The sequence below is a fragment of the Elephas maximus genome, chromosome 20, assembly GCF_024166365.1.
Source record: "Elephas maximus indicus isolate mEleMax1 chromosome 20, mEleMax1 primary haplotype, whole genome shotgun sequence".
Taxonomy (NCBI): Eukaryota; Metazoa; Chordata; class Mammalia; order Proboscidea; family Elephantidae; genus Elephas; species Elephas maximus.
Genome location: NC_064838.1, coordinates 45,301,244 through 45,373,332, shown reverse-complemented (window position 1 = coordinate 45,373,332; position 72,089 = coordinate 45,301,244).

The window sequence follows — 72,089 nt, the reverse complement described above, 5'->3', positions numbered from 1 at the left end:
GAGTCTTTGGTTTCCTTCTTTAGATTGACCATTTTTTTAATGTCTGAGCTTAGATACTAAAAGCAGAAGTTGCTCAATGTCCAATATTTAAAGTATGGAGACTTTTTGCCTCAGTTACAATTCAGCAACTTTATTTCTGCTGCTTGTGTTATTTTGATATCTAAATGTGATTGCCTAGATCCTTGAAATGCTGAATATTCACGAGGAGCTCACTTCTCCTGAAATATAAGTGTGCTATGGTGCTGCCTCTGGCAAAATTGTCCATGAAGGCCTCCTACAAAATGCCTGGCTCAGCCCCGCTGAGGTGGAGAGGTGGTCGGAGGGTTAGATCTCCTTGGTGATGAGCATGACAAGGATTTGCATCCAGGCTGGTGGTTGCCAACAGGGTTATGATTACTTGAGGCACTTTCCCCTTTGGTCACTTTAGGTCTCCCACGACTGAATGCCCCTCAGACTCAAACAGTTTTTCTCTGACCACAAAATGTGGCTTTGCCAGTGCTTGATATTTAATTATCTCAGTTCCATTAAATGTGGATCACACAGATTGTCTTGTCTCCCAGTTCTCTTAAGCCCGACCTGAAGAATAATTGACAGCCAGGACTTGGGGTCAGTGTAGGTAAATAGATAAAAAGAATTTGGGGAGAGGGAGCAAAAAAACCCATATACCAGGAAATGTAAGATTTCTCATTGATTTTCACTTTTATTTTTTAAACGAAGGAGAGGTGGGGAGGGGAGAGCTGTGAGGTGCACCAGGAGAAAGGGACAAAAGGGATAGTGGCTCCAGGTTAAGCCAGAACCATTGAGGCTACACTGCCTGGCAGAAGCAGGACTTGAAGTCATCTGTGCTGACCTGAGTCTAGCACAAGACTTCTGAGCTCTGGGGTTTGCATTGGCAGCTCCAGACAGTAACCTCTAAGACGGGGCCAAACATGACCTTAGCAAGTGGCCAAATTTAAGGTGGAGCTCCTTAGTGTGGACACAGTTCCCGGGGGGAGGAGCAGAGGCCAAAACGACAAAGGCAAGGGTTAGGAGTTTGGAAGCTGGAGTAGAAGCAAGGCAAGGAGCATCCCAGCAATGGACATAATAGGCATTGCTAGAAGCTTCCTGTCATGGACTGAACTGTATCCCCCCAAAATATCTGCCAACTTGACTAGGCCATGATTTCCTTGTATGATTGTATGATTTTCTTCTTCTGTTATGATTTCCCTATGTGTTGTAAATCCTATTACTATGATGTAATAAGATGGATTAGCAGCAGTTATATTGATGAGATCTACAAGATTAGGTAGTGTCTTAAGCCAATCTTTTTTGAGATACAAAAGAGAGAAGCAAGCAGAGAGACATGGGAACCTCATACCACCAAAAAAGCAGTGTTGGGAGCAGAGCGAGTCCATTGGACCTGAGGTTCCTGCGCTGAGATGCTCCCAGACCAAAGGAAGACTGGTGCATCACAAGGACCTTCCTCCAGAGCTGACAGAGAGAGAAGGCCTTCCCCTGGAGCTGGTGCCTTGAGTTCAGGTTTCTAGCCTACTGGATTATAACAGAATAAACTTCTCTTTGCTGAAGTCATCCACTTGTGGTATTTCTGCTTTGCCAGCACTAGATGACTAAGACATTTCCCTTTATTAGTCATTGGCTGCCTAGAGTGTGTAAGATGTTGGGACAGACAGTGGGATTGGAGGTAGGAAGAAGACAACCACATTATCTTAAGTAGAGCTGGGCACTGACTGAGGGGGGTTTCAGGTAATTCTTGATGAATGAATTAATATTCAAATGCTTAACATCTGTAGCCCTCTGTGGCTTCTTTAGGAGAGCGTGTCCCTATCTTTTGCTACTTGGCCCAGGCCCAGCCCTGGGCCACATACCGACAGTGACTAAAATGTAACAGGGCTTCCCCTATGGGCACACATCCTGCATCCCTGGTGCCCATGGGGGGAGGATATCCCTAGGGCTCTTCCCCTGCCTGTTTCCCTGCCTTGTTTCCAAACCTCATTCATTTATTCAACAAGTCCTTATTAAACAATACAATATGGCTGGTGCCATGCTAGGCATGGGGTATATAGTGGTGAGTGAGACAGAATTGGTCCCTATCCTCTTGAGCTTCATGTTAAGTATGCAAACAAACAAAATAATGACAAATTATTTCAAATTATTATAATGGTTCTAAGTACAAAGATTAGGATACTATGAGAAAGAAAAAAAATGGGGAAACTCCGTTCAGGAAGACATCCCTGAAGAAGGGTTATTTAAACTGAGCCTTGAATGAAGAGAAGGAGCTGGCCTCATGAGAATTGGGAAGAAGAGCATGCAGGCAGAGGGAATAGCATATGCGAAGGCCCTGAGTCAGAAAGAGCTGGATGCATTATAGAATCAAGGAAGGATCGCTATGGCTGGAGCAATGGGAGGGAAAAAGAATAGCATGAGATAAAGTTGGGACCAAGTTGGTCACGGTAAAGAGTGTGAAGCCATTGGTAGAGTCCAGAACCATTGGAAGGTTTTAAACAAAGGGAGCGATGCAATCTAAGCCATGGGTCAGGCATCAGGCTGGAGGCTTCTCCTGATTCACATGGTTGCAGAAGTTGCTGAACCCAAAATCAGCAGGCCAGACAGCAGGCTCCTGGCTCATGTTCCAAGAACCAGAGACCAGATGATGAGTTGGATGCAGGGTCCAGAGCAAGAGTGAGCCTTGCTGAAACATCCATCTATATACTGGAGGCAGGCCAGAACCCGAAGAAAACTCCCCTTTCAACTGATGGTTGCTCATGGAGTTCATCATGGAGGTAATTATATTATATCAGATCTCATCATGGCAGTGATTACATTATGAAACAGCAATCAGTCCAATGTCTGAGAATCACAGCCTAGCCAAGTAGACATATAATATTAACCATCATAGGTTGGTCGTAGCTTCCCTGCTCTAGGCACCAGGGCCTATCTAGTCCCAGCCCCACTGCCTTTATCTGAACTTTCCTCATCTTTACAGGCTTCTGCAGGAGCCCATAGAAGCTGACTCAGGCATTGATGCCCAACTCCTGATAAACCAGACCATCTTCCACTTGTCCATACCTGCTGTTCCTAATTCTCAGCCTTTCCTGGGTCCTCTAAGTCTTTCTTCTTCCTTTTCTCCCTAGGTTCACATTGCATGCCTGGATCTTCTGCATGTCAGGCTTTACCCTGACACCTGCTCCAGGGTGATCCAGAATGTGGCTCCTGCTATTCACCCTTATTTACCTATACTGTGGGTAAGATGTATCTGTCTCCTCCCTTTCCTCCCCCGCTGCCCCCGCACGTGGGGGCCTAACTTGCTGAATCTGCCCTCATTTCTCCCCTCTCCCAATCTTGTGTGGCCCTTACATGCTGCTCAGCTTTCCCAGACTATCCCTTTTGTAGAACATTATAGTCCTAGACATTGGCTAGACCTGTTTCTAAGCTCCGTGGCTCCCTGAGAACTCTTGCCCTGTCTCAAGGCCTAGATTAGACTCTCCATCCTGCTCCCCTTGTTTGGCACCACTAACCTGAACTAAAACCAAATTTCTATGTCCCTTTGGACTGCTAACTTCTTCTGCCCTGGGTGGCAGACAAGGCTAATGGCAGGGAGACCACTGTCTGAATGTTATCACCTGGCCCAGGCTTGGCCAGACCAAGGTTCTTCCTATGTGGTGAGATCCTGGCCTGCTATCCAGCCACACCCACCCAAGTTATAACAACAGGAGCCTTATGCAAGGTATATGCCTAGGTGCATATGTCTATCCAGGCTGACTCTTGTGCATACATATGCGTATGTATATATATTTATTCACATGCATTCATAGAAGATTACAGTGGCGTACACCAATATTATTACAATTATTTTATTACATTCATCTGAGGCCACATATTCATGGATTCAAATTCAAAGATGTGGAGAGACTGTCATCATGGTAGAATCATGGACTGATGATGGATGACAGGATGATGTGCTCCTGGATTGGATCCACTCCAACCTTGTTTCCTGCACAGCATTGTTCAGCTGGTGTCCTTGTTTTTTCGAAGAAGACAAGGTCACTTCAGGACAGTGTGCCCAACTCCCGTAGCTTCTTACTTCTCCAAAATTAACTCTTTCCTGGCTTACATCTGCCTTTGTGTGTGTGTGTGTGTGTCTGTAACCTATGATCACAATAACGCTGCCTAACACACAATCTCAAGTAATAAGCATCTGTGAGTGTATGTGTGTTGACAATTTGGGCTGAGCCAGCTAGGCAGTGCTGGTCTCAGAACTCACCCACATGTCTGGTAATTGTCTGAATCTACCACCTTCTCCTTGGAAACCCTATGGGCCAGTTCTACTCTATCCTACAGGGTGGCTATGAGTCAAAATTGACTTGAAAGCAGCAAGCTTTTTACGAGTATAAGTCCATTTTAGCTGGGATGACTCTGGTGACTCAGCTCTGCCCCCTGTGTTGGGTGTCCCACCCTCCAGCAGACTAGGTTGGACATGTTGTCATGGTGATGACAGAAGGCAAGAGCAGAAATGCAAATGGAAAATACATAAGTGCTCTTTCAAGCATCTGCTTATGTCATATCTAGTAATATCCCAATGGGTGGAGCAAGTTGCATGGCTAGATCCAGAGAGAGCGCAAGGTCACCAGAGGGTTATATGGCAAAGAGCTTGACTACAGTGAGGGGTGAAGAATTGGAGCCATTGACGCAATCACTCCACCATACATGCACTCTTCTTTTTTTTTTCTTTTTGCTGCTTGGGTGAAGGAGGAGAGCTCATCTGATTAGGAATTTGACTTAATACTTAAGGATTACTGAAATTTTTTTTCCTTTATTTATTTTTTTAAATTGACATTCAATAAAATTTACCTTTTTTGAGGTACAATTCTATGAGTTTTAACACATGCACAGATTTGTGTAACTGCCACCTCAAACAAGATACAGAACAGTTTCATCACCAGTCAAATTTCCCTCAGGTCACTGACGTTTTGAGAGCTCAGGTCTGGACTGGCAACACAAACAAAGCTGGTGGTTTTGAATGAAAGAGACTAGACTCTAGCAATACCTTTGGAGTATTATGTAGCCAAACCCTCGAGGTGTAGCCCACTAAATTGACCTCGTCAAAAAAGCAAGCCAACAGATGGAATGCCTTATGATGACTTCAATATTAAGAAATTTAAAAATCTTCAATCCAGAGGGGTCTCATCTTGAAGAGACCCTCACTCTACCATTTTGCAAAAACAAAAACAAAACTAAAGTCTTGAAGGGTTCAAGCACAGTGGCAGAGGGAGAGAGATAGAGATCTAGAATCAGAACCCAAGTCTCTTGCTCAGTTGACTGCTCTTTCTGTGGTTAGAAGATTCTCTGGCCATTGGCCACTCACTCATTTCCTCTATGATGTTCATCTATGCCCTCTTTCTTCATTTTCCTATCATCTGGCTGAGTGAGCATGGACTGGACTCTCAGTGCTCTGTTGTTGGTTTTTAAAACTCCTACAGTAGAAGCTGGCCGATTTTAAGTGGCTCCCCTAGATATGCACAGAGAGCAAGGTTTTAGTTCCTGGAAAATTTAATACATAACTTGATCTTTGCCACTCTATTAAGCTGCCTCTCCTTATCTCATAGTTCCTCCCAGTTGCCAGGTAATTTGATCTGGATTTGTTTTATCAGTCCTAGGCCAGCAAGCAGGCGATGAATGAAGGGTTGGGGAGGCAGCTGTCTCTTCTTTGAGGCTAGTGGCATTTTTGGAAGAGACTGTGTGTATAGAAGTTGCTAGAAGTAGAGGTAAAGCTCACCCCCACGCATCTTAGTCCAAGGCCTGTAGAGTTCCTTTCTTTCTGCTCCTTTCAACTCAGTGAGATGACTTTTTCTTTTTGAGGGTTCTTGGCATTCATGGGGCTTTTGCAGTGGTGCGGTCATTGTGTCTCCCTACCCAGAGGCAGAATTTCCTTAACACGACTCTGGTTGATTTTAAAACAAGAGCTTACATTTATAAATTATGTTCAGAGTCTCAAACTGGAGTGTGGAATGGTGCAGCAGTTGGATTATCCAACCTTCTGAAAGAAGAGCCCTGATATCACCATGGTGGTACTACTCCAGCTAACCTGGCTAGGTCCTAAGCTTCAGATGTGAGATTAAAGGATCAAGTGGAAGCTGCTGTGTTCTGACATCTGACCTACTTAAACCTGTTACCCTCTCTTCAAGAATCTGATATGTCCTTTGAGAGGAGGACTGACCTCTGAGTTGTATCTCTTCTGCATGGATTGGGAGAGAAAGCCCTCTATTTTTTCTGGAATAAAAAAAGAAAGCAGGAAAATGGAATCTAAACTAATGGGCGTTTGGTAGCATCAAGACCCTGCTGGACAAACCCTCGTGAAGATGAAGCTGGTAGGCAGACTCTGTAGGACCCTGTAGCCACCAAGTCCCAACTGTACCCAGCATGCCTACTCGACACCTCTGCATCCCTCTGTGAGGGGAGAGGAGCTGTGCCTTGGGGGTATGATGTCACAAAACAAGTCAAACATCATTTAGGGGAGTCACTTCAAGGCACCCCATCCATGCTTTCATGGCTCACTTTCCTTCTGCAGCTGTCACAAGGATGTCAGCACCCAAATTAACAAAAACCCCAGCCCCAGCAAGCATCAACTAGATTGGCAGCCCAGTGAGTGACCCACCCTGGGGACCTGTGGTTATAGCCCTGCCTCAGCTGTCACCTTCCTGTGGCCTTCCACTTTCCCCAGGCAGACAGAGCTGCCGAAAAGAGCAATCAGCTTCTCCCCGAGAAAGGAAAAGCTGTGTGCAAGGTCGGGTAAACACAGACTCTGAGCCAGCTCTCCCCTCCCCCTTGCATCCACTTGTCTCTTCCTCGCCCCAAGCTAAGGACCTCTCAGTCCAGCCACAATAGGAATCCTGGGATGACAGGGAAATGTGCAGCCTGGGAAACCATATCCTCTGTGGAACGGCAGCCCGCCTGAGTGAAGGACACAGAGTTAAATTGAAAAGGAATTTGAATGACAAAGTGACATGATGTCCATCTCCTTAATGATGGGGCAAGTTGGCCTTCCATCACGGGCAAAGCACAACTGCCAGACCCAGATCTGTATTTAAAAGCTATTTCTCATGGTTTTAAGTCACCAGCTCAGCTCGATATCTAAAACAAAGAGAATGAATTATGGAACAGGATGAGGGGAGCTTGTTAATTTTCCCACTGATGCACTGTGAAATGAAAGCTTTATTCTAAGAATGGTATATCCTCAGGGCTCTCTCTGGAGAGACGCTGACAAATCCAAATGTCCTTACTGTTGCCTTTTCCCCCTACTTTATGGCTTTTTCCATACACATTTACAAAGTATGTATATTTCATGGTATGTCTGTATCTACAGGACCCAGGAAGTTCAAGTCTGTGACTCTCTTTAGGGCTTCCTTGACAACAGGAGTGCTTAGGTGATGTTATAGATGAATACATGCATACACACATATCTATACACGTGTACACACACCTACGTATTAGAATTTGTGTACAGCCCCTCTGTACATATCCATGCAGGCTGCTAGCTATTGTCCAGACTGGTGAGCTATAACCCATCTCCAATTGGAACCCAATGAAATAATCATGGTAATTTTGCCTTCATGTATTACCTTTCATCAGGGAGGATGAAAGGACTTCACAAACTCTGGGTTCCTCTTTGATCCAGGCTCCTATCTGGTGCACCAATCTCCATTGTGTATTCTGCCCTCAGCCTGCAGATGGGCCTCCCATTGATGGAAATTGAACTTCCATATGCAGAGCCGCCAAGAGGCCAGCCTGGCCCAGAGCCTCCTGCCAGCTGCTGGGGGGGTGGGGGGGGGCCGCCTCCAGAAGGGGCTGCCGTTGCTGTTCTACATTTGGAACAGGGCAGGGATTATAAATGTGGGGAAAGAGGGAAGCAATTCCGGAGTTGCAACTTCGGTTTTGAGAAAGGGGTGCTTAATAGGAGGTGGAGGAACATTCTAGGCAATGTGATGAAACAAATCTCCGGAATGTAGGTGTTGGCCAAGGCTCTGCTCTTAGCTGTCTTCTCATCCACACACAGGACTTTAACTAGTAGCTCTATGGGAAGGGCTCTGAAATGTATATCCCAGGCTCAATTCTCTGTTGGGTCTAGCCAGGCATCTCCAGCTGTCTCCTGGGCATTTCCATCCATATACTTCACTGTAACACTTCAACTCAACTTCTACCAAATATGATGCATGATTCTTCCTCCTCCTTCACTCTCGAATAGCTCCCTTCCCTGACTTCCCTACTTATAGTCACAGGACTTAACAGTTACAAGTAAGTTAGGAAAGATCTCTGTTCTCATGGTGGTCGCATTTTAGAGAGAAGATGGGGGCGGGGAGGGGAATGCAATAAACAGTAACAAATGAAGAGGAGAAATGTCAGGGAATAATTTGTTAGCAAGTGATAGGTGAGAGGTTTAACATTCTTGGACGGAGTGATCAAAATTGGCTTCTCTAGGGAGGTGATGGGGGAAGAGCATTCTAGGCAAAGTGACCAGCAAGCACCGAGGCCTTGAGGCAAGGACAAGATTTGCCTGTTTGTGGAACAGAAAAGATGTTTGGCCACTAAAAACCAGTTGTCATTGAGTCAAGTCCAACTCATGGCAACCCCATGTGTGTCAGAGTAGGACTGTGCTCCACAGGGTTTTCAATGGCTGAATATTGGAAGTAGATCACCAGGGTTTTCTTTGTAAGTGCCTGTGGGTGGACTCGAACCTCCAACCTTTTGGTTAGCAGCTAAGCATGTAATCGTCTGCACCACCCAAGGACTCTGCTTGGCTACTTCAGCATAATAAGAGGGTGAGTGGAAGGAGATGAGGTGGGACAAATGGGTAGGCAGAGACCAGATGAGGGAAGGCTTTGCAGATGGGGTGTGGAGTTTGGGTTTTAATTCAAGTCCCATCCAAAGCCAGGGAAGGGTTTTTAGCAGGAGCTCATGGAGTCTGACTTGGGTTTACCGGCATCACTTAGCTGAGACTTCTCTTTGTTCCATGCACCTCTTTCCACACAGACAGTGTCTCATGCAGAGTAAGGGCAAGGGTTTGGCTCAGGCTTCCAGCGTCTCCCCTCCAGAGTCCTAGACAGAGTCCTCTGTGTTCAAAAGGACCAGCAGCCAAACAGAAAACAAAGCATCCCTTTTGTAATCACTGGGAAAGCCCCAGATACCCCTAAGGCAGTGAACATGGGTTGGACTAGCAGAAAAGAGCATAGCTTCCTCATTTTCTGAGAATTTAAATCTTGGGACACATGTGTAGGCATGTCTGTTGGGGAGGAGAGTGAGAGTGGGGTGGTCTTTTGGAGACTGTTGGTGTCCCGCTTGGATATCTTTCACCAAACTGGTTGGTGCACCCACCCTACCCCCGAAGTGCCGTATTGGCTGCTAATGGTTCACAGCTGTTACTTTCTCCAGAGAATTGCTCTCAGGAGGTTACACATCTCCCTACCAGGGGCAGCCCACAGCCCATGACCTACTGCCATGGGGTACAGAAGGCTGGTCCATTACTTAAAGGGGGGACAACCCTGTGGTGCAATTCATGCTCCTGAGTGCCCTATGGGATCAGGCTGAAGGTGACTCCAGTTGAGACCCCATTCTTGCTCTGTCCCTTACCCAGGTGCGGATTATCTAATAGGCAAGGTAAGCGCAGTGCTTACCTTGCTTACCAGATCATCTGTAGTGAACAATTACACATTTTTTTTTTACCACATCAAAGATTCTGCTTCTAGGTATGGCTGGAGTGTGTCTCTCTCCCAACCCCACACAGCACCTCCTTATAGAATCAAAGCCTCTTTTCAAATTTACAATCCCTGACATGGGCAGATGACTCAGTAAGCAAGGCAAACACGGACTTACTTGTGCTTACTTACTAATTAGTAGTGAACAATTTCACATGGGTTTCGCCACATCTTTCTGACAAGACACCAGATCAGCGCAGCTTATGGTCTCATATAACTTACTAACCGGTGGGAAAGACAGACATTAAACAGGGACATGCATCTACTCGGGTACATTGTGACTAGGCTGGTCTTTCTCAGTATAATGAGATTGTTTCCCCTCAGAGGCCACATTTCTGAAGCGATGGAGGAAGAAGAGTGAGTCTGAACAGGAGTGTAGCAACCAGGAAGGATCCTTCCCCTATTTTGGGAGCTGCCAAGATGCAGTTAGGATTAACCAGTTGCCACTGAGTCGATTTTGACTCATGGCAACCTTATGTGTGTCAGAGTAGAACTGTGCTCCATAGAGTTTTCGGTGGCTGATTTTTGGAAGTAGATTGTCAAGGTGCCTCAGAGTGGACTTGAACCTCTGACCTTTCCATTAAGCAGCCAAGCGTGTTAAACCATTTGCTTCACCCAGGGACTGCTAGGTGGAATTGTTGTTTTAAGGTGCCATCAATTCGGTTCTGACTCATATCGACTCTATATACGACAGAACGACCCGCTCCTGGTCCTGCGCCATCCTCACAGTTCTTGCTATATTTGAGCCCACTGTTGGCAACTATGTCAATCCATCTCATTGAAGGTCTTCCTCTTTTTCACTGGCCCTTAACTTTACCAAGCCTCATAGTTATCTAGTGCTGCTATAACAGAAATATCACAAGTGGATGGCTTTAACAAACAGATCTTTATTCTCTCACAGTTTAGGAGGCTAGAAATCTGAATTCAGGGTGCCAGCTCCAGGGGAAGGCTGTCTCTCTCTGTTGGCTCTAGGGGAAGGTTCTTGTCATCAATCTTCCTCTGGTCTAGGAGCTTCTCAGCACAGGGACCCTGGGTCTAAAGAACGTGTTCACTCCTGGCTTTTCTTCCTTGGTGGTAATGAGGTCCCCTGTCTCTCTGCTCACTTCTCTCTTTTATAGCTCAAAATAAACCGACTCAAGATACAACCTAATCTTGTAGGTTAAGTCTTGTATCATTAACATAACTGCCTCTAATCCTGCTTCATTAACATCAAAGAGGTAAGATTTACAATGCATAGGAAAATCATGTCAGATGACAAAATGGTGGACAGTCACACAATATTGAGAATCATGGCCCAGCCAAGTTGACACACTTTTTGGGGGGACACAATTCAATCCATAACACCAAGTATGATGTCATTCCAGGAATTAGACACATTATCTCATGATAAAATGTCCAAAGTACATGAGATAAAGTATTGCCATCCATACTTCTAAGGAGCATTCTGGCTGTACTTCTTCCAAGACAGATGTGATCGTTCTTCTGGTAGTCCGTGGTGTACTCGATGTTCTTTGCCAACAACATAATTCAAAGACATCAGTTCTTCTTTGGTCTTCCTTATTCGTTGTCCAGCTTTCACATGCATACGAGACAATTGAAAACACCATGACTTGGGTCAGGCCCGCCTTAGTCCTTAAAGTGACATCTGTGCCTTTTAACACTTTAAAGAGGTCTTTGGCAGCAGATTTACCCAATGCAATACGTCTTTTGATTTCTTGATCATTGCTTCCATGGGTGTTAGTTGTGGCTCCAAATAAAATGAAATCCTTGACAGCTTCAATCTTATCTCCGTTTATCACAATGTTGCTTATTGGTCCAGTTATGAGTTATGAGGATTTTTGTTTTCTTTATGTTGAGACATAAAGAAAACTGAAGGCTGTGGTCTTTGATCTTCATCAGTAAGTGCTTCAAGTCCTTTTCACTTTCTGCAAGCAAGATTGTGTCACCTACATATCGCAGGTTGTTAACGAGTCTTCCTCCAATCTTGATGCCACATTCTTCTTCATAAAGTCCACCTTCTTGGATTATTTGCTCAGCATACAGACTTAATAAGTTTGGTGAAAGGCTACAACCCTGATGTGCACGTTTTCTGATTTTAAACACTGTTCTGTTCAAACCGCTGCCTCTTGGTCTATGCACAGGTTTCACATGAGCATAATTAAGTGTTCGGGAATTCTCATTCTTCACAGTGTTATTCATAATTTGTTATGATCCACACAGTCAAATACCTTTATGTAGTTAATAAAACGCAGGCAGATATCTTTCTGGTATTTTCTGCTTTCAGCCAAGATCCATCTGACATCAGCAATATCGTTCTTTCCACATCCACTTCTGAATCCAGCTTGAATTTCTGGCGGTTCCCTGTCGATGTACTGCTGCAACAGCTTTTGAGTGATGTTCAGCAAAATTTTACTTGTGTATGATATTGCTGGATAATTTTTGCATTCTGTTGAATCACCTTTCTTTGAAATGGGCACAAATATCAATCTGTTCCAGTCAGTTGACCAGGTAGCTGTCTTCCAAATGTCTTGGCATAAGACAGGTGAGTGCTTCCGGCATTGCATCTGTTTGTTGAAACATCTCAATTGGTATTCCGTCAATTCCTGGAGGCTAGTTTTTGCCAGTGCCTTCAGTGCAGCTTGGACTTTTTCCTTCAGTACCATCAGTTCTTGATCATATGCTACCTCTGGAAATGGTTAAATGTCAACCAATGCTTTTTGGTGCAGTGACTCTGTAGTACTTCCGTCTTGTTTTGATGCTGCCTGCGTCGTTCAATGTTTTGCCCATAGAATCCTTCGATATTGCAACTTGAGGCTTGGATTTTTTCTTCAGTCCTTTCATCTTGAGAAATGCTGAGTGTGTTCTTCCTTTTTGGCTTTCTAAGTACAGGTTTTTGCGTATTTCATTTGGGGTTAGGAGACACTTTTCAGTTTGAATTAGGGGGCTAAAAAGGCATCATTAGTCTTATGACCACCTCCATTGGGCTGATTCTCATCAGTGAACCAGTGCAGGGAGGCACAGTTTAAGGAGTGGGGACCCTGTAGGAAGCCCCTTGAAGGCTCTTATTCTTTCTTATTCTAATCATTTTATTTATTTATTTCTGTTTTATAGGTGCTCTTTTTGGTTGCTCTGGAGATTCTCTTCCTCACAGAGGATGTGGCTACCTTCCAGAAAAATCTGGCCAGGATTTTAACCACGTGGCTCAAAAGATCCTAACCAGCTCAGAACCAGCCCATGCTTTTGTGAGCTGAGAGTCACTCTGCTCTACTTGCAATTGAAGGTAAACTTGCCAGGCATCCCTGGGCTCTTATATGGAGGCTATATCTTGCCATAGAATCCTTTCTGCCCTGGGGTCTGTAGCTACATGGTTGGACTGAGCCTTTTCTGGGTCTGTAAGGTGACCCTGTTCCAGCTTGCACTAGTCTTCTCCCTTACCTGTTTCCCCCTAGGAGGAAGGAGACCTGCTTGCACATGTTTGTTCATGTCAATCTGAGGGGTGTGGCCTGAGGTAGACCTCCCTGAAGGGGAGCTGGATTCTAGAATCCCCTCTATTAGTACTTGCTAATGGGGGAGATTTGGGGTCAGGCCTGGCTTCATGGGCATGTGGCCTGTGCAGTTGCAGAGGGCCTGCATTTAGAAGGGCCCCACACTTGGATCAATGCCCTGCTGTTGCTGTCTTGGAATCCTTAATAATTTTAAAGAAGGGGCCTTGCATTGTCATCTTGCACTGGGGCTGCAAATTATATAGCCAGTCCTATTTGGAGTCATGTATCAGGAATCGTTCAGGGTTGCCTGCCAAGAGGCAGAGGGAAAGGTAAAATTTCCCTGGGATCTCTTTCATCCCAGTTGCTGGTACACCCTGCAGCCCCACAAGGGATTTCTGTACTTTGTGTTTGTGGGGAAGATGTATTAGAAATACAGAGCCATTGGACTATACAGAGGCCAACAGATTAGACAGTTCCTGATCCCCAGATGTGGGGAAAGGATAGAGGAAAAGTTGTTGTTGTCGTTGTTGTCAGATGTCATCAAGTCAGTTCCAACTCATAGTGACCCTATGTACAACAGAATGAAACACTGCCCAGTCCTGTGCCATCTTCACTATCATTGCTATGTTTGAGCCCATCGTTGCAGCCACTGTGTCATTCCATCTTATTGAGGGACTTTGTCTTTTTCGCTGACCCTCTACTTTACCAAGCATGATGTCCTTCTCCAGGGACTGGTCCCTTATAATAACATGTCCAAAGTAAGTGAGATGAAGTCTTGCCATCCTCACTTCCAAGGAACGTTCTGGCTGTACTTTCTCCAGGACTGGCTGTACTTTCTCCAAGATAAATTTGTTCGTTCTTCTGGCAGCCCATGGTATATTTAATATTCTTCACTAAGACCAGAATTCAATGCATCAATTCTTCAGTTTTCCTATTCATTGTCCAGCATTTCCATGCATATGAGGCAATCGCAAATATCATGGCTTGGGTCAGGCACACCTTAGTTCTCAAAATGATATCTTTGCTTTTTAACACATTAAAGAGGTCTTTTGCAGTCGATTTGCTGAATGCAATACATCATTTGATTTCTTTATTGCTGTTTCCGTGGGCATTGACTGAGGAGAAGTAGGGGCAGAAAAAGTCCTCCTCAGTTGTAAACAGAAGAGGATCTGTGCTCTCTTGCTCTGGCAGATGGCTGGAGCTGACCATTTTTCTCAGGGGGCTCTTGTGGGCTCCTTGAGGGTTTCCTGCTAGCCCTTCACCTGGAGTTCCCCTCATCTAGACAGCTGCCTCTCTGTCCCAGAAGTCAAATGGGGTTCTTTCCACAGTCTCTGAAGACCCAACATTCCCCCTCAGTTCCCTGCTGCTGGGCCCTAAGAAAAACCCAAGTAAAGCCCACTCTGTTCCTCTTCTGCAAGGCTCACATGCACCCAGCTCTGTCCCCTCAACCCCGCAGACCTGGACCACTTTGTCTCTGTCAGCTGTATAGGAGGCACTGAGCTTCCACGCTCCCTCACATGGTCCAGCTGCAGGCAACGCACTTCACAGCTTTCTGAGTGGTCCCAGGGAAGCTCCTTCACCAAACTTGAGGTGAAGGTAGCAATCTCTACCCTCCCTCCTGGTTGGGTGGGGATCTTATGACATGTCAATAGCTTTCTCAAAAAAAAAAAAAAAAAAAAAACTCTTCCAATTCCAAGTCCTCTCTTTCTGTTTACTATTTTTGGATTCTCAGAATAGGTGTGAAGACTCAGGAGTTATGAAACCAGTTTTTGACAATTGCCTTTGTAATTTTTGCACAAGTGGTCCAGCTTTAGAATTTCACATTTTTGTGTCTCATTGTATCTGTATTAACACCTTGTTACAGTTTCAAGGCCCTGGGTAAGCACCACGAGTTGACTAATATGTTATTACACAGCCTTGTAAAGTTTACAAAGCATCTCATGTATCTGGCTTCATTTGGTTCTCCCAACAGCCCTGTGGTCGACATTGTGATGTCCTCTCTTCACGGCGAGTCTACTGAGATTCAGGAAGCTGTGTGACTTGCCTTTGTCACTCAGTTCATAAATGGGGTGGCGGTAGAGACCTCCTCCAAGGTCTTCTCAGTCCCGACTGCGTGCTCTGCCAGGGCTTCTTTGCCCAGGAATCTAAGGTGGATGTTGGTGACGATTACATAAAGCAGCCTCTAGTTGGTGCTCTACCAGAAAGGCAAAGGAATTACAGTGGAGCACAAGTGCAAAGCTGCGCTGACTAGAAGGTCAGAGGGTAATGTGTATAAATATACTTTGCAAACTGTAAAGCAAAGACAAACAAGCACATTATGCTTTCTTTGGCTGGCTGTTGAGGGTCCCCAAGTTCACAGTCAGCTGGAATGGTCATCTCACTGCTGAACTTTGGACGGCTCCGAACACTATCTACCAGGGGCAGTTTATCCAATAAGAAAGGTAAGCACAGAATTACTTATGCTTACTTACTAATCTGTAGTGAACAATTTCACAAGGGCTTCACCACATCTTTGTCACAAGACACCATGTGAAATTGGAGCTCCAATTATTCAATTATAGATGGTACATTCTCCTATTCAGGTGGCTCACACTGGTCTAACTTACCTGCCTCTCCTGCTTCATTTCCTTCCTTCCTCCCTCCCTCCCTCCCTCCCTCCCTCTCTCTCTCTCTCATGTTTCCTCCTGCTGTATTTCTCTTTCTGTATCTGTAATGGGCATCTGTTTTCTTTTTTGTGTGCCCAGCATCCATTCATGATTCTTCTGATAAAAGCCCCTGGATTTGCTTTTGAGGAACCAGATCTCCTTACTGGATGCAGTCTACCCTACCTGCTCCTGGTCAGGACGTGGGCATTTGACGTAAATTGGATAAACCAGTTGCTCGCTCCTTGGAATTTGATGTTTGAGCAGACTAATATGAAAACTGTATTAGTTCTTGCTCCCCAGATCATAGAGTGCCCTGGTTCCTATCCTCTTTGAAACTTAGGCCATTTGTGCTTAAATTGTGCAGAATGAGTGTTTGTTGCTTGCAGCCAAGGAACCCTCATAGAATACACACACACAAATGTCTCCTGGTCGAAGTGGCCCCGGATTCCAGGTTCATCCCTATACTCTGCTTCTTGGGTTGGTAAATTCCATACAGAATTACCAAGTCAAGATTCATTCATTTCAGAGAGTTAGAAAAAGAGAAGTAAATAAACTGAAAGAAATTTAAAGGAAGGAAATAATACAGAAAAGCATGGAAGGTAATGAAATAGAAAATAGCATGATTAATGTAATTGGTATCATTGAATTGTTCATGTAAAAAATCTTGACTTGGCAAATGTTGTGTTATGTGTATTTTTTACAGTAATAAAAAAGGAAATAAAAGGGAGAAATATTTTTCAATAAATCCATAAAAAACATTTCATAAAATTTAACATTCATTCATTATTTTTAAAATAACTTGGCAAACTTAGAAGAGAAGGAGAGTTCCTTATTCAACTAAAGGGTATCTACTTAAATATAACTACAGAAAACATACTTGATAGTGAAACATTAAAAGCATTTTCTTTGATATTAGCAACAAGAGATGGGTGCTTATTATCAACCCTTCTATTCAGCATTGTCCTGGAGATCCTAACCAGTGCAGTTAGGCAAGAAGAACAAATAAAATGAATAAGTATCCAAAGGAAAGGAACAAAACTGTCATTATTCAGATGTGACATAAGTATGTGCATAAAAAATGAAAGAGCATCAACATATAAATTATGGCTGAAAAATCAATAAATAGAGCAGTCCAACAGGTAATTCGGATTGTAAAAAAATTTTCTAATTAGAATGATTGTAGCATACAAAGTCAGTTTATAAAAACCAATTACATGTCTATGTATCAGCAAGAACAAATCATAAAAAAAAAAACCACTTGCTATTATAGTATAAAATAATAACTAGAAATAAATCTAAAAAAAGAACAAGTGCAAAACAGTTACAGAAAAAGAAAATTTTAAAAGCACACCACAAATGTGGTAGTTCATGGACTAGAAGACTCAATACTGTAGAAGATATTAATTCTCATCAAATTGATATACAGTTTCATTCAATGTAATCTCACTCAAAATATGAATAGGTTTTTCTTTCTGTGAAAATTAAGAATTTCTTTCTAGAATTTATATAGAAGTACAAGGACCAAGAATAATCAAGATGCTCTTGAAGAAGAAACACAAGGCAGGGTGATTTGCTATGCCAGATAACAAGAATTATTATAAAACTCTAATAATTAAGGTAGAGCTACCTAAGATAAAGAGCCCTGGTGGAGCAGTGGTTAAGAGCTTGGCTGCTAACCAAAAAGTCGGCAGTTCAAATCTACCAGCCACTCCTTGGAAACCCTATGGGGCAGTTCTACTCTGTCCTACAGGGTTGCTATGAGTCGGAATCGACTCAACGGCAATGGGTTTACGGGTATCTAAGACTAAAACCTAGACAAATGCATCAACGGAGCAAAGTAGAGAACCAAGAAACAAACCTACGTATGACACTTGATTTATGACAAGGTGACACTGCAGAGGATTGGAACAAAGAATTTTTTAGTAAATGGTACTGGTACAATGGAATATTGATATGGAAAAGAATTAACTGGATCTCTACTTCACACTGTACAGAAAAATCAGTTCAAGGTGGACTTTAACCCTAAATGTGAAAGGCAAAACAATAAATTCTTTAGAAGATAACACAGACAAATACCTTCATTATCTTAGATTAAGGCACAAAAAACTGACTGACCATAAGGAAAAAATTGATAAACTGGACTCAAAATTAAGAACTTCTGTTGATAAAAATCACCTTTAAGAGGGAAAATGCAAGCCACAGAGTGAGAGAAGGTATTTGGAACACATATAACTGACAAAAGACTTGTATCTGGAATACAAAGTACTACAAATCAATAAGAAAAAGACATAAAACCCATTGAAAAAATAGGCACGAGTCTTGAATAGATCATTTACAGAATAGGATATCCAAAAGGCCAAAAATACATGAAAAGTTGATTAATCTTGTTATAATGTGAGCAATGCAACCACGGTGAGGTACTAATGGATGTCTCTGATGAGGGAGACCAAGGGTCTGATATTAAGAGGAAATTAATTTTTTATTGTCAACGCTTTTGTATTGTTTGAGTTTATTTTACATTGTCCTTGTCTTTACATTAAAAGGAGGAAATTAAATTAAAGAAGCAGCACAATGAGGCAAAGAACAGAAGTGACAGGCCAGGCCCTATGGCCTTGCTCATGAATCAGTGGCAGGCATCAGCTGATTGATGTTCCTGAGCTCTGACAACTACACAAAGATAAATTAATGACTGAGAAGTCAATTGATGGAGAAGTCCAACAGGTAATTCAGGCTCCAGACAGCTTTTCTTTTCTAATAGCGGAGTGGGTTAATAAGACAATCTGGTTTGCTTTAGCTTGTAGAAGGTCCTAGTGGCCTGAGATCATACTTCACTGACTTAAGATAAACATCTTTGAAACACATCTATATTTTAACTAAAGTATCGTTTCCAAAAAAACCCACTGGCTGTCAAGCCAACTCTGACTCATGGTAACCGCGTGTGTGTCAGATTAGAACTGTGCTCCACAGGGTTTTCAGTGGCTAATTTTTTGGAAGTAGGTTGCCAGGTCTTTCTTCTGAGGTACCCCTGGGTAGATTCAAATCACCAACCGTTTGGTTAGTAGCAAAGCACTTAACCATTTGTGCCACCTGAAGTATTTAGGGACTCCTAAAGTATCCACCACGCATCTCTCAGTTTGTCATGTTGCTGTGATGCTGGGAGCTATGCCACTGGTATTTCAAATACAAGCAGGGTCACCCATGGTGGACAGGTTTCAGCTGAACTTCCAGACTAAAACAGACTAGGAAGAAGGACCTGGTGATCTACTTCTGAAAAAATTGGCCAGCAAAAACCTTATGAGTAGCAGCGGAACATTGTCTGATACTGTGCCAGAAGATGAGCCCCTTGGGTTGGAAGGTGCTCAAAATATGCCTGGGAAGAGATGCCTCCCAAGCAGCTACAAATATCCATTACGGCACAGGACTGGGCAGTGTTTCTTTCTGTTGTAGATACAGTCACTATGAGTCCGAACCAACCTGATGGCACCTAACAACAGCAACAGCAACAGCGACAAAGTATTGATGGCAGGGTTAACTTTCAGAATCTGATAGTCCTTCATTCTCCTAATATTTGCCTGAGTGCCTACCTTGTGCCAGGCATTGTTCCCTATAACAGGGATATAGCAGTGAACAGAACAGACGAATCCCCTGCCCTTTTGAAGCTTATATGCAGGAAGGAGAGACAGAAAATAAACAAACATACAGAATGATGCCAGGAGTAATAGGTGCTGGGGAGAAAATCCAAACAGCGTTAGAGAGAATTGAGGGCGATGCAATTTCAGGTACAGTGGCCATAGGATGGCCATATAAGGTCTCTCTGAGGAGGTAATGTTTCAGCAGAGGATGGAATGAAGTGAGGGATGGAGCCATGCCAACATCCGAGGGAAGGGCCCCGGGCAGGGGAAGAGCAAGTGCAAGGGGCCTGAGGTGGGTTTGCGTGTTGTTGAGCTCTGCGGACTGGAGCTATGGTTGTTCCATGGAATTGGATGCTATTGGCTGTGCTACTTCTTTTAAAGAAGTAAAGTTGAAAGGGAGCTTAATGCCTCAGGTTTGTCTGGATGCCCTCCTCCAGGCAAGCCTGTGCGTGCTGGGTTGGCAGCAGATGTTGTCAGCCGCCTGCTGTGAAAGAACAGATTGCCTCCCCTGGTGTCACAGCTATGCTTCTCATACCCCACAATGGCTAATGAGGTATCTTCTTCTGGTATAAACGCTACTGACTGAGGGTTTTTGGACTAATTCTGTAATGTCTCCAAAGTAAACACTCTCATAGAGTAGGAGGTTGAGCTCACCCCCCACTTCCCCTGAAGGTGTTCAGGGGGCATATCCCTAGTTTCCAGGCCCCATCCAGGAGGAACCTGTTGCTTGCTCCTGTCCCCACAATCTTCCTTTGATTCCTGACCTGCTTTTTCTTGTTTCTTCCACACACAAGCCTTGGTTCTTTTTCTTTCTCAATTAACTTTGGCTCATTAAAATCTAGAGCGCAAACATGTAGCAACCCAAATACTGGTTCCCCTTGCCTTGAGGGCAGAGAGGGTCTGCTCTTCAAACTTTGCCAGCAACTGATGAGAAATATTTGCAGTCGGTCCTGGTGGATGGGAAGTGCCCTCCACTAGAACAGTGGCTTGTGTCCCACTGATGGGATAGAGAAAAGGGAGGAAAAACAACTGTAAATACGTAGAAGCAGGTTGAATGTTCAGTTCCTGCTACATTTTCTCCCTCCTGTGGTCCTTCTGTGATACCCATGTTCCTAGGGTGGTAACTCCCTTTCCCCAGGTAGACACACCGCCCACCACTGTGGGAGTGACCGTGTCCTCTGGCTTCCTTGGGTGTGTCTCTTAGCCTGGCCCCTAGATGAATCACTCACCTCCTTTGTGCTTTGTCTCCCAGGTATGATTTCCTAATGATTCTGGTCTCTTGTCCATCTCTAGGCCATTCCCGTGTGTGCAGTCAGGCTCAAATGTCATCACACAGGTATTAACTGAGGCTATGGGCAAGGCTTCTCCTCCCTGGCTCCTGGACACTCCCCTGTCCTGTGGCTGGACCCACCAAAAACCACCAGACTAGTTGTCATGAAATCCATTCTGACTCATGGCAACACCATATGTTGCAGAGTAGAACTGCCCCACAGGGTTTCCAAGGAGTAGCTGCTGGATTCGAACTGTGAACCTTTTGGTTAGCAGTCAAGCTTCTTAACCACTGTGCCATTAGGACTCCAACCTCTATATTACAGCAAAATAATATAAAGTTAACCTCTGTATTATACCTAAATAAATAAGCCACAAACCCAAACCTGTCGCCATCGAGTCAATTCTGACTGATGGCGACCTCGTGTGTTACAGCGCAGAACTGCTCCACTGGTTTTCTTGGCTGGAATCTTTACAGAAGCAGTTCACCAGGGTTTTCTTTGGCAGAGCTGCTAGGTGGGTTTGAACCACCAACCTTTGGGGTAGCAGCTGATAGCAAACTGCTTGCACCACTCAGAGACCTTAATCTCTATATTGTAGTCTCTATTCAATCATTTTAAACATATTTATTTTATATTCTTCACTTGATACTTTTATTATCTGAAATTCTTAGCAGTCTAATTCTGCCGATTATTGATTCTCCTGACTGTGGCTGGTAGGGTTTTGTTTCAGCATGTGTTTTATAATTTGAAATTTGTGAACTCATGTTGGGTGGGCTTTATCTGTGAGTGTTCTGTGTGGCTTAGGTTGGGGTGGTGAGAATCCCTCCCAAGCTGTTTCAGTTTTGCTTCTTTACAGATGCCCCAGAGACATTGCCTACCCAGGACCATTTTTTATTAATTTCTAGGTTTGGGGTCTCCTGGGATGAACTTGAACTCTGAGCCCACATAAGGCAACTTTGGGATGCAAATTCCCCAAGGATACTCTTTTCTATTCTGAGCATGTGTTGAGACAGATTCAGTCTGGTTTGTTGCCTTCCTTTGAGGGTGAGTAGGCTTTCTCTAGTTCACTGGCCCAGTGAGTGTGGGACCTTCACTTTATGCAAAGAGTGTGGGATCCTGGCTTTATGCAACGGTCTCAGTTTTAACTTCCTGCTTCACATTAAGCCCAAACGCCTTGTCTCCTGCCCTGCATGGAATTAGTCTATTTTTAGATTTCTGAGTTCCATTTAGGATGACCTAATTCTTAAAACTTGAATTTTCATTTGGAAGCCTATTACTTCTCTCATTAAATTACCCTTCTCACCTGATGTTCTTGAGGAAACCACCTCTTTAATGATGTGTAGGGATTGTGGTGTTAGATTCCCTTGGCTCACAAATCTCAGACAGAGTGACGTGGTAATGGATTTTAGCACCTGCAATTCACACAGTCTTCACTTGATATATTAAGGAAATTCAAGTTAAATTGTTGTCAGCTCAGAGAGCAATTATGATCTGAGCTCAGTCGATTGCGGTATCATGTAAGCACTGGATTTTTACAGCAATGGCTATCGATTAACCTAGAGCCCACTCCAGAAGTGTGTATACCATGGTCAAAGGGCCAAATGGATAAATCTTGTAGACGTATTAATATTGATGATGATGAGAGAGCCATCATGTATGAAGCACTTTCTGTATGTGAGGCATTGTGCTTAGCATTTTACATTTTTTAATTACTTTGAGACCCGTGAAGCCAGGAGTTCCAAGGAGCCAAGTCGTGCAAGAAGTAGGTACTGTTGTTCCCATTTCACAGATTAAATAAATAAATAAAGCATAGAGAGGTTATATAACTCTCCTGAATGGTTAGGTTTTTGTTGCAGTATTGTTGTGTAAATAATATTCCCAAAATCTCGGTGGCTTTCAACAATAAGTATTTACTTCTTACTCATGAATCTGTGAGCCAGCTGCAACTCAGTTGGCCCCAGCTCCAGGCTCCAGGCTTCAGGTTGCCTAATGGGTAATCTTAAGACCCAGCCTGAAGGCAAAATGACTACCTGGAGAAGCCTCTTCTTATGGTGAAGAGTGGGAATTCCAAGATGGAAGAGCAGCAGGATGTGATGTTTCTTAAGGTCTCAGCTCCAAATTGGCAACTTGTTGCCTCTGCTCACTTTCCACTTGCCAAGGCAAGTCCTATGACCAGGCCTTGAGTCAATGGAGTGGGAGGTATACTCCAAACACAGAGAACAATAAGAAGGATGGAGGAATCGTGGCTCTACCATGTTAATCAATAAATGTGTGCTTAGCACAGTGCCAGGAACACAAATCTCTCCCAATTAGGTTTTTTTTTTTAATGAATGAAATATTTATTGAGCAAACTTCCAACTGAGTTGTTTTGCTAGTGTTGTGGGACTGATGAGGAAACCTGATGGTGCCGTGGTTAAAGCGTTTGGCTGCTAACTGAAGGGTCGGCAGTTGGAACCCACCAGCCACTCTGCAAGAGACAGATGTGGCAGTCTGCTTCTGTAAAGATTTACAGCCTTGGAAACCCTATGGGGTAGTTCTACTCTGTCCTATAGGGTCATTATGAGTTGGAATTGACCTGACGGCAGTGGGTTTTGGTTTTGGGTGGGACAGATCAATTAATATGCCCTTTACTCATGGTGCAGTTCTATCACAATCCCAGGGTCAAGCCCACAGTAGGAGCTCAATAAATATGTGCTGAACGAATGAATAGAGAATCAAGCAAGAAACACATGAGGCTCATGTAAAGCACTGGGTGTCCCTAAAAGACCTATGCTTGAGAATTTGTCACAGAGGCACTCACATCTCTGATGCAAGGTGCCACGTCAGAGAGCCTATAACAAGGCAGCCACTGAGTCACATGCAAAGCCATTCCTAGAGCCCTGGTAACGAAAAGGCCTTTTAGGTCCTGCCATGTAGTGAGGATATAGGAAAAGGGGGAGGACATCTGACCCATATGACTTCCTCCATAGGGGGACAGCTCAGCTGAGAGGAGGGGGAGGAATTGCTTCAACAACTGGTATAAAAAGGACTTGAGGATCACGCTTAGTGATTAATCCACTAACTGTCATCAATGCAACCTACACACGAAAGGGTAAAAAATAGCAAAACATAATGGCTTGGAAGAGGGGGCAATGGAGTGAGTAATGACGGAAGTCAGCTATGAAGTATTTCCAAAAGCAACGATTGAAGAAGGGAAGGGGACGTTTCTTCCACTGGCCCCAAGGTTGGTGGCCATGCTCTTCCCACCGAGACCTGGGAGGTTTATTGACCTATTTGGCTATCATAATGCAAAGGGCAGCTGGTAATCCTGAACTGTCACAGGCACTGCGATCATCCTGCTTGAAAATTAGAAGCAAGTCCCCCATCCAACGTCTGCACTGAATAGTGCAGTAGCAAATGGGATCAAAGACAGCAAGAAATATAGATGCAGAGTTAATGAAAACACTCTACTGCAAATCCTGCAGTGAGCAGTTTGAGAAAAAGAGACTATAGAATTCTCTGCAGTTAGTAAATCAACAATTGGATCTACTACATGGAAGTGATCAGTCTAGAACCAATCAGCATGGGCCTCAGAAAAGGATACAAAGCTGACACATGCAGAGGAAGCAGGGAGAAGAGAAACAGCCCAGAGACTTTCCCTGAGTCTCTTCCTGCTGATGGCTTCTCCAGTGGCTTAGATGAATGGGCAGTTGACTTGTAACTCGCTATAGTTGACTATGCATATAATTTACAGTTTTTTCCCAGTATTGTGATGGTCATTTGTCTATCCCTGCCCTTCCCCTGCTCTGCTCTATATGGCATCAAACCAAAAACATCAGCCATCCTGCAAATGAATTTCCCAGGCTCCCTGTCTACTCACTTCCTGTTAGGTGCAGCCAACAGGAAGCACTGGTGGGAAATTGGAGAGCAGGTGTGACTTCGTCTCTCCATGGCTACCACTCCCACTGGTCAGCTTCCCCCATGTTTCCAACTTCAAGGTTCAGCTCCACTCAGGCATCCCTGGCCCCTAAGTTCTAATGACTCCATCTCTGCCCTTTGTCCCTCTAGCCCTATGGATGATGGCATCTTTCTTATCTTTGGTTTCCACCTCTGTCCCATTTTCACCACTTCCAACGCTTTCATAACTAGGTCTTCTTTTGATTGGACTGCTTGGTATCGATTCTGTTTTCCTGACTGGACTCTGGCCAACACATTTATGATTACAGTTTTCTGTTTAGTAAACTGTACAAGCTTCAGAACAGAGTGTAGATTTAGCTCTTATGAATTAAATATTTTTGAGTCCCAAGTCTTAATTCAGGTTCCCTAAAGTGTGGCCTAAGATGCAGATTCTTTGGCAAGTGATTTATTGGAGGAACGCAGGAAGAAGAAGAATGAAGTAGGCAGTATGGGGCAGGGAGAAGAACTAAGCAAAGATGTGGTCTCAGCTGGAGTTGGCTTCAGCCTGATGCCAAAGGGAGCCCTGGAGCATGAATTGCACCACAGAGTTAGCCTTACGTTGAAGCAAAAGGGCTGGACTTTTGTAACTCTGTGTCAGTCAATCAATGGCTGCAAGTTGGCCAGGGGTGTGGTGTGCATCTTCTCTATTGGCCTGAACAGCTTTGAAAGGAATGGCTTTGTGCTTTTAGCAGCCAACAGTTTCTGTAGCTGGGGAATGGGTGCGAAAGTCTTATAAAGGTTATCTAAGGGGGCACTGAAAGCATTCACTGCACCAGGTTAAGAGGATGTCTTTGAGATTATTATCCGTCCATTCCCAGGCTGGGGCCGACTTTCCAAAGGACAAGAACCCAATCGTAGAGATGTGCAGTCCTCATACATCAGCACTGTAACCAAGAAGAAATTGAGATGCTTCCATTGTGCAGGCAGGACTTCAGAACATCTATCAGTTGCTGTGAGACATTGAAAACCTCTCCAGAGAGCTGGGGAAATATGCAGAATAAAACGTCCTGTCTGGAACATCTTGAGTGAAGTCTTGCCTGAAGGTGGAGGTGGCCTTTACACTCCTCATCCCTTTTTGGAGATTAGAGATGTTTTAATAAGATCTATTACTATGAGAAATCCACTTTCTTTACTACACAGTCAAAAGCCAAGTTCAATGGGTTATTCCCGAGATTTTTGCTTGCATCTATCTCACTCAACTCTTCGTACAAGAACCTTAGTCACAATCCACATGGTTTCATTCTTGGATCGTTATGTCATTTTCTTCACCATTCTACCACCTCTAATCTCTCCCCCTTTCATCTGGTCTCAGTGCAACTTCTAGACTGATCATCAAACACTAATACCATCAGAGTGGAAAGCTAAATCCCCCATATGGCATTTCGCATTGCCTATAGTTTGGCTTTCACTCATCTGTCTGTTGGTCACACTGTGGTGGCTTGTGTGTTGCTATGATGCTGGAAGCCATGCCATCAATATTTCAAATACCAGCAGGGTCACCCATGGTAGACAGTGGCTCTTTCCCACTAAGACAGACTAGAAAGAAAGGTGATCTACTTCTGAAAATTAGCCAATGAAAACATTATGGATCACAGCAGAATATTGTCTGATATAGTGCTGGAAGGTGAGCCCCCTAGGTTGGAATGAACTAAAAATGCACAGTGGCTACAATGATGGACTTGAGCATACCAGCGATCGTGAGGATGGTGCAGGACCAAGCAATGTTTTGTTCTGTTGTACATGGGATTGCCATGAGTTGGAGCCAACTCAACAGCAATTAACAATATGATTTTGTCCAACACTGCTCTCACTTCTCTGTTTCCCAGCATTTTCCAACCCTAACCTCTCCTCCCCCACTGTTCTCTCCAGTGGTTCCTGATCATGCTCACTGGTGTCTTTGTGCCATTAGCCCTAGCTTGTGCCCAGCAGCAAACCAAAATTTCTCATGAACAAGAAGCCTGGTGTATATTGCTGCCTATAGATGAGAGGCCCCACTTGTTGGTAGCATGGTGGAGGGGTTGTGTTGACAATATAAAAAGATGAAAGGTGCAGCCCTTAAGACAAAGGCCCCAGGCTACTCCAGAGGTCATGAAAAAGCATGGGCTTTAAGAGGGTGAGCTGGAACCCAGTTAGGCTGGAGGTAGAGCAGAGCCCAATCCCAAGTGTTTCAACCCTGCAGAGCCAATCCAGGCATGGAGAGAAGCAGTGAAGGGAGTTTACCTCCAGAGCCTAGAACCAAGTATCTCACAGTCCAGTACAGACAGCCAAGTTATACCAGCTGTTCCAGCTAGGTACGACAGTTGCTGCTGGCAGGAGGTAGCTCAATCTCTGTCCAAGTAAAAGCATCATTCTTGATCTAGGTAGATAAAGGCTGGCAAGTGTGAGTTGCTTCCCAGAGGAAGTCAGAGTCCTAGAAATGCTTCTGGTTGGCAACTCCAGCGCAGCGCACCAGGCTGTCAGGGCTGGAAGAACACACAGCTCTGACATGTCTTTCAACCTCCCTAACTCACCAGTTTTTACTTCTGTAAACTAGGGAACAGCCTTACTTAGCTCATGGATGGGATGTCTACGTTAAAACAGCACGCTAAATGCCTAACACAATACTTAACGCACCGTGGTGCTTAGTCTTTAGTCTTCTTATCATCCCCGTTACATTCTCTCCCACAGGAAGCACTTCTTCCCTTCTACTTGCAGTGAACTTTAAGACTCTCTTCTAGTTATGCCTCCCCAGAACTTTCTGGGCTGTCCCAGCATGACTCTCTTTTCTGAGCACCAACCCAGGCCACATGGTCTCTATCACAAACTAACAAACAACCACTGCCTTAATGTATTGCTTAACCATCATTTGGAGCCCTGGTGGCACAATGGTTAAGAATTTGACTGCTAACCAAAAGGTCTGCAGTTCAAATCCACCAGCCGCTCCTTGGAAACTGTATGTGGCAGTTCTACTCTGTGCTGTAGGGTTACTCTGAGTCGGAATTGACTCAACAACAATGGGTTTTTGGTTTTAACCATCAGTTATGTGTGTACCTTCTTTCTACCCTGAGATGTTACCCGCATATAAACAGTGAAGGCTCGTCTTTTGCCCATTTGACAACCCTGAATGTTAGAATCTCTTCTCGGATGGACTGAACAGATCTAGCCCATCTTGAAGTCCTGAGCTGGGACAATGGTTAATTATACTCCATTTATTTTCCTAATAAAAGGAAAGCATTTGCACTCTCCTCTGAATTTATGCATTTGAAATTCAGACCACACTGGCTGAGTATAGATTCTAAAATTTTTCTCTTTTATCTCAGGGCCAGCCCCCAAAGTCCAGTCGAAAAGTCTGGCTGGCATGGTTTGCTTTGCATGGCTAAAGGATGTCTTGAGAGATATTTGCCTTTTGGGAAAAAAATCCCAGAAACCCTAACAGCTAAACTCTGCCTATGCACCAAGAACTCCTCTATTCCTGTTTTGAATTATCTTCCTCTGCCCTTGAGATTCCTGACAGGCCCTTGAACAGTTGATAAGGTGGGGATGAGGAGGAGAGGAACATAATACAGCCACCTTTTTAAATTCAGCCTTGCTTTGGCTATGAGAATGGACTATGAAGATCAGAGCAAGTTTCTATTGCAAGTTCTTCAATGGACCATGTCCTTTGAACATGAAAGCCCCAACTTGGGCTCCCCAAGGCATGGAATCACTTAAGAGATGGTCGCCCTGGCCCAAGTCCAGCTGTGAATAAAGTCAAATATTTCAAGGCTCAAATCTTTATGAGAATGGGCCATTTAACCACCCCATACATTTCCAAAAATATACTGAAGATCTGAAGTGGGAGGAGGCTGAGTGATTTTGGTTTTCCTCCAGATGGTATCCAGGGTTATGTCTAGAGAGCCCTGCCTTCCCTCCCTTGCTGTCCACTTTAGGGCCATCTGAACAATGCCACACCAATAAAAAAGGGCTCCAGCCCTTAGGTCTCTTTGCAACTATTTCTCAATTTTAAAAAAGAGTCTGTTTTGGAAGCAAATGTTTTAAAAATTTTTATGCATCAACTTAGCTGCCTTTTTGTCTCCTTTCCTTTTCCCCTGGATGAAATTGGTTCAGGGTGGGATGTACAGAAAAGCAGAAGCTACCTACCTTCTCACCTCTTGCAGTCTTCTAGTCTCCATGATTGGAGCTACTTAATACTAGCTCCAGGCTCCAACACCAATCCTTTCTGTATCCTAAGGTAATTTAATGGGGTTCTAGGCCAGGCATTCTGTTCTACACCCACTAGGCTTGTGTTGGTCTCATACCCCACTCCTTGTACTGGGGCCGTCCATTTTTGTTTGTTTTTTAGAGCCAAGCTGTTGTTTTACACTATACATCTAGCAAATTGGCTTTGGTTGTCTTTCTTTCACCTGCCTTAGTTCCTACTTGTTTTTACCCATCCTACGCCACCTTTCTGACACCACCTGTCTTCCCATACTTCTGTCTTCAGCCTCCTGCCAAGACAGCTTGCTATTCATTCGCTGCTCTGCCTGGATACTCTGTCCTTCTACTTCCTGCCCAGACTATATATAGCCTTCTGTTGGGCCAGCTTTGTGATGCATTTTCAGTGACTGAGATGCCTCACCAGTCTTTTCTGTAAAACCCTGGGATCTAGTTGAATAGGAGGCTACGATTGAGCCTCAAGAAAGCAGCTATAACTTGGTGCATAGCTTGGTGTTCTGGATCAAGAGCTGCAACTATGGACTTGGAACTTTGACTACTTTTTGATGAAATTATGATCCTGAGTTTACTAGAAAGATAATGATTGTGGAAGATCTGGGTTTGAGTCTTAGCTCCACCTCTCATTTTCTGGGCCCCTCTGGCCAAATTCCCTCTTCTGGTGGGACTTATTTTCCTTATCTGTGAAATGAGAGTTAAGAAAGAGAATCCTTGAAGACCCAACTCTGAAGCTGGAGGTAGATTTTGTTTGAGGCTGTTCTGCCTTTAAGGACGCATGAGCTCCTTGTGAAACTCTTCTGTTTGGCTAGACAGAGCTGACCATTCTGTACTTGATCTTTGTCTAAAATCGCTCATTCAACAAACATCACTAGCTCTACATTATACTTCCCCATGGCATTTTATTTTGTGTTTCTTTAATTAGCGTCTCATAAAAGCAATCCAACAAATACCTGTTATGTAGTGGCATAAAAGAAGAATGGGAAGAATGGCTTTGCAAATAAGACGGAAACTTGGCAAGTGAGCGCCTTTCTCCTTAATGGAAATGAAACCATTAAAGATGTCCGTAAGTGGTCAGAGGACCCAGATACCCTTGCCTGTGCTCTGCCTCTCACAGACCTAAGGCTGGGAATTTTTTTTCTTTATTGTACTTTAAATGAAGGTTTGCAGAACAAACTAGCTTCTCATCAAACAGTTAGTATACCCATTGTTCTATGACATTGGTTAACAACCCCACAACATGTCAACTCTCCCCTTCTCAACCCTGGGTTCATTATTACTAGATTTCCTGTCCCCTCCTGCCTTCCAGTCCCTGTCCCAGGGCTGGTGTGCCCCTTTAGTCTTGTATTGTTCCATGAGCCTGTTCAGTCTTTGGCTGAAGGTTGAACCTCAGGAGTGACCTTATTACTGACCTGAAAGAGTGTCTGGGGGCAATACTCTCAGGGTTTCTCCAGCCGTAAGGCTGGGAATTTTATAATCTTTCTTAGGTATGCATTTCCTTCCCTTCTAGATGTAGAAAACAAAATCAACCTAGACCTTGAGAAAGAGCATAAACACTAGGATCCATAAAAGAATAACTCTGAGCTGCTCCAATCACAACAGGCTCTCCTCCATGTTTACCTTGAGAATTCTCCTTGTCGTATGACTGAGCCAAATAGTGGCATCTCATATTTATGTAGCAACTTAAAAACTCACATATTGCTTTGCCTACCTTATTTCATTTGAGCCCTAATTCGAGACAGACAAGTTGTCTTGAGTAGATTCGATTCCAACTCATGAAAACCTATGGGCGTCAGAATAGAAGTGTGCTCCATAGTGTTTTCAATGGCCAATTTTTTTGGAAGTAAGTTGCCAGACCTTTCTTTCAAGGTGTCTCTGGATGGACTTGAACCACCAAACTTTTGGTTAGCATCTGAGTGCTTTTTAACTGTTTGTACCACCCAGGAACTCTCTCTCTATATATGTATGTAGATATAGGTATTATGTATATGTTGTTTTTATTAGATACATTAAAGTCACTTCAGACTCATAGAGACTCTATGTACAACAGAACGAAACATTGTTCAGTCCTTCTCCATCCTCACAATCGTTGTTATGCTTAAACCCATTGTTGCAGCCACTGTGTCAATCACCTTGTTGAGGGTCTTCCTTTTTTTCGCTGGCCCTCTAGTTTACCAAGCATGATGTCCTTCTCCAGGGACTGATCCCTCCTGATAACATGTCCAAAGTGTGTGAGGCGTAGTCTCGCCATTCCTGCTTCTAAGAAGCATTCTGGTTGTATTTCTTCCAAGACAGATTTGTTCGTTCTTTTGGTAGTCCATGGTATATTTAATATTCTTCACCAACACCACAATTCAAAGGCGTCAATTCTTCTTTGATCTTCTTTATTCATCGTCCAGCTTTTGCATGCATATGAGGTGACTGAAAACACCATGGCTTGGGTTAGGCACACTTTAGCCTTCAAGGTGACATCTTTGCTTTTCAACACTTTAAAGAGGTCTTTTGGAGCACACTTGCCCTGTGTGACGTGTCTTTTGATCTCCTGACTGCTGCATCCTTGTGTGTTCATTGTGAATCCTAGTAAAATGAAATCCTTGACAACTTCAATCTTTTGTCCATTTATCATGATGTTGCTTATTCGTCCAGTTGTGAGAATTTTTGTTTTATTTATGTTAATGTGTAATCCATACTGAAGGCTGTGATCTTTGATCTTCATCAGTAAGTGCTTCAAGTCCTCTTCATTTTCAGCTAGCAATGTTGTGTCATCTGCATATCCCAGGTTATTAATGATTCTTCCTCCAATCCTGATGCCCCGTTCTTCTTCACATAGTCCAGTTTCTTGGATTATTTGTTCAGCATACAGATTGAATAAGTATGGTGAAAGAATACAACCCTGACGCGCACTTTCCTGACTTTAACCACTCAGTATCTCCTTGTTCTGTTCGAATGACTGCCTCTTCATCTATGTACAGGTTCCTCATGAGCAAAATTAAGTGTTCTAGAATTCCCATTCTTCGCAATGTTATCCATAATTTGTTATAATCCACACAGTCAAATGCCTTTGCACAGTTAATAAAACACAGGTAAACATCTTTCTGGTATTATCCGCTTTCGTACATATATCTTATATATATGTATACATATAAATATATGCATTTATTATATATGTATTGCACAGTGCTTAAGAGCTTAACTGCTAATTGAAAGGTCGGCAGTTTGAACCCACCAGCCACTCTTCAGGAAAAAAGAACTGGCTATCTATTCCCATAAAAAAAAAAAAAAAAGACTGTTGTTATTGTTGATAAGTGCCATTGAGTCAATTCCGACTTACGGTGACACCCAATGTGACAGAGTAGAACTGCCCATAGTGTTTCCTAGGCTTTATGGGAGCAGTTCGCCAAGGCTTTTCTTCTGTGGAGCATCTAGTGGGATTGAACCACCAACCTTTTGGTTAGCAGTGAGTGCTTACCCATTGCAACGCCAGGGCTCCTTCCCCATAAAGAAAATCCTATGGGGCAGTTCTACTCTGCCCTATAGAGTCACCATAAGTTGGAATCGACTCAACGGCCCACAAGAGAAATAAATATATATATAGATTTGACGAAACACAACAATAACAACAACAAATATATATTTAACCTATTGCCGTCAAGTCAATTCTGACTCATAAAAACCCTAAAGGACAGAGTTAAATTGCCCCGTAGAGTTTCCAAAGCTGAAAAGCTTTTACAGAAGCAGACTACCACATCTTTTTCCCACAGAGCAGCTGGTGGATTCAAACCACTGACCTTTTGTTTAGCAACTAAGCACTTAATCACTGCACCATCAGGGCTATATACATATTCCTGTTTTTCAGATGAGAAAACCAAGACTCAGGAAGATTGCACGACTTGCCAAAGTCACTCTCCAGACCCCTACCCGTCCCTTCTAAACATTATCGTTTCTGTCTGAAAATGTGTCTGCTCATTTAGTCAGGAGCCTGAGTGTTGCCTTGCAGTGATGACCAAAGAGCCTCGTCAGACAAGTCCACAGATCAGTTTCAGATGATTGTGCAGAGAACAATAAACACAACCACACCGCTCAGTGTGCAGAGGAGCAAGCAAGGTATGGTGTTATATGTGGTCATGCAGCCCGGAGCTAGATCCAGTCCTCCTGGTGGTAGGACAGATGATTTCACAGCTCCAAAAATATTTTTGTCAGTTTCTCATAAGCTCCAGTTGTCCAAAGTTTCCTGAAGCATTCATGAGGCAGAGAGGGTGGCAGGACGGTGCCTATTGCTGCTTTGCTTTAAACAAAATTACAAAGCACTAATTAGCCCTGGTGGCATGGTGATCAAAGTGATGGACTGCTAACTAAAAAGTTGGAGCTTCAAAACCACCAGAGGCTCTGCGGGAGAAAAGATGTGGCAGTCTGCTTCGGTAGTGATTTACAGCCTTGGAAACCCTATGGGGTTGCTATGAGTCAGAATTGACTCGTGACAGCAGTGTTTTTGTTTTTTTTTTTTTTAACAACAGGTCTACCAGCAATGTGGATGGGTTAATAAGATCTTCCTTTCTGCTATTTTTTAATAAGAGAGTCATTTGTGGGGTGAACCAAATACTGTAATTACTTGGCAAAAAAGAGGGGACCAACTCTGTGTCTAATTAACATGTGTGTCTGCTTAACTCCTATATGGAACGAACCCAGATTGTCCTATGTATGGAGAGCAAGGTCCACATAAGCTCCCAGACACACCTTCATTGCTCCTTCCCGGAAGGACCCCCAGTAGGGCTACCATATGGACATAGCAGGGCCAAGACTTTAAAAAGAGCTGGAAGGAAAGGATCTTTCTTCCCAACATGGCAGTCTGCTGATGGAAAAAGACTCTCTGGTCGTAGAATATCAGAGGTGGGCGAGCCCCTCAAGATCCCCTGCTGCAGCCTCCTGGGTGTAGCGAGAAGAAGCCAGAGACCCGAGAGGGAGCACACCGAGGGTCAGGGCAGGCACAACGGCTGTGGTGACTGGGTGGTGGTGCTTCCCCTCCCAAGGCAAGCCCAGGGAGGCCGTGCAGGCTAAAGACCTCCAGAGCACCGCACCTGCTGTGGGTCTGAGTCAGGGGGACATTCCAAAGATGCCTGTGTCCCGCGCGTGTGCTGGGGGTGCAGGCAGGGGGAATGGAATGCATGGAGAGACTGGGCAGACTGCATGTGACACTGGGGCAGCCCACACAGAACTCAGACAACACTCTGCTGGTTCCCACAAGACTATGTCTCAAAGACAAGCTGCATTCAGAGGGACAGAGAGAAAGCATGTGTGTGTGAGCCAGCTATCTGGACCGACTCCTGGATAACTAGCACTGTACAAGAGAGACAAAGACAGTTCCAGGCTTGCTGTTAAGGGCAGCACACTGTGAGGCTTGTACGAGTATGTGTGCGCTGGCATGCAGACATGCAACTCAAGAGTGTCCCTTCAAACACCAAAGACACAAGGTAAATATGAGCCCAAGAGACAGAAATGGCCACATAAACCAGAGACTACATTAGCCCGAGACCAGAAGAGCTAGATGGTGCCCGGCTACCACGGATGACTGCCCTGACAGGGAACACAACAGAGAATCCCTGATGGAGCAGGAGAACAGTGGGATGCAGACCTTAAATTCTCGTAAAAAGACCAGACACGGTCTGACTGAGACTAGAGGGACCCAGCAAGTCATGGTCCCCAGACCCTCTGTTAGCCCAAGACTGGAACCATTCCCAAAGCCAACTCTTCAGACAGGGATTGGACTGGACTATAAAGCAGAAAAGGATACTGGTGAGGAGTGAGCTTCTTGGCTGAATAGACACATGAGACTATGTGGGCAGCTCCTGTCTGGAGGAGAAGGCAGAGGGGGACAGGAGCTGGTTGAATAGACACGGGGAATACAGGGTGGAGAGGAGGAGTGTTCTGTCTCATTCGTGGGAGAGCAGCTAGGAGTACATAGCAAGTTGTGTGTAAGTTCTTGTATGAGAGACTGACTTGATTTGTAAACTTTCACTTAAAGCACAATTAAAAAAAAAAAAAAAGAAAAAAAAGAGTGTCCCTTCACAAAGGCAGACAGACAAAGTCCCAGGATACAGGCTAGCAGGTCAAGCTTCCTCTAAAAAAACAAAAAACAACTGCCATCAAGTCAGTTCTTACTACGGAGACCCCACGCGTTGCAGTGCAGAATTGTGCGTAGGGTTTTCAATAGCTGTGACCCTCTTGAAGCAGATCACCAGGCCTTTCTTTCAAGGTGCCTCTGGGTGGATTCAAACCACCAACTTTTCTGTAAGTAGTCAAAAGCTCAACCGTCTGTACCACCCAGGGACTGCAACCTTCCTCAAAGTACGCAGAAACTGCGGGCAACTCCACAGGGCCACGGATGCCCTGGGGAACTCTGGCATCTTTGCCAATGTACCTTGGAAGGGTCATGTTTCGATTTCTCGAAACATTTTAAAGTTTCTTAGAAATTCACCCACAGCAACTAGCAGTCTATGCGATAGGTGCTTTATATAGAGAAACGAACCGTGTATCATTCTGTGTGAACCTGAGACCTCGGGACCACCCGGAAGCTGGGATTAGGCCTTGTTGCCAAAATCCGCCCTGCTTTCAAACATCAAGCCCTCTGCCACATTCTTTCCAACACTTGGTTATTTCAGAAGGCTGCACTCAGGAGTTTTTCTGTTTTGTTTGTTTCCCATGCAGATTCGTGTTTTAATTAGTTCCCATTTATCTTTCATTGAAACGCATTGTTGGTTTTCCTCTATTTCCACCTCCAGGTTGGCTTTGGCAAAACTAAAACATGGAAAAATAAAAGTTAAAAGCCGGAAACTTCCTTACCTCCAACATTAAGGACTGCAATGTTGTACATTTGGTATAAACCCAGGTCTTTGGTTATAATTAGACCAGAAAGACTGCAGACTTTGGAGCTGGACAGCCTTGAAGTCAAATCCCAGCTTTGATATTTATTTCTACGTTACCTTGGGCAAGGTCCTTAGCCTCTGTCTGTCTCAGTTTCCTTATCTGTAAAGCAGAGATAATTATGCCATCCTTATTAGGCTGTTCGAGGATTAAATCAGTAACTTCATGTACAGCAAGCAGCACATGAGAGCTATTCAACAAATGCTGCTTCCTTTCCCAGCTGTCTGCTTGTCCTCTATGTCCCTGTGAGCAGCTGTCATTCCCAGACATGGTTCACACGGCCACTGTCCATCCTTCTAAAGATCTGACATGGGGGCTTCTTTGAGGGAAACACGGAGGGGGAGGGTTGGTCATAAGCTGCAGACATCTGTTAATCCAAACATTTTAATAGATTTCCTCTGAACAAGGGACACTAGGTGACTCCTATCATACACCATGCATATGGGGTTTTTATTCTCTGTGGAGAAGAGTGAGCGTGTTTGGGTCAAGTGATGAGACCTGGAAATCAGGCAGGCCTGGGGTCATGTGCCAGCTCTGCCTTTACAGGCTATGTGACTTTGGGCAAATTACACAACTCTGAAAACTTCAATTTTCTCATGTATGAAATGGAGACGATACCTCACAGGGCTGTTATATTTATTAAATGAGAGAACATTTATAAAGTGTTGTTTTGGTTATTGACTACTATGTAACAAACCATCCAAAACTTAGTGACTTGAAACAACAGTTTATTATTTCTCAAAATCTGCAGTCTAGGCTGGGCTAAGCTAGGTGACTCTTCTGCTCCATGAAGAATCTGCTGGAGTTGAAATATCCAAGATGGCTTCTTATGACACTTCACTTGAGATGGCTGGAGCAGCTGGGGGTCAGCGAGTAGCTCTCTCTCTCTCTCTTTCTCTAACTTCTCCATGTGGCAACTTGGGCTTCCTTAGTATGGTAGTCTTAGAGCCGTTAGACCTCTTAATTGGCAGTTGGTTCCCAAAAGTGGGAAGAAGCAGAAGTTGCCAGACCTCCTAAAGGCTAAGCCTAGAACTCGCACAGTATCATTTCTATTATCTTATATTGGTCAAAGAAATGCAAAGGGCCAGCTTAGATTCAAGGGGAGAGGGAATGAGCTCCATCTCTTCAAGTGATGAGTGGCATGTGCGTACAGGAAGGGAATAGACTAGTGGTGGCCATATTTGGAGACCAGCTACCTTAAGCACTTAGTCCGGTGCCTGGAACCATAGCACCCACTGTTGTCAAGTGGATTTCGACTCATAGCGAACCTGTAGGACATAGTAGAATTGCCCCATAAGGTTTTCAAGGCTGTAAATCTTTACAGAAGCAGACTGCCACATCTTTCTCCCACAGAACAGCTCGTGGGTTTCAACCACTGACCCTTCAGTTAGCAGCCGAGTGCTTAACCACCACGCCACCAGAGGTTCTTGCCTGGAACCACAGGAGTCATCAAGAAATGCTTGGCTAAGACCAGATTGAGATCCCTGCATATACTGGAGATTGAAACCCAGACTCTACCTGAAATTTCAGGAGCCCTTAACTGCAATTGGGTCATTCAGACTGATGAACAAGAAATTACTCCAAGTCAAATCTCCAAGAATGGAGTGTCCTTCCTCACTCATTACATCTGTGCATTAGGCCTTTGAAAACGACCTTCTCAGAGTGTTGTAAGCAACACAGAGGTCCTGCTTGCCACATGGGTTAACGCAAATTAACAAAATATTGAGAAGCATGGGAACAGGGGGCTCTTGCAATGCAGAGCAAGATCGTGGGGACCTGGTTTAAAGGAGACTTAACAGCCAGAGATGTGTCAGCATCACTACAAAAAACAACCCATTTGGGTGAGAGATTTCTATCACAATAAGGAATGATTTTGTGTGTCGATCATTCTATCAGCCATTAGACAGTGATGGCTATGGAATAGGACATTACTATAGTAAGCCCAAGGTATAGAGAAATGGTATTTTTATTAACCGGACTTCAGAGCAAATGGTACACACAGAGCCTTCATAAATGCCAGGTCAGATCTGCACTCTTAAAAAAATTGCTTTTCTTTCCCTCTTCCCACAAGGTGGGCAAAGTCATATAATGGTCTTCTTAAATAAGAACAGAATAAAGGATAAAGCGAGAACAGAAATAGTTGGCACGGATGCTTAAAGCCCAAAGACACTGATCAAGCAAAATTCCATTAATTTTGGAGGAAAGCTTGATAAAACAGACAAATCTGCTGGATTAAATGACCAGGTTTTGCTCCCACAGATGTTACCCCTACATTTAATTGCAGGAGGACAGTAAAGCATTAAAATGATGTAAAATGCCGCCTTTTGAGATTAGGCAATATTTAAAGCTTGCAGAGATAGGGGAAAAGATTGTGTCTCTGTTACACACCCTGTGTTTGGACACTGGGCAGATTGAAATGTGTTTGGTGACACAGCCTGTTGTCAAGGTTAGACTGTGAAGCAGACAATATTTTCTTAGGCCTTTTTCTCTCCCTTTATTCACCGGCCTTGCTTTTGAATTGGCCTCCCTTTCACCCCATCTTTGAGTGTCTAGTGCCACTAACAATGTAAGACCTCTTCTTCTGTAACACAACCATTTGTACCAGAAGTGTACAATTAAAAAAAAAAAAAAAAAAACCTGTTGGTACAAGAATTTCTTTTAGGAAGGAAATTGTCTTTGCCTAGGAAAGTATCTTGATAAGTTGCTTGAGGGTAGAAGGGAACACCCTGAGGGCATGGTCTGGGAAGAAGTAAGGATACAAAGGAGATGACTAAAATGTTCTGTACTCAAATAAACAGGAGTTGGAGAATAGAGACACAGCAGAGAAGAGAGAATGAAATGCCAAGCCCCTAGAAATAGCCCAGAGACTTCTCTCAACAGGGCTTACTACAGCAGAAGTTCTCAAGCTTTCTTGGTTCACAGTGCCCTTACCAGTTGCTATCAAGTCAACGCCGACGTATGGCGACCCCATGTGTGTCAGGGTAGAACTCTGCTCCAGTTTTCAATTGTTTACTTTTTTTTGTTTGGTTTGAACCACCAATTCTTTCGGTATATACCGTTTTTAATGGCTGACTTTTTGGAAGTAGATCGCCAGGTCTTTCTTCCGTGGCAGCTCTGGGTGGACGTGAACCTCTAACCTTTCAGTTAGCAGCTGAGGGCATTAACCATTTGTACTACTCAGGGACTCCTCACAGCATCCTTTAAAAAAAAAAAAAATTACTGTTGCGTCGATTCCAACGCGTGGGGACGCTATGTGTTTCAGAGTAGAACTGAACTCCGTAGGTTTTCCAAGGCTGTGACCTTTCGGAAGCAGATCACCAGGCCTTTCTTCCAAGGTGCCTCTGGGTGGATTCGAGCCATCAACCGTTCGGTTAGTCGTTGAGCACTTAAATGTTTGTGCCACAGCACCCTTAGTATCTTTATCATTTTTTCATTGAGCACCTAGGCAAAAAGAAGTATCTAACAGTTCCTTTATTAAGTAGTAAATTCAAACAACTTAGTATGCCCTCAGAACTTAGTAGCCCTTTAAAAAAAATAACACAAGTTTAAATTTAAAATAATTTTCCTGTTAACCATATTTACTGACTAATCAGATGCGTGCACCTTGGATATGAGGGCTTCTAGAGCTTGCAATCAGATTGGACCCTGCTACCCTCATTTCCTGATCCTTATTAATTTTCACTGGTGCTTGTTTTTATTTCAGCAACCCTGAACATCCAGGCTCACAAAGATACCATTGAAAGGAACGGAGCGCAATCTACTGTTGAAACAGCGAACTACTTTGAGCTAGACACTTCTGCAGTGCCGTACTGATGTTAAATATTGTTTTGTTTCCCCGGAAATTTTGAAACATCCCACAGCACCACTGTAGGTTTCCCGAAACACCCCTGGGTGCCTTGGTGCTCTTTGGAAACCACTGTGCTCCATGGTTCTACATAGTATTCACTTTTAAGTTGTTGGTGTTAACCGCCATGCAAGTCCTTCTGTCCCTTCCAACCTTCAGCAAATTCTGATATACCTGAAAAGCCTTGTGTGAGTGTCTAAAAGTGAATGAGTGTCTTTAAAGGTAGCTCAGTGAGGCAGGCTGGGGACAGCACACATGGAAGGGAGAAGGAGCTGAAACCAGAACGAGTTCATCAGGGGCAGGAGCTCAATGTTGAGGTGCCCTGTGGAAGTGACTTCTGGTGACTTGGTAGAAATCTTAGAGTGGCACTTCACTTTCCACAGGATTTGGAATGGATTATGAACCAATCTTCAGACACAATAACTCCTGCTGGCATTTTAAAAGGGCTAATATCTGTTATCTCGGTTGTTGGCAAGGTTTGTAGAATATTTCATGTAAATTACTATCATCATTTAGCCTAAAATTGGAGATATATGGCCACAGGGACAAAAAAAAAAGAAACTTTTTCTACAGAATATATTTTGATGAGAAAGGGGTTAAAGAGGAGGCCAGCCTTGAGGGTCTTCATTTTATCTTAATAGGGCAACAGTACCTAATTACTAATCGATGTTGTTGTTAGGTGCCATTGAGTTGATTTCAACTTATAGTGACCCCATTTGACAGATTAGATCTGTCCCATAGGGTTTTCTAAGCTGTAATCTTTATGGGAGCAGTGCACCAAGGTCTTTTCTCCAGCAGAGCAGATTAGCAGGACTTGTCTCCCACAGAGCGGCTAGTGGGTTGGAACCACCTACCTTTCAGTTAGCAGCCAAGCACTTAACCATTGTGCCACCAGAGCTCCTTATGAGGTTTGTAGGCTTTATGAAGTCTGCCCAGTGGACTCATTGGGATTCACAGACTCCAACATGAGGATCCCTACTCTGAGGGGTTGTGGAAAAGGAAACCAAAGGCCTAAAGGTAAGTCATACTCAAGGTAAGATGGACCGTACACAGGTGCTCCTCTCCTCTCCACACAATCAAATGGGGACACTCTCTCACCAGTACCCAAATGCAGGTTACGCTTCTCAGTCTCAGGCCTCTGTTCCTACTGACATCTTGACTAAAATGCCATTTTCTACCACAGTGGATGTTGGTGGTTGCCTGTCTTCCTATCAGGACCCAGAGTTTTGTTTGGTTATCCATCCTTACCTCTCAAGAAAGCTGATTCTACTTCATCCAGCAAGGGCCCTAGTTGACTCAAACCCAGTAGTACACTATATTCCTTTGACCCCAGTCATCCATCCAGCAGTGGGCATGTGACTGAAGCCACACACTTGATGGGAATCAAGGTCTCTTGCTTGGATGCAGTGGCAGAGCACTCTGTTACTGGACAGGAATAGAGAAGCAATTTACCACCGCTGCTGTCGGCCACCCACCAGCCAGCCTTAGAACAAACTGAACAATGTGGAAGTCACTGTGAGGAGAATGTAGGAAACTCCTTCCTGAGATCACTGGGCCACTGGACCCTTCCATCTTGAAGGCTGCTCTAACTCAGGACTCCTATTACTTGAGCCAACAAAGTATTTTTATTTTTTAAACACACTTTGTTGTTTAAATCCCCCTGGTGGCATAGTGATAAAGAGCTATGGCTGCTAACCAAAAGGTCAGCAGTTCAAACCCATCAGTCACTCCTTAGAAACCCTATGGGGCAGTTCTACTCTGTCCTATAGAGTTGCTATGAGTAGAAATCTACTCAACGGCAATGGGTTTGGGTTTTTTGGGTTTTGGTTGTATAAACTATTTTGAGTTGTCTTTTCTGTTATATGGAATATAACATTCCTAAGTGATAAAAAAAAAAAAAAAAAATTTTTTTTTTTTAAGTGATACATACTGGCCTGGGGAACTCTCATTTGGACACTACCTTCTGAAAGGAGGCTTTCACAGCCAAGCCAGCTAGGAGGGATCCTTCCCTCGTATGTATCTGAATGGCCCTTGTTCCTCTCCCTCACATTGTGTCACTGCTCCTCACTAGATTGTATACAGCTGGTAGGTCATGAGCAATAGCTTGAGACCTTTCTGTGTCCAAACAACACCTAGCTGTTGGCGGGTATCCAATGACCTTTTTTTTTTCAGTCTCTCTGGAATTGCCTGTTCCAGATGTTTAATATAAATGGAATCATACAGTGTGTGGGCTTTCTGTCTGTCTTCTTTTAATTAGCATAATGTTTTCAAGGTTCATACATATAACATGTATCAGAACTTTATTTATTTATTTTTAATTAAAGTATTTTTGTGTGTGTTTGGTGGAAGTTTACACAGCAAATTGGGTTCCCATTTAACAATTTCTACACAATTTGTTCAGTGACATTGGTTCCATTTTTCACAGTACATCAGCTTTCTCATTATTTCCATTCTGGTTGTTCCATTTCCAGTAATCTAATTTCCCTGCCTCCGTTCAAAGACCTTTTGAAATCCATACTAGGATTGCTTACCCCATGACTGGCTCCATGTCTCCTTTATCACTAAGATAATTCCCTTAAAAAGACCGAAAGAAATACTAACAGCGTTCCCTGATGCCCAGAGAACCTGGGTCTTACAGGCTGTGGTTCTTACCTGGCTGTGCCCTTCATCACCTGGGGAGCTATTAAAAAAAAAAACAGTTTTTTGTTTTTTTTTTTTTTTTTGGCTAGTTCAAGATAGAAGCATGACCTCACCTGTTTACCACTAAACCATAGTAAAGTGATCAAAGGCAATGCGATAATAAAGTAGTGAGAGCAGGAAGGAAACTAGGGACTAGGACATGGAACCAGTCATGGGGTGAGGCAATCCTAGTATGGATTTCAAAAAATCATTGAACCCTGCTAACAGCTAGGTATTGTGTGGACATAAAATGTCTCAAGCGATGGCTCCTGACCTACCCGCTGTATACAGTCTAGTGATGGGCAGCAACATGATATGAGGGGGAGAAATGAGGGGTGAGATGATATGAAAGGATAAACCAGAGCAGGGGGTACCACACCTTAGAGGACACAGAAAAAGGAGCTCCAGAAAAGTGCTGGCTTCTGGGTTGAAGGGTAAAAAGAACAGGAGCAGTAAGTGGCTACAAACTAAGATGCCCCATCCCCTGGCAGATGTGGTCCTAGGAAACGAATTCAAAATGAATGAACCACATACCTGGACTCCTGGTGGAAAGGACAGTGCCTCTGAGCTCAACACTTTTTGTCTGAGCATTTGAGGGGGCCTCGATCTGTCCACCTGATCCTTATGTGTACCCTAAAGTGGAGGTCTCTGGTTGACCCATGGTCCACTTACACAAAGCTCACAGGCAGCCTATGAAGGAAATGAACCTCCAAAAGGGCCAAGAAAACCCCAGCCACTTACCGATATTAATTGCCATAGTCCCTCTTTCATAGTGATGGGACAACCAAGATTCATTAGCTGTTAAAGTAAACCTGCAGAACAAAGGAGATGGGCCAATATGAACAGATGGAACAAGTGACCGAAGGGGACAGAAGTCACTTCTGGAGGAGAAGAGAATTTTGAAGAAATCTAATTTTCCCCCAGAGACATTTGATCGGCTACTGCACCCATCAAACAAGAACAGGCTGCTATAAAAGGAGCAACAGAGAATCAGAAAGAGTTTATAAAAGTTAATAAATGCAATCATGGAAATTAAAAATAGGATCACTGCAATGAACATTCAATGTAAAGTCTGTAATTTTAAATGTCCTAGAAAGTAAAGGGTTGTTCTGAGTCAGAATCAACTCGACGGCAGTGGGTTTGGTTTTTGGTTTAAGAAAGTAAAGTAAGGGAGGAGGAAGGGAGGAGTGATGGACAGGGAGAGAGAGAGAGAGACAAAGAGAAACAGAGCAAAAGAAAGAGAGAGTGGGGTGAGATGAAAAAGCAATCAATGGCAAGGCGGGAAATATAAAAGAAAAGTCGAGGGATAGAGTGCACTAATTCAGGAGGGGCAACATCCCTCTAGTGATTCTAGAAATAAAAAACAGAAAATATAGGGAAGAAAATATCTTCAATAGGGAAGAAGATATTTTCCAGAGCTAAAGTAAGACACAAAACTTCAAATTTAAAGACCTAGAGATTGCATGGCAGAATTATAAATATATAATAATTTTATACATAACAACTTTATATACAGTAATTACATATGTATGTGTAAGTATATATCACTGACTCTGTTTCTCCCACTAAAATGTAAGCCCTGGGAGTGCAAGGACTTTGTGTATTTTTTCATGGCTCTGTCCCTATTGCCTAGAACCTGACACAAATAAATAAACTAAAAATATAACTGATCGAAATCAGGTGGAAGTGAAGGGGGTGAAAGGGATCCCCTAGAAGAGCTAAAATTCTTGCCTATCAAAGCAGCCAGTCAGTACATTTTGTTTAAAGCTGATAAATCAAGAAAAATGTTATAAGATTTTCAGGTAAAAATGACAGATTGAGCACGAGTAAATTTTTGCTCCCTCCCCAAGCCCCAGTAAACAGCAGTAAAGGAGCTTTAAAAGATATAAGCCCATAAGAGCAAAGAGAAGGAGTAAAATACAACACAACAGTGGTGGAGTAATTTGGAAAAAGAGAGGCAGAAAGGTAGCACAACTTGAAGAAGGTAATCAGCATGTCACTGAATTTGTACAGGTAGAAATTGTCAAACTGTTGTACCTTCGGCTGTGTATACTTTCACCAAAATAAAAGTTAAAAAAAGAAAATTTTGGAAGCTGCAAATTATTTGGATGAGGGCTAACTCTCTTAACCCATCTGGGATAGGCGAGCCCCAGGCTGGTGGTAGAGATGGCTTCATTGGCAGGAAGCGGGGCAGACGGGGTGTGGTTTGAGGAGGGCAAAGGTGAGATAATAAAAAATAGCATCTGCATCTTCTACAGTGAGTGATTAACAGATAGTGAAAAATGGAGAAAGTGATGGGGAAAAATACTATATTACTTAGAAATACAGAGATAGCTCCCAAAAGAATCGTCTAAAAGAATTGAAAGTAGTACCTCTCAAGAGAGCAAGATAAGGAGGCTTCTGTTGTTTGTAACAAACTTTGTTGAACAATTTGACTCTTTAAGTGTACTTATATAACTATTACTATGTTTCAAATTGCTGAATACAAATAAAGAAGTTGTTCACCACTAGATTAAAACATAAATAGTTAGAAGTGGTTACCTGGTGGAACAGTGGTTAAGCAATCAGCTGCTAACCCGAAGGTTGGCAGTTTGAACCCACCAGCCGCTCTGTGGGAGAAAGATTTGGCAGTCTGCTTCCTTAAAGCATTGGAAACCCTACGGGGCAGCTCCTCTACTCTGTCCTATAGGGTCGCTAGGAGCTGGAATCAACTCAATGGCAATGGCTTTTTGGTTTGGTTACTTCTAGGAAGTAGGATTAGTGGTTCGAGTCCACCCCGCCACATCATGCAAAAAAGGCAAGGCTATCTGCTTTTTTAAGATTCCGGACCAAAACCTGTTGCTGTTGAGTCAATTCTGACTTCTAGTGACCCTATAGGGCAGAGTAGAACTGTCCCATAGAGTTTCCAAGGAGCGCCTCGTGGATTTGAACTGCCGACCTTTTGGTTAGCAGCTATTCAAAACCCAGTGGAGCACAATTTTACTCTGAAATTGTGTGGGATCACTATGAGTTGGAATGAACTCAACAGCACCTCCTTTAGGTACTGTTTGAAATTTTAGGTCCATGTGTGTTTGGTAAATATCTATATCTATAAAAAGACAGATTATTTACAAAAGTGGTCACAATAATTCCCTGCATCCACGCCCTTGTGAAATCCCCTCACACTGTCTCTGATTTTGGCCATTTGACTAGCTTTGGCCAAAGGGACAATAACAAATACGATTCAAGTAAAGACTTCAAAAGTGTTTGTGTCAGGTGGCTCGCCTCTCTTGCTGCTCTTGGGACCCCTATTGCTGTCACCATGTGAAACATCTGGTCTGGCCTGCTAGAGGCTAAGAGTCCAAATGGAGCAGAGACCGACAGTTTCAGCTGAGGCCATCTAAAACCAGCCAATCCCCAGTTGACCTAGCAGCGGGCCAGAGTTACCTGAGTCCAGCCAAGGCCAGCAGAGGAACCACCTAGCTTAGACCAGCCCCAATGTCCTACTCACAGAATCATGAGTCTTGGGGCAGTTTGCTAGGTTATAGATACAGTAGTAGATAGAGGTACCCCAGTGCCAGTTGCCATCAGGTTGATTCTGATTTGTGACAACTTCATGTGTGTCAGTACTCCACAGGGTTTTCAATGGCTGGTTTTTTGGAAGTAGATTGCCAGGTTTTTCTTCCGAGGCACTTCTAGGTGAACTTGAGTCACTGACCTGTCAGTTAATAGCCAAGCATGTAAACTGTTTTCCATCACTTGGGGACTCTAGGTATAAGTGTATAGATGTACAGATACACAGATAAAAAAGACATATGGACATAGAAAATGGAATTCCTGGATTCCAACCCAGGTTTATAAGATCATAATTGAAGATAGATGAATCCTGAGAATTTATGTTTAAAACCACAGGTGATCCTAACAGTCTGGACAAGTATTTGAGAACCACTGATAGAGGGCAAAGGCTAAAAGGTTTGGATTGGATTCCAAGCCTCTTCAATTTATAAGCTGTAGTCTTGGGAAAGTCGTTTAACTTCTCTGAGCATTAGTTTTCTCCTTGGCAGAACAGAGTGGGTTAAATAGGCTGATGTATGTAAAGCAGGTAACATCATACACAGAATTTCTTCCCCTCCTTCCTCTGAGACCCCTGGTGGACCCTCACAGGAGAAACCAATTCAATGTATAATGCTGGAAACCTGCTGGATGGTTTGGCTATGACATTGGATCATCTTTAATAAAGCACAGGACTGACAGAGAGGTTGGTGGAATGCAACTCTTAGAAGGGTTTAATTTCCCTCATTTGTCATTGTGACTTCAATAAAAAAAGTTCTAGTGGGGAAAGAGAAACTTCCAGGAAAGAATGGAACAGGCCATAAAGGAAAGAGGACTTTTATCAGATTCACAATGTTGAACAAGTAATTTGGGAAATCTCAAACATGAATCCAAAATTTTCCAGTGAAGGTGGAAGACATCTTAGAGCCAAACCCAAGAGCAACCTCAGAACACAACTCACCTCCTCTTTTGTGCAAGTCTATCAAGTGAATTAGAACATCTGGGAGCCAGCTTGGTGGCCTCAGGGAAGTCATGTCACCTCCCCGGGCCCCAGTTTTCCTACATATAAGATGAGAGGCTTGTCTTAGTTGACCTCTGTAGTTCCTTTGTGCACCAGCATCCTGTGAATCTATAACCAGGATTTATTCTCCTCCTTATCGACCTGTCCTGTACTTTCAGCCCTCCATTTTGAAAGGAATTTAGGCAATCATTAAAAAAAACAAACTCTTGGAGATGACCTGATGCCTAATTTTGGTTTGCTTTCATCCAAAGACAAAGATAAGCGTAAGATTGGCTCATTGCCTGTGTCTGTGAGGCTCATTACAGTTTGTTTTTTTTTCCTAGCACCGCACTACCTAAAGAAGAGCTAAATATATTGCTTCAGTTTCCTCAAGGTGTTCAGTGTTTGTAAAGACAAAAATAAAATGGAGACATCAAAACAAATAAATACATAAAATAGAACAAATGTAATTATTGACCACTCTTTGATTATAAGGGCAACATGGCTTCTGTATCAGCCAGAAAGCGGATATAAGCTCAGAGAACTCTCCTTTATTGTATTACAAATTGCATCATCAGTTCATGTTGGAAAGAGAATGTATATGTACTTGGTTGGAGTTGCTAGTGGCCAGAGTCCCAGGCTTTAGCCAGGTTTTTGTTACCTAAGCATCTGTTCCTGAGTTTGGGGGACCTGCCTGAGATGATGGCATGTACAGCATCCTAATGGGGGAAGAGTTATCATGCAAGAGAATTGGGACTGAGTCTAATCAGACAAACATTACCCATTTTGGGCTCAGAGAACCATCCATCTGGTCTAAGCAATCTGTTTTGATAATAATACTTGAAACATGAAACTGTTTAAAATTTATTTATTTATTTTTATTAACTTTTATTGAGGTTCAAGTGAACGTTTACAAATCAAGTCAGACTGTCACATATAAGTTTATATACACCTTACTCCATACTCTCACTTGCTCTCCCCCTAATGAGTCAGCCCTTCCAGTCTCTCCTTTCGTGACAATTTTGCCAGCTTCCAACTCTCTCTATCCTCCCATCCCTCTTCCAGACAGGAGATGCCAACACAGTCTCAAGTGTCCACCTGATATAATTAGCTCACTCTTCATCAGCATCTCTCTCCTACCCGCTGTCCAGTCCCTTTCATGTCTGATGAGTTGTCTTCGGGAATGGTTCCTGTCCTGGGCCAACAGAAGGTTTGGGGACCATGACCGCCGGGATTCCTCTAGTCTCAGTCAGACGATTAAGTCTCGTCTTTTTATGAGAATTTGGGGTCTGCATCCCACTGATCTCCTGCTCCCTCAGGGGTTCTCTGTTGTGCTCCCTGCCAGCGCAGTCATCGATTGTGGCCGGGCACCAACTAGTTCTTCTGGTCTCAGGATGATGTAGGTCTCTGGTTCATGTGGCCCTTTCTGTCTCTTGGGCTCTTAGTTATCGTAAAATTTATTTTTAAAATCCTAGAAAAGAGACTGATGGTATGTTATAAAATTAAAGTGATCATTTTAATATTGAGATTTAATGCTCTCTCCAAATGTGATCACAAAACCATGCTGGAAACTGCAGCCACAGGGTTAGTGATAGAGTCAAGGACTTGCAGCAGATAGGCAATCTGTATCAGGCCACTAGGTTTCTTACAGTAGCCCTGTGATGTTCACTCCCCCTTAATTGAATTCATTGGCTACATATCTCAAGCCAAAGGCATAGTTTGGGGTCTCTCCACCTTTGAAAGAACCAGTACATTATCAGCTAGACCACGGATACCTCAGCTTACCAGGAAAAAAGAGTGGACTCTACCCTGCTTCAATGAGTAGAAACTTGCTGTTGTTAGTTGCCATCGAATTAGGTCCAAATCATGGTGACCTTATGTACAACAGAATAAAATGTTTCCCGGTCCTGCACCATCTTCATGGTCGTTGGCATGTTTGAGTCCACCGCCCATCTGTCAACTTGTCGTACTGTCATGACTTGTGTGTTGCTATGAGGCTGGAAGCTATGCCACCAAATACCAGCGGGGTCACCCATGGTGGAGAGGTTTCAGCAGGTCCTTCAGACTAAGACAGAATAGGAAGAAAGGCCTGGAAATCTACATCCAAAAATTAGTCAATGAAAATCCCATATATCACGACAGAGCCTAACCACTCCAAATGTAGTCTGTGAACCAGTTGCATAATCATTGCCTGAAAGCTGGCTAGGAATACAGAACCTCAGGCTTCATATCAGACCTGCCGAATCATCATCTGCTCCCCAGGTAATTCACGTGCCCGTTAAAGCTTGAAGAGCGCTGGAATAGAGCAACTCCTTTGTCAAGGTGGAATTAATTTCTTATTATGAGAGATTGCAAAAAATGGCCACAAATTCCTTCCACTTCTGTTTGCATGTCCCTTTGCTCCTCCCATCAAGAGGTGAAGTCTTTTTCTCCACCCCCTTGAATCTGGGCACTAGCCCTTTGTGTCTCACTTTCAACAATATATTGCCGTTGAAGTGATGCTGTGGAAATTCCAAGTTAAGTGGCCTTGCAGATTCTGCTTTCACCCTCTTCGAACCCTGAGAACACTAAGTGCAGAAGCCCAGGCTAGCTTGCTGGAGGATGAAAAAGCTTATGAAGAATGAGGTCCAACCAAGAGTCATAACCAATATCCAGACATGTGAATGAGGTCACCCTAGATCACCTGGCCCCCGTTGGGCTACCAGCTAAGAGCAGTCAAATGAGTGCCCTCAGGAAACACCAACAGAAGAACTGCCCAACTGAGCCCGGCCCAAATTGCTCACCCAAAGAATTGTTAGGTGAAAAGGAGTTATCCTATTAACACACTAAATTCTGTGGGTGGTTTCTTATGTATCAATAGATAAATGATACTGTCTTGAAATCTTCTACTAGGACCACATGGTTTCCTGAGAACAAATAAGTCCATTTTGGTGAAAGAAACCACCTTCACTGATGCAGAGCTAAAGGTTGGGCAAGTTTATTCCTCATGAAGCCCCTTAGTTGATAGACCTACACATGGTGCAGCAATGGGGCTATTCGTGCTGGGTCATTAGCACAGGATCTTTGAACCATGAATCCTTCCCAGAGATCCCTGGATGGATGATTTGAAAATAGAAGGCTCAGAGTGAAAATAAAAGCAATTTTCAAATTTTTCTTGTATCTAGATCCCAGATTTATGCAGAGACTCCTGGTCTGGCTCTGGCTATTCTTGTCTCCCGTGCCCTGACCCAGACTCCTGATAGTTTCTGCTTAGATCCAGACAACACCCAAGGCTGTGACCCACTGAACCTTTGGAAAACAATATTGAACTGGAAGGAGTCTGAGCTTTGGGATCACCCTGAACCGAGTTTCAATCCAATCTCCATCACTTAGTAGCTAGGTGATTGGGCAGATTAGCTAGCTTCTTTGAAACTCAGTTTTCTCATCTATCAATTGGCATTAAGAACATCTATCGGTTGAGGCTATCGAGATAATGACATACAATAAATGCTCTATAAATGTATTCTACATAAATGAGGCTAGAGGTGTGAATTTCAGTCCGTATACTGAGCAAATAATCTGAGAACCTGGACTATAGGAAGAAGAATGCAGCATCAGGATTGGAGGAAGACCCATGAACAACCTGTGTTATGCAGATGACACAACCTTGCTTGCTGAAAGTGAAGAGGACTTGAAGCACTTGCTGATGAAGATAAAAGCCTTTGGTATGGATTACACCTCAACATAAAGAAAAAAATCCTCACAACTGGACCAATACACAACATCATGATATCCATTGCCCATTGTCGTCAAGTAGATTCTGACTTATAATGACCCTATAGGACAGAGTAGAACCGCTCCATAGGGTTTCCAAGGAGTGCCTGGGGGATTCAAATTGCTGACCTTTTACCACTATGTCGCCAGGGTTTCCAAATATCATGATAATCAGAGAAAATACTGAAGTTGTCAAGGATTTCATTTTAGTTGGATCCATAATCAATGCCCATGGAAGCAGCAGTCAAGAAATCAAATGACGTATTGCACTGGACAAATCTGCTGCAAAAGATCTCTTTGAAGTGTTAAAAATTGAAGATGTCACTTTAAGGACTAAGTTGAGCCTGACTCAAGCCATGTTGTTTTCAATCACCTCATATGTATGTGAAAGCTGGACAATGAATAAGTAAGACTGAAGAAGAATTGATGCCTTTGAATTATGGTGTTGGCGAAGAATATTGAATATCCCATGGACTGCCAGAAGAATGAACAAATTTGTCTTGGAAGAAGTACAGCCAGAATACTCCATAGAAGCAAGGATGGCGAGACTTGTCTCACATACTTTGGATATGTTATCAAGAGGGACCAGTCCCTGGAGAAGGACATCATGCTTGGTAAAGTAGAGGGTCAACAAAAAGAGGAAGACCCTCAGTGAGATGAACGGACACAGTGGCTGCAACAACGGGTTCAAACATAACAGTTATGAGTATGGTGCAGGGCCGTGCAGTGTTTCATTCTGTCGTACACCGGATCTCTACGAGTCGGAACCGACCGGACGGCACCTAACAACAGAGGCGTGAAGGCTATAAAGCCCTCGATAAGTTTAATGTTTTCAAAACAGAAATCTAAACCCACCAGAACCCACTGCCCAGCCCTTCAAGAGCACCAGACTTGTAAATTGCGGGAGACTCCAACGACAGTCCGGCTCTGTTTATCTGCTGCCTGTTGGGCAGCTATTCTGCTTACAGCCATTTGGAAGGAGGGGGGCAGGGTGATTAGCATTCATCTCCGGGTCACCAGGTCAAGTGGGTACTAATCAGGGAAAATGTTTGGCTATTAAATGCTCCATTGAGTCCTTTAAATATCACCTGATGTGTCATAAATTTGGATTAGCCGTAGAAAATCAATCTTTACCATATGCAAATTAAAGATGAAATGAGATTCTCCTTCTGAGCCATTGCTGCCCCTCAGCACACCAGTCACTTCGACTTTATTTAACTGGGCTCAATTTTTCTTCCACTTTGCTTCATTTTGTGGCTTCAAACTCATTATCCTTTGATAGTTTGTAGTCAGAAAGCTCTGATCCTGAAGTCAGCCTTCAGAAGGACCCCCTCTAACAGGTTGTTTGCTGTGTCCTCATGTCCTCTGTGCAGGCAGGCTCAGGCTGCCCCCAGCAGGTGAGCCTGGCTGTGCTGCCCTTGGCCCTGGGACCACCTCCCCAACACTGGATGATGATGTTGTATTGATGGACATGGTGCGTGCATGCGTTTATCTGTCCATTTAAATATGTATTCTAGGAATATGTTCAGAGAGTTAAATGTTCCATTAACAAAATAAAATACCACGTTTATTAGTCACTCTTCCTGATTTCACAGAGCAGCAAGTCCTTGGGATCAGACTGGTAAGAACTGAATCAAACCTTTGGATTTGGGATGGCAGAAAATGGGCAAGATTTTTTGTCGTTGCTGTTAACTGCTGCCTTTTGACCCCCGACTTTTGGCAATCCCATGTACAATGGAAGGAGAAACAATGCGCATTCTTGCGCCATCCCCATGATGGGTTTCAGAGCAGGCTGTTACAATTCACAGGGTTTTCCTTGGCTGATTTTCAGACACTGACCGCCAGGCCATTCTTCCTAGTGGTATTAGTCTGGAAGCTCCATAGAAACCTGTTCGACACCACAGCAACACACAAGCCTCCACTGCAGGAGGGTGGTGGCTGCGCTCGAGGTGCATTGGCAGGGAACCTAATCCAGTCTCCTGGATGGAAGGCGAGAATTCTACCACTGAACTGCCACATGCCTTGGGCAAATTTTTTACCACTCCCCAAATTGCTCTGTTCCAGCTCATACAGATGACAATAGCCTATAAAAGCATTGGCAACGTCCCAAGGAAATAAATGCTAGCAGTAAGCCCCAGCAGCCACTGGCTACCTGGGAGCTTATTCATGTTCTCCCTTTGTGTGTGGCAAGCTGACAATAGGATGCAGCTAATTAGCCTGCCTGGAAATGACTGGCATGGATTGGAATGGAATGAAATGAAATGATTAACAGTAATAAACTCTGTATACTACTTATCGTTTGCTAAAAACTTGCAATAAGTTGTCTGATTTAATCCTCTCAACAGTCATGGAATGTTATTGTTATTATCATTCTGTCTTTACAATGTGGAAACCAAGATGTAAAGAGAGTACATTAACAGGTAAGAGAGATTAAAAGTGTTCATACCTTCTGACCACTGCTTATTGATAGGAATTTATCAGTAAAGAGATAGATTTATTGATAGATATTCACAAGGATGTTACTTGTAATAGTTCAAAACTGAAAACAATTCTTTTGTTGTTGTTAGGTGCTAGCAAGTTGATTTTCAACTCTAGTGACCCAATATGACAGAGTAGAACTACTCCACAGGGTTTGCTAGGCTGTACTCTTTACAGGAGCAGTTGTTTGCCAGGTCTTTCCCCCTTGGAGCTGCTGGGTGCATTCGAACCACCGAATTTTCAGTTAGCAGGTAAGTGCTTAACGTCCAAAAATAAGGAATCACCTAGATAAATTACAGTAATTCAATATAAGGACATACTTAGTAATTTCTAAAAACTAAGGTTCTTGATATTATTAAGGATGTGGAAATACATTTATTACCCCAATTTTGTTGTTTCTCTGTGTATATACATGGAAAACAAGATGGAAAAAATAGTCCTGAAATGTTGCTAATGGTTATGTCTATTTCATGGGATTACTACCAATTTTCCCCTTCTTTTTACTTTTCTCTGTTTTCATAATTCACTACAATAAGGAAGACCAAAGAAGAGTTGATGCATTTGAGTTATGGTGTTGGCAAGGAATATTGAATATACCATGGTCTGCCAGAAGAACCGACAAGCCTGCCTTGGAAGAAGTATAGCCAGAGTGCTCCTTGAAAGCAAGGATGGTGAGACTTCATCTCATGTTATCAAGAGGGACTAGTCCCTGGAGAAGTATATCTTGCTTGGTAAGGTAGAGGGTCAGCAAAACAGAGGAAGACCCTCAACGAGGTGAACTGACACAGTGACTGCAACAATGGGCTGAAACATCACAACAATTGTGAGGATGGCAAAGGACCAGGCAGTGTTTTATTCTGTTGTACATAGGAACCGACTCAACAGCACCTGACAACAGCAACATTTTCATAATTCACTGTAATATACAGATATCATAATTGAAAAATGATGAACAAATTAATAATATAATAGCTATATGCAGTTTTTTTTTTTTTTTTTAGTGTCAATTTGCCAGGGGAAGTTAGTGTAAACCAGGAACTAAAATGTATGAAATACTTGGAGTGCTTTTGAAGGTCAGACTAAACATATGCCAAATATAGTGATTTTATCAAAACCATTTTGCTCATTTCTAACTAATTTATCTTTAACAAGACAAACAAGATTCCATGAGGGGTCTGTCTGGTAGTGATCCATCTGCGAAATCGCTGGATGTTTGGTTCGTCCCGGCAATTTTCTATACTTATCTTACTTATCCTTCACAAAGCACTCCCAGTGTTTGGGAAAATGATTTTGTGAAACTTGGTAAATTGCTAGGTAAAATATTTCTGTGGGTAATGGTGTGTCTGACACCTTAAACATTTGAAAACTCTCAGAGTTATTAGATCTCAGGTAGAGGAGGTCAGATAATGTCTCTGGAGACAGCTCGTATTAGCAGAGGTTTGGATGAGGTAAAATATGAAGCAGCGGGTAGCAGGAAGATGGTAGGCGGCAACCGCAGAATTCTAAACAGATATTTAGAAGGAATTTCCAAACAAAAGGCGTAGCCCCTGCGTCTATCAGAATGGAGGGAAGCGAATTGATTCCATAAGGGAAAAGATTCAGCCCTTCGTGAGATTTCTAATGACGTCCAAGTTCCAGTTCTTAAAATTTTCTTTGATTAAATTGCATTGAAAACCATAGTTTTAGTATTTTTGATTTGGCTACATGTAAATATTTATTTATTAACTAGTCAACTCACTTGGACTGTAGTATTAGTTTTTTATATATAATTCACATATGTGTAAATATAGATAATTGCTATTACATAACTCATATATATAATTATGGATTATATGTGTTATTTATGATTACTTCACCTGGAATGTACTTTGTCTTTCTTACATAAAATCTTTAGCCCATCTAGAGTGAATATGAGTGATTTTATTAATATGCATTACCACTACCATTTATCAGTACTTGTTAACCCACTGCTATCGATTCCAACTGATAGCGACCCCATGTGGTTTCCAAGGCTGTAAATCTTTAAGGAACCAGACTGCCACACCTTTCTCCCACAGGGCTGCTGGTGGTTTCAAACCCCTGACCTTTCAGTACTTGTTACATGTCTGGAATTGTGTTAAGTTCATTTACATACATTAGCATACATCACTGGCATTAAGCCTCATAATACTGTGAGGTTATTAGCCCCATTTGCAGGTCCAGGAACTGAGCCTCATAGAGGTTGAATAACTTTCCCAGGGAATACAGCCAACAACCTAGACTTTCTGACTCCCAAATAACCCAGTCCTTTAAACACCCTGCTATGGTGCCACTGCTATGAGTCAGAATTGACTGGAGAGCAATGGGTTTGGTTCTGTTTTTGGTTTATGATGCTGCCTGCATCACAGGCTAAATTGTTAAATTGGGCACAGTCACTTTCTTCATTTTATCTTTGGTTCCCTTGATATGTCTGTTCAGACCTGCATCTTATCATTCAAACAGCTGATAACCCCATTGCTGTCGAGTCAATTCTGACTCATAGCAACCCTATGGGACAGAATAGACCTGCCCCATAGGGTTTCCGAGGAGCACCTGGTAGATTTGAACTGCTGACCTTTTGGTTAGCAGTCGTAGCTCTTAACCACTACGCCACCAGGGTTTCAATTATCCTAATGATTCTACTTAATCAAATTTATCTTGACTATTCAGACCCCTGTCATCATATTGTACTGGCTGTGTGTTGCTGTGATACTAAAAGCTATGCCACTGTTATTTCAAATACCAGAAGGGTCACCCATGGTAGACAAGTTTCAGTGGAATTTGCAAACTAAGACAAACTGGGAAGAAAGGCCTACTTCAGAAAATCAGCCAATGAAAACCTATGGATCACAACAGAATATTGTCTGATACAGTGCTGGAAGATGAGCCCCTAGGTTGGAAGGCACTCAAAATACACAGCAGCCGCAACAATGGGCTACAGCATACCAACGATCATGAGAGTGGTGCAGGACCAGGAAAGGTTGTTCTGGGGCATGTGGGGTGGCCCTGAGTCAGAGCCAACTCAGCAGCAACTAACGACAGCAATATTACCTCTTTTTTATTTTTTGAAAATTCATATACCATAAAATTGACCTTTTTGGTGAATAGTTTTATGATTTTCAACACATGTATGGATTTGTGTAACCATAATCAAAATCAGGACACAGAATAACTGGTATTACCAGCTCCAGTATACCCCTCCTTCTACTCTAGTTCACTGAATATTGTCCTACAACACATGCGGGTATGTGCATGCTTTCGGAAAACATTTTTAGTCATTCATTCAAGAAACATTTATTGAGCATCTACTCTATGCCAGGGAATGTGCTTGGTGCTAGGGTCCAACAGTAAGCACAAATAGGCTCACCTCTGCTCTCATGGTTATAGACATGAGTCGTATAATCACCCAAATGAATATGGAGTTAAAAAACTGACTTAAAAAACTGAAGAAAGTGCTATAAAGGAAAGGCACAAGGAAAAATTCCTAGAAGTGCAATTACTGAGTCAAAGAGTATGCATACTCGCAAGGCATTTGGCATATGTTGTCAAGTTGCCCTCCAGGAAAATCATTCCAATTTACATATGAACAAACATTGCATAGGCAATATACATTTCCTCCTGCCCTTGCCAAGGCTACATATTATCTTTTCTTAAGGGTTCCCCCCCCCCGCCCCACTTTTGGCTAGATTATAACTACTTATTTTGGGTTTTTTTGCATTTTTATTACATTTTTTATATTCCTTGTTTGACTTGTCTTTTTATTTTTTAGGAATTTTCTATTAGGTTATTACTGAATTGGGAAAACTGTATATTTTGAGGATAGAGACCTTTTAAAACTTATCCGTATGTTTTTTTTTTTTTTAATTAGATGAACTTCTTCCGTAGCAGAAGAAGTCATAAAAAATGTACCTGGCACCTGAGGTCTACAGTACCTGGCTCAAACAGACTTATTCAGGCTGATCCCGTTGCCATCAAGTCAATTTCAACTCATAGTGACCCTATAGGACAGAGTAGAACTGCCCCATAGAGTTTCCAAGGAGTGCCTGGTGGATTAGAACTGCTGACCTTCTGGTTAGCAGCCGTAGCTCTTAACCACTATGCCACCAGGGCCCTTAATCTCCACATTCCACCCACATTGTCCGCCTGTCTTTTCCTCTAAAGCTCCACGAATTTACGCAGTTTTATAATCTGTGTACATCAACTATTTACCTTTATCTCTACTTAAACTGGTTTACACTTGAACTCTTATTTTTTCCATCTTCTCTTGTTTGTTTGAACCAATAGTTTCTATAAAAAAAGTACACAGATGGGATATTTTTCAAGGTTTTGTTTACCTGATAAAGTCATGTGCCTGTGCATGAAAGACACTTGGCTGGGTATGAAATCTTGGGTAAGTTCATTATTAAGTGTCTACCTACCTCTTCTTAAGCTGTCTCTATTTCTTAAGAAATGTAAGGAAATTATCCTAATGGCACTGAAGTCAAGGAGAATTTCTTGGACCAGGCTCGTTCATAAAAAAAAAAAAAAGACAAATTAAGGAAAAAGCTGAAAAATCTAGGAAAAAAAGTGGTAAATTTTATTACCACATAAAGATAACAGGCCAGCATAATTATGAACACCATAATTAAAGCAAAAAGACAAGCCACAGGTCGGAAAATACTTTTGCAATACAAGAGCCTTATATATAGAAAAAAAATCTCAATGTCATTAAGAAAGAGATCATCAAGTCAATAGAAAAATGAGCAAAAAATATGAACAGGTAATTCACAGAGGAAGAAAAGAAGTAATCAAAAAACCTAGATTAAGGTATTTAACTTCAGAGAAATGCAAATTAAAACAATGATATTAAAACACATAAACAGTGATATTGTATACCCATCTTTCTGACATTTCAAAAGCATTATAATGGCATGTATATTTGCAAGACCGTGTTATTGTTATTTGCCATCAAGTTACCTCTGACTCATGATGACCTTATGTATAACAGAACAAAACATTGCCCAGCCCTGTGCCATCTTTATGATCTTTGATAAGTGCAAGCCCATTGTTGGGACTAACTTGTCAGTCCGTCTGATTGAGGGTTTCCTTTGTTTTTGCTGACCCTCTGCTTTACCAAACATGAAGCCTTTTTCTAGGGATTGCAAAGCTGAAGAAGGCCCAAAATCCTTTTACATTGCTGGTGAAAGTATAAACGGACACAGACTCTTTGAAGCGCATGTCGGTAATCTCCTGTAAAGACAAAGATGCACTACCCTACAACCCAACAACTCCACCTCTAGGTGTACACCATAGCGCAATGATTCTCAAACTAGAGCAGCATGGGGGTCATCTGGAAGGCTTGTTAAAACACAGACTACTGGGACTCAACCCCAGAGTTTCTGCTGCAGTGGATCTGGGGTGGAACCCACAATTTGTATTTCTAACCAGTCCCAGCTGCTGATCCAGGGACCATGCTTTGAGAATCATCACCCTAGCAGGACTCTTGCACATATACACGAGGTAATTGTACCACAGTATTCATTGCAGTGGAAACACTGGTGGCACAGTGGTTAAGAGCTATGGCTGCTAACCAAGAGGTCAGCAGCTCAAATCTGCCAGGCCCTCCTTGGAAACTCTATGGGGCAGTTCTACTCTGTCCTATAGGGTCACTAGGAGTCAGAATCGACTCGAAGGCCGTGGGTGTTGGGGTTTTATTCGTTGCCATATTCTTCGTCGCAAAAAACAGGAAACAACCTAAATTTCCATCAGTAGGAGAACAGATAAAGATACTGTGACATAAGTACAAGCTAGCAAACGATTTTCCAGTTTACATGAATGAACTAAATCTGTCCATAGATTTATAGCCTTCCTGGTTAGTTTTGAAAGTGTTTTGTATGGTGCCATTTTGGTTGCATCTTTTACTCATTCACAACTTCATGGACTCATATTTTCTCTCTTTTGTCTTTATTAGACTGGTCAGAATATTTTCTATTTTATTGTTTTTCTCTTTTCAAGGAGTCAGCTTTTAGAGGTATTTATCAGTCCTTTTTTTTTTTTATCAGTCCTACTGCTCCCCTGCTTTCTAATTAATTTCTGCATTTTACTATCATTCGTTTTTTTCTCCATTTGATGTTCTTTATATAGTGGAATCTTGAGTTCATTTATTTTCATTGTCTGTTTATTAATGACAGAATTTAAGGCTACTGATTTTCCATTTTGGTAAATCTTCAGGGCCTTTCCACAAATGTGGCTGTGTTATTTATTTCTATTCTAATTACAGTTTTGATTTTCTCTTTGACTCAAGAGTTATTTAAGATAGTATTTTTAATTCTCAAGTGCTTAGAAGTTTTTATTACTTTCAGGTTGTATGGCATTGTCAACAAAGAGTGTGGAAGAGTGTGTGTGTGTGTGTGTGTGTATGTGTAATAAAATAGGCAATAAAAAAAGATGTATTCTCTGTTTAGCGAATACAGAGTTGCTTGGATACTTATCAAATAAACTTTATTGATTTTACTATTCAAATCCTCTCTATCCTAGTTAATGGGTTTCCTAATGTTTCAAAGACTGGGAGACACTTATTAAAGTTTCCCACTCTAACAAGATTTCCATAGGGGTCCTTGAAAAATCTCTGACATATTCATGGGGATCGATCTTTATTTTCATTGCTGTACCTTGCACGAATATTAAATTATACCTGTCATCCCTTTCAGTATTTTATTTTGCGTTCAATTGTATTTATTCTGATATCAGTGTTGTAAACCCTGGTTTGTTTTTATTTGTACTTGGATGACGTATGTGTGCCCATTCTTTTAATTTCAACCTTTTTCATCTTCTTGTTTTTTACATGTGTCTCTGATAGGCAGTGTATAGATGGGTTTTGTTTGTGGACTCCATCTGCAAGTATGTATCATTAAAAATGAGCATGTAACCACTGACATTTCTTTAAGTGGTCTCATTTCTTGTTTGACCTCATTTCTATTTTCTGATCTGTGGGCTTTGCCTACCTGGGTACCATTGGGAGTCACGCTAACATTAATAACCCAAATTCACCGGTACTTTACCGTACCTGTTCACAGAGGACCTTAGTTTCCCTTCTAAAGCACTCCTGAACAAAACCAAACCAGCTGCTGTCGAGTCCATTCAATTCATGGTGACCCTACGTGTTGCAGAGTATAGAGTTTTCAAGGTTATGACCTTTAGAAAGTAGATTGCCAGGCCTTTCTTTCCAGGTGCCTCTGAGTGGGTTTGAACAGTCAACCTTTGGGTTAGTAGTCAAGTGCTTAACCGTTTGTACCACCCAGGGACTCCCAAAGACCCCCTACTCACCCCTTATTTTTAAGAGCCTCTAGGAAGCATCACATAGGCTCATTTTCCATCAGGACTTCTACAGCCCCACTATCTGTCTCCGGGCACAAGTTCCCTGTCTGCTTCTGCAGCTACCCCAGCTTCTACATGGACACTGTAGGCTCTCGGGTGCCTGGCTCCTTTTAACTAAATGTGTATTGTGTAGTTTGTGGATGGGATTATCACTTTTTTGACAGCCAACCAAGCGCACAGCCGTATTAGGCCAAAAACATATATATTCTTCAATAATATATGATAAATAATTATGCATATGTTTCATTAATCAAATATAAAATACCAAAAATAGATTTTATTTGAAATTATGCATTATCCTGTATTTACTTTTCTGTTACATAAATGCGATCATTTAAACAAAACAGCAATAGGACTAGTTAACAGTGGCAATTAGTAGTAATTGTGAGAACATACAGCGTTTATATATTATATTTATATAATGTTTCTATCCTCTGATGTAGCAATTTACCTTAACTCTTCTTAAAAATTGTTCTCTTTGAAGTTAAGTGTTGTAGGCTGTATTATTGTATAGTCTTAAGATATGCAAATACAAGACTTTTAAAAAGGAGAGCATAAATACAACAAGATTTTTGTAGTTGTTAGCTGTCGTTGAGTTGGCTCCACCTCAGGGTGACCTTGTGTGTAACAGAGCAAAACATTGCTCGGGCCTGTGCCGTCTTCATGATCGTTAGTATGTTTGAGTCCATTGTTGTCACGGTTGTGTCAGTCTGCCCTGTGGAGGGTCTCCCTCATTTTTGCTAATCCTCTACTTTACCAAACATGATGTCCTTTTCTAGTGATTGGTCTTTCCTGATGATAGGTCCAAAGTAAGCAAGTCAAAATCTTTCCGTCCTCACTTCTAAGGACCATCCAAGCTGTATTTCTTCCAAGACTGGTTTGTTTATTCTTTTGGCAGTCCACAGTATGTTCAATATTCTTCGCCAGCACCACAATTTGAACACATCACTTCTTCTTTGGTCTTCCTTTTTCATTGTCCAGCTTTCACATGCATACGAGGCAATTGAAAAGATCATGGCTTGAGTCAGGACACATCTTAGTTATCAAAGTGACATCTTTGCTTTTTAAATCTTTAAAGAGGTCTTCAGGAGCAGATTTGCCCAACAACAGGAGTAATTAAACAGAAACTACTCAATAAAAAAATAACAGTGATGTATTTCTTTCTGTCCCATGATACCAAAAAACCCCATTACCGTCAAGTCAATTCTGACTCATAGCAACCGTATAGGACAGAGTAGAACTGCCCCATAGGGTTTCCAAGGAGTGGCTGGTGGATTCAAATTGTTGGCCTTTTGGTTAGCTGCCGAGCTCTTAACCACTGTACCGCCAGGGCTACTTCTTTTGCCTCCTTTCCCACTAATACTTTTCCGAACAGCCTGCAGCCTTTAGGACATCCTTCTTTTCTTTCGCAGTGATAAAACTGAATACTGTCACATGACGTATAGTTCTCACCAGTGCACATTAAACTGATCACTGGTATCAGTCCCACGAGGCCAAACATCAGCTCAAGTCTCAACGAAAGTGTTTAACATGGACTACTTAGGACTTTACTTGCTAGCAAAAGCAAGTTTATAGACTTGTAGGAATTAGTTTCCAGCTCTCCTGAAATGTCCATCCACTCAGTACTATAGGTATGGGTTTGTTTTGGTAGACCAAATGTTTGTCACTTGGATCCTTTGCATTCATAAATTTATTCTATAGGCCTTCCATGTCTAAAACGTCCACCATATTAAAACACTTTAAAGCACATTGAATGTCGTCGTAAGTTAATCCTCTCTGAAGGAAAATGTTTTTAAAGTACAGAGGTAATTTGAACTTGTGAAACTGTAGCTGGAGCCTACATAAGTTACAGTTTTCATAAAGAAATGCAAAAGCCTATCTTAAATTTTTGTTGTTGTTGTACCGAAGCAGACTTATTTCAAAAAAATTGTATCATTTTTTTCTCTGTATGAGGTTTTTTTTTGTTTGTTTTTCCTTAACACAACCTACACATAACATCAAACAACTAAGGTGCAGTGAGCTCATCTTTTCTAGGCTCCTTTCAGCCTCATCAAAGATTATCAGATAGTTTTGGGGAAACAGTGGACATATTTCTTTTTTACTACTATCCTTTTCTCCTTTCTTATTCTCAATGTATTTCACAGTAGAGAACTACATTCTTCTTGTCACACCTTTTGAAAATATGATTTTACAGAAGGCCTATATATTACCATCTTTTCTCTAGGTGGCAAAATTAGACACTTTGTAGGCACATGTCTAAGGTGGCTCCTGTCCTGTTGCTGTCAAGTCGATTCCGACTCGTAGTGACCCTATAGGACAGAACAGAGTAGAACTGCCCCACAGGGTTTCCAAGGAGCGACTGGTGGATTCAAACTGCCTGCTTTTTGATTAGCAGTCAAACACTTAACCACTGGTGCCACTAGGGCTCCAGAAATCCCATTTCTATAAAGTCAAAAATCTCATGAAGTACTTCTGTAGGTTTTTGAGGAAACTGAGAAGTGAACAAAAACTTTCATTATAAATGTCTCAATATCAGAGGTAAGTAAATCACAGCCTTCCCTACTCCGCCCCCCTTTTTTTAAGCAGTGTTGTGTATAAGATGTGCAGGACATTTAGAAGGTAAAACCTTTTCATTTTCTTTGGTAAGAAGTTTATAGAGTGAATGGAATTTGCCAAAATTTGCACTTACACTTCTGCCAAATATGCAGATAGAGATGAAGAAAGTCTAGTTTCTATCTGGACAAGATGGCAACAATCTTTTGTATTTTCTGTGGTGTTCGTAAATTCTACATAGAAATTAAAAAGATGATCTGAAATTTTATTTTTAAATCAAAGTACCTAAGAGCTAGGAGGAACGTGGTTTTGTTTCATGAGAAGACACATCACTTGGTACACTGTAGAAAGAATGGTTGCTAGTAAGCTGTGATAGAATTAGCTCTACACTGTAAGGGGCCAACACCTCTATCATCAAAATTTTCCATTTAGTTCACCCACAGGTCATTCTACCTACAAGCTCTGAATCAAGCATTGAAACTTTACTCAATTTCATAGAGCAATCAAGAGAACGACATGATAATTCATGTTTGTTTGTGTGGTCTGCCCAAGCTAATTCAGCAGCTGCTATTTTCCACTGAGCATTATTGTCTCGTTTAGAGATGAAAAGGCTTTTGATTGATTTAGAAGTACTTGTGTGTCTCATTCCGCACTTGGGAGATTCAGTCTCCATCTGTGTTTTCATGTCTCCTTCTCCACCATGCCCAATCCCAAATTCTTTCTGCATATTGTGTAGTATGCTATGTTTGATTTTTTTTTTTTTTTATCATCTCCCTACTCCAGTTATCTGTGTCTTCACATCTATCATTGAAATAACAGAGACAGTTAGCCTTCTTTTGGGGTAGTGTCTGGGTCATGCTGGCACCGGTATTGTAATTGTTCTTATTTTTACTACCTGAAGTCTTAGAAAGCATGGGCACCCTATTAACAACGTTAAAAATTAAATTAGCAGAGCTTCTAGAATGGGAAAGTGAGGATTTCCATAAACCTGCTTTTCCCCAAAGCAGTAACAATAGTGGCAAAAAGTTGTCAAAATCAACGTTTTCAGAACTCTGCAAATTAACCAAAACTTTACAACAATATGAAGAGTGTTTATTCAGGAACAACTGCTTAACTCAGTAAAAATATCAGGTTTTGCAGCATTTTAACTTGAACTACTCCCACCACTCTCTCCCCAACTCCTCAGTAGTTTTGAAAATTAGAGTCTTGGAACTATGGAAGCTGTAAAGGCCAGCAGCCATGCAGTCACTGGAGGGGGCTGATTGGATTTGGAGCTCCTGAAAAAGCCCCACTCTAGGGCATTGTCACTATTTGGCCTACCTCACAGCTCCCTGGAGAAGCCCCACTTTCAGAGTGTGATCATTATTTAATGCAACTCAGAGCTCACTCTTCAAGAAAAGCCAGGCAAAGACATCACAAGAAAATAAAACTACACACCAATATCCTTCATAGATACAGATGCAAAAACTGTCAACAAAATTTTAGCAAATAGAATGCAGCAACATATAAAAAAGATTATACACCATGGAAATAGAATTTACCTCAGGAATGCAAGGTTGGTTTAACAGTAAAACATGGACCTATATAATATATACTACATTAAGAGAATGAAGGACAAAAGCCACATGATCATCTCAATAAATGCAGAAAAAGCATTTGAAAAAAATCCAACAACACTTTCATGATAAAAAATGCTCAAGAAACTATGAATAGACAGGAACTTCCTCAACCCAATAAAGGGCACCTATAAGAAACCCACAGTTAACATTATACTTAATGGTAAAAGACTGAATTGTTCCCCCCTAAAGTCTTTTTTTTTTTTTTTTTTTTTAAAGTCAAGAATAAGACAAGGGGGTCCACTTTTACACTTATATTCGATCTTGTACTGGAGATTCTAGCCAGGGAAATTAGGCAAGAAAATGAAATAAAAGGTATCCTGATTGGAAAGGATGAGTAAAACTATTTACGTTTGCAGATGACATTATTTTATATATAGAAAATCTTAAAGAATTAACAAAACACTGTTAGAAATAATAAATAAGTTCAGCAAGATTGCAAGATACAAGATCAATATACAAAAATCAGTTGTATTTGTATATACTAGCAATAAACAATCTGAAAATCAAATTAAAAATACGATTTCATTTACTATAACATCAAAAAGAATAAAACACTGGGGAATAAACTTAAAAAAAGTGTAAGACTTATATGCTGAATACTATAAAATATTGTTGAAAGAAATCAAAGAAAATCTAAATAAATGAAAATACATCTCATGTTCATGGTCAGAAGACTTAATATTGTTAAGCAGCACTCCCCAAATTGTTCTACAGATTTAATGCAATTTCTATTAAAATTTCAACTGACTTTTTGCAGAAATTGACAAGCTGATCCTTAAATTCACATGGAAATGCAAGAGATCTTTAATATTCAAAACAATCTTGAAAAGGGGGAATGAGGTTGGAAGGTTCACATTTTCTGACTTCAAAACTTACTATAAAGCTACAATAATCAAGACAGTGGGAACCTATTACTAGCCTTAGACCTGAAGGGACAAGAGGAGGGAAAAATACCACTGGAACCTATGAGAGCTGGACTCATGATGAAAGGTTCCCTGATGGAAGCTATAGCCCTTGGAAGAACACAGTAGGGAGGCAGAGAGGAATGGAGGAAAGAATTACCTAAACCTTCTACCCACCTCTGTCCTTACCCCCAGTCCTGCTCCCTAATCCTCCCCACCTCCCCATCGCCTCCCCCAGCTCCCTCCTTCCAGACTCCTGCTGACACCCAATGGCTGAACACGATTTGAAGGCAGAAGACTCAGGGACCCAGGTGATACAGTCTGTAGAGGTCAGCCACAGAAGGGCACAGAGCAGGGTAGAAAATGGAGGAGAAACTATCTGGAAGCAAAAACTGATAACCAGCACCTCAAGTAAATATCTTTCTATTCCTCCGTACACATCAGGAAGAGATGCAAACTGTATTAATGCTCTTTGGTCTACTGATGTGATGGATTCTATTTATGGTTTTCCTGATTTCAAAGCATCCTTGCGTTCCTAGAACTCTTAACCCTTCCTGGGCAAGATGCATGTTCTTTTCACCATACTTTTACTTGTAACTTCTTTATTTAGAATTTTTTTTTTAATCCATATTCAAAAATGAGATTGGCCTATAATTTTCTCTCTCTTTTTTTTTTTTGAATGGTAATTGTCACAGTTTAGCATCAGGGTACATTTTCTTGGGAAAATGAATCAGAGGAGATTTTCACATTTTTATGTTCCAGAATAATTTATATAGCAGAAGAATTTATGGATTCGTTACACATTTAAAAAATAAATAAATAAATAATTTCCTACCAGGAGCTGGTGGTTTTCATTCAGATAATTCTTGGACAACTTTTCACAGAGATTTCCACGATTATTGGTCTACAATAGGTTTTCTACTTTTTTGAGTAGAAATTTCTGAAGAGATGGGCCATTTCCTGGAGATTCATTTTCTTGTGCTAGGCCCACATTTTATCTCAAAACGTGGGGGTTAAACGGTCTTGGTGGAGTGTTTGCCTCTCCCTCGGCTGATCACAGGCTGCTTGTAGTCACAGCAAAGAGGGTAATTCTTCAGCAAGAGATCTTTGAAGGCTTGCTTAAAATCTTAAGAGGAGTTAGAAAGGCTTCCTGCAGATAGGATTGTTCAGGCTTCTCTGCAGCTGTTGACAAATGCCACACCCTGTGGAGCTGACCACATGAGAATGTGCTTGAGGAGACCTTCCAGAGTGAGTCACCATGTGGGCGGGTAACCTCAGCACCTGCCTATCCTGGAAACTGACCTTTCAGAACCGTGGCTGTGATTTAGACCCCCTGCTTAGCAAAAGCAACAAGGAAGTATGTAAGAAGGAGGAGAAAGGAAGGAAGGAGTGGAGCTCAGGCATGTGTGAGCCCTGCTCTAATCACGATGGAATATGCCTTCCATCATGGCTGCCTCCCTTCAGAGCTGGGAGCTGCCACTTTGTGTGTGTCATTGTGAGTATCCTCACGGGGCTTCAGCTACCTGAACTGTGAGGTGAGAGGCTCTGAGATCTTCCTAGATTTATGATTCTGTTAACAGATTGCCTGAAGGTTAAAGTTAAGCTTAGCACAAACAGGCCCATGCCTCACCTTTGTGTTTGTGTGTGTCTCTCTCTTAAGATCCAGATGCTTCTGCATAAGTAACAGTGCCTGAGATCTGATTCAAAAAGGAATCAAAGGCCCTTCTATTCCCCATATATCTTCCCCCCAGCCTGCCTAGGCTTCAAAGTCTTACATTCTGGGTTTAAGGCATCAGCAGCCGGAGTGAGAACTTTGTCTTGGAGAAATAATTTTTGAATCCCCAATGCCTTCATGGGGCCCTGGTGGAGCAGTGGTTAAGCATTTGGCTGCTAACCAAAAGGTTGGCAGTTCGAATCTATCAGCCACTCCTTGGAAACCCTGTGGGGAAGTTCTACTCTGTCCTGTAGGGTTGCTATAAGTCAGAATGGATTCGATAGGAGACGAGTTTGGTTTTTGGTTTCTAATGCCTTCATGTGTCCTAATGTATCCAGTTGGCAAGGTTAGGATGGGATGGGAAGGGAAAGCCGTAGTGCATGGACTGCCGTTGAGGAAGGCCAGCCTGGAATGATAAACACAGTTGCAGGGGTTGGTTGGAGAGGGGAGCCCTTGGCAGGCAGGGGAGAGTATGGTGGCTTTGGGGCCCCTGAAGGTGGAGGTGGAATGCAACACAAATCAGCCTGGGGAAGTTTGAGGAATGCTGGGCACTGACTCTGACAATGTAACATGAACAGCACGGTCTTTGGGGGGCAGCAGAGCTGAGTTTCTATCCCTGTCTGCCACTCACTTCTAAGTTACTAAACTTCTGTGAGCTGCGTTTTTCATCTGCAAAACGGGAATAATGACTGCCTTTAAGGTTGATGAAGTCCTTGGGTGGCTCAAACGGTTGATCTTTTGACCAGTAGCCAAAATGTTGGTGGTTAGAGCCCACCTAGAGGTGCCTCAGAAGAAAAGCCTGGAGATCTTCCAAGATCACAACCATTGAAACCTCTATGGAGCACAGTTCCACTCCGCACACATGGGACCACCATGAATCAGAATCAACTTGACAGCAATTGGTTTGTTGTTGTCGTTGTTGTTGTTTTGGTTTAGGGCTGATAGGAAAATTAGAGGAGATAATGTTTAAAAAGGAGTCCTGATGGTACAGTGGTTAAGATCTTGGCTGCTAACTAAAAGTCGGCAGTTCAAAGCTAACAGCTACTCCTTGGAAACTCTATGGGGCAGTTCTACTCTGTCCTATAGGGTCACTATGAGTCAGAATTGACTTGACAGCAATGGATTTAATGTTTAAAAAGTACTTAGGCACAGTGACTGGTAAAAATGGGAATTCAATCAGTACATCTATTATTGTTATTGTAATTCTCGGTTTTGTCACTATCCTTCTCTAGAAGCCATTCATTAAAGTGAATACTTTTTTAGCCCCTGCCAAGCACTGTGCTGGCCACTGTGGGTTACAAGGAAGAATGTAGCATCGTCTCTGCCCTAAAACCTCTTCCACTCCAGTGGGGTAGACAGATACGTAAGCGACCAAGTAGAACGTCAAGCAGAACAAGCATGAGAACCAAGTAGAGGTGCCCCTGCACACCATGTGAATACCTAAGAAGGAACAATGGGCGTTCAGTGTGGGGAGTGGGAGTGGGCCAGGGAGGATTCTTGGAAGAGGTAGCATGTGAGTTAGACCTTAGAATCTCATAAGGTCATCTAGTTCAACACCTTCACTTTACAATTAAAGATGCAGAAAGGTTAAGCAACTCTCCAGACTTACAAATTGCTCATGTATTGTGCACTTACCATGTACCAGTCACTGTCAAGATTCACTTCTTAAGCCTCACAATAACCGTATGAGATGGGGACTCTTATCTTCTTCATTTTACAGATGGAGAAACGGAGGCACAGAGGTGAAGCAACTTGTCCCAGGTAGATAAGCTTGTGGGTGGTAGTGCAAGGAGTTAAACCCATGTTGTCCTCTCCAGAGCCACCACAGCTGCCTCTCATATGGCAGAGCTGGAGTTTGAACCCCTAACTCATGGACTGAAACCCTCTGTTTTTGTGCTCTCTTGCCAGCTACTTTTCAGGGAAAGAGGAATATTTCAGAAGATAAAGAATTCTGGGTGAGTTTCCCAACCTGAGACCAGATCAGGAGCAAAAGCATGGAGCTCTAAAAGATTGTGGTCTTGGAAGGGCATGTGGATTATCCCATCTGAAGGGTAAAAGGAAATTAATTAATGAAAGGCAATAGTTTAGCCTCCTGCGCCATTACAGTCTCAAACCCTCAGATAGGGAAGAAGGCAGGAACAGCAACAGTTTCATACACTGTAGAAGTAAGAGAAGCTAAAAGGCCATCTGTTGGGCAGAAGTTCCCCCATCACCATGGAAACCACAAAGCTACAAAGAAAATCTCAACTCTAATCCTGCCCTATACATTGGATTCTCTATCTCTTTGAATGGTTCCACCATTCATCCTCTTGCCTGGTCAGAAACACAAGCATCATCGTAGACTCATCCTTTTCCCTCATCCCTTTGTCACTTCTATTTTTAAAATATTTTTGAAATTGTCCCCTGTGTTAGTTCAGGTTCTGCAAGATGAGATTAAACACCCAAGGATTTTTATTAGGGGACATGCCTATGACAAAGTGTGGAAGAAGCCAGGGACAGCTGGGACAGCAGTCAGACCAGAATGCAGTCTGACCCTGAGTGAAAGAGAGAAGGAGGGAAGGTTGGTGGCAATGTCCTAGACCTCTGTGAAATATAAGGAAGGTTCCACAAAGCTGTTGGGAAGTCCTTGAGTCAAAATTGGCCGTTGGAGGAGTTCAGAGTCTCCCAGGAACATTCCTACATTTGTATCTGCCACATTCAGTCATTGGCTGAACACATCAGAAGCACGGCTCCAGCACAAACAGGATGTTGGGTTTCAGAGCACAGCAGTGGGTCTCTTGGTCAATTGCATTCCCTGCAGCTGGAGATCTGTGAGGCACAGTCTTATGGCCACCGCATCTGCTCCTCACCAACTCTATAACCCCTGGGCCAGTTCAGTCCCTTATATTCTCTGGACAATTGCAATAGGCCTGTAAGCATCTTCCCTGCCTCTGATTTTTACACCTCCAAATATTTTTCTACACCACAGTGAGAAAGACCTTTCTGGAACACAAATCTGGCACGTCAATCCTCCGCTTAAAGACTTCCATAATGATTTTACCAAATCCCTTGAAATCTATAAATGGAGTTCTTGCTTTGAATAAGAGATTAATTGAACATTTAATCAAACAAGATGCCCTTGAACTAGTAGCATGTACATTCTTCCAGCACTCAAATCTCAGGGTGAGGTAAGACTCTATGGAGACTGAAAATACAATCTAACCAAGACACGTAAGCACTACTTTTACTGAAAGCCATTGAATTTCTGACTGATCTTGTTGGGAGAGAAAAAGAAAATCTTTCTAAAGTGTGGCTGTGCCTAAGCTTATTAACAACAGCTGATTATTAATATTACAGCAAAAACACAAACTCAACAAACTTTATTTGGAATTTTGTTGACCTTGGGATTTTCCAGTATTTATGGATAGTCTGCCATCTAGGATTCAGAAGAGGTGCCATCTTTTGGAAATGGTATTAACTTATCCCATCTCCACCTGTCTACACCAGCTCTCTGCTCCAGGAAACTGATCTTTGTTTCCCTCACTTTCTTTTGTGGTCTGGCTGTATCTCTAACCAAAAGGTCATTGCTTCTATCACGTAACCCTCTCCATGTAGCCCTTTCTGTCTCTGGGTTCTAGAAACCTCTCCTCCTTGCTCATTTAGTGGTAGAAACTGTACCCTGATACTTCTAATTCCAGGGTACCTTATCATCCTTTGTGGTTTCCTGGGATTCTGCCCACACTTTGTGAACAATCCCTTTACTAAACTCTCCTAAAATTACCCAACGTCAGCATGCCATCTCTTTTCTAACAGGACCCAGACTGATACACTGTCCCCGTTAGGGTATCCAGATTTAACAACAACAATGAATATAGGATGAAAACTGAATTCCAGATAAACAACAGCAACAACAAAAAAAATGAGTGTAAATATTTTCCAATAGTCGTCGTTTATCTGAAATTCAAATTTAGCTAGATATCCTGTATTTTATCTGGCAACCCTAGCCTTCACCACCAAGTATGAAAATATCTTGGGACTCTTGGTGAGCTTCAGTTGATCCTTGAATGAAACAAGGGCAAGGTCAACCACAGAATATTAATACTCCCGATGTAGGTATGGTCCTAATTTGTAAGTTTGTTCTCTGAATTGCATGTATCTTTGTATTTGTGTGTGAGTGTGTGCATGTATGTGGAGAGAAAAAAAGGAAGTATGTGAAGAAAAGTGAGAACAGGAGAAAATAATGGGAAGTAAACCTGGAATGGATGGTTGGGGTTGGTTCATGAAGGACCTTAAATCCAGGGAGCACAACTTGGGCCTTCTGCACTGTACATGACTTTCCCAGGTTCTTGCGTACACAAGAAGGGTTCCAATCCTTCTCTGCTTTATCCAGATTTTTTTTTACATATCTTTCATAGTAGATTCTGATTAATTTGGCTGCCCAAGGTTGTTCTGCTTGAAAAAAATATATACGTATATCTCCTGAGATTTAAATCAAAGAGTAAAATTGAACTATGGGAATCTTGTGAGGCCTACTAACTGTAAACCACATTTGGATACTATTTCATGTTCAATTTGTAGAATACATTCTCAATAATGAGATGAAAAGACGCCATTTAATTTTCATTTTCTTGGTCCACTGGCAAAGACAAAAAAGGGGGGAATAAAAAGAAGGCAAATATAAAGAGTTCTGATAAGTCAAATTAAATGTGTTGAAAAAAACTCAGAAAGTTGTGGCTCTGTAGTCTATATTGAAAAAAACCAAAACATTATATAATCACCAAAATAAGTTATTATTTTCACAGCCTTTAGCTATTATAAATTTAACTGGATGCTTTATAAGCA